General features: G+C 46.3%; 1 protein-coding gene and 3 pseudogenes across 1 annotated transcript; 2 read left to right on the top strand and 2 right to left on the bottom strand.

Moving 5' to 3' along the window:
* Positions 1–3,548: 3,548 nt before the first annotated feature.
* LOC140599552 (adenosine deaminase pseudogene) lies at positions 3,549–7,256 on the top strand (annotated as a pseudogene).
* A 776-nt stretch (positions 7,257–8,032) lies between these two features.
* LOC140599551 (CXXC-type zinc finger protein 1 pseudogene) lies at positions 8,033–8,649 on the top strand (annotated as a pseudogene).
* Positions 8,650–12,717: 4,068 nt separating this feature from the next.
* On the bottom strand, positions 12,718–41,453 carry LOC140599550 (RNA-binding protein 4B-like; annotated as a pseudogene).
* Positions 41,454–41,900: 447 nt separating this feature from the next.
* On the bottom strand, positions 41,901–60,225 carry LOC140599549 (ubiquitin carboxyl-terminal hydrolase 17-like protein 6). Its single transcript, XM_072762698.1, has 4 exons — positions 58,701–60,225; positions 43,484–43,676; positions 43,054–43,158; positions 41,901–41,940 (listed from the first exon to the last, which is right to left on the bottom strand). The coding sequence occupies exons 1-4, from the start codon at positions 60,223–60,225 to the stop codon at positions 41,901–41,903; spliced, it is 1,863 nt and encodes a 620-aa protein (XP_072618799.1).
* Positions 60,226–71,845: the final 11,620 nt, after the last annotated feature.

Below are 71,845 nucleotides of genomic sequence, written 5' to 3'. Positions count from 1 at the left end.
AAGGAGGAGACAGACTTGTCCCTGCCTTAAGGACATCTCTGTCTTCTGAAAGCAGGAGGCAGACACATCACCTACCACAATACAGCAATTGAAAGCAGATGCCACTGCTTTCTTACAATCAAAGAATATGCTGCAATTCTTATTGAATTACTTACACAGAAGTCCTCACATAGAAACTTTCCTGACTTACTAGGAGGCAAAAACGCAACTATTTGAAGAATACTTCTAGAAGGGACAGGCATTAAGTTACGTCTTGTGATATTTGCCCCGAAACATCATAATGCCTAGTGCAGTCAGTTCACTTTCCTTTAAGCGATGGAGGATTTTTTACTCTGAGAATGAGACCCCTTGAATCTGAGAATGAGTGACCAGTCCTAAATATAGATCAAGACTAGTCAGTACCATCAAAGGCTGAGACTCAGGAGTGCAGATTTCAATTAAAGTACTCAGTCTCCCCTTCCATCTGCTGATTTTCAATGTGCTCCTGTGCCAGCCGCTCCAGGTCTTTCCTTACATTCGGGTGGTCTTCCAAATCGTCCTAGAGGGATCTCACGAGGTCCAGGCTCCTGTGGTTCTCAGCCTTGACTGGGCTTCGGACAACCTGGAGGCACCGCTCCTTCAGAGTATCCCCTGGCAGGGTGGTGTCGCCAAGAATTGGCTGCCCTTCAACATTGAGAGGTGGCACACATAGCTCAGCTGGGTGAACCAGGAGCCCATCATATGTCCCGGCATCTCGGAAGAGCCAAAGGTGACCGCGGTAGCTGTGGATGCGGCCCGTGCCCGGCGGCAGCGTGGGGTAGGGCTGCGGGTCGCCGTGGAGCTGAGCCACACGCGCAGCACGAGGCGCGGGCAGCGGATGCAGAAGACGACCTGGGCCGGCTCCCCGGGCTCCCCGGGCTCCCCGAGCGCAGCACCGGCCGCGGCCGCCGGCTCCTCCACGGTCCCCGCCTTCGGGGCATTACCTCCCGGAGCCTGGACAGCCCGAGGCCGCCGCCGGGGACGTGCGGCCTCACGGGGCGGGGCGGGGCGTGCGGGCCCCGAGCTCTTTTCATTTGCTGAACTAGAACTGTCCCCATTGAACACACCCCATTGCCTCTCTGCACCCCATCCCCTGAGGACCACCATACACCACCCTGCCTCTGTGAACCTGACGTGTATAAGAAGAATCACACAGTATTTTTCTTTTGTGAATGGCTTATTACGCTTAGCATAATGCCCTGCAGGTTCACCGATGTTCTGGAATCTGTACATCATACTCTCCTTCCTTTGTAAGCCTGAGCAATACTCTATTATATGGATATATCTCATCTTGCTTATCAATTTATCGGTAGCCTATGGTTTAGCTTAAACACATAATATGAATGGATGTTTCTAAAAATGTGGAGGTTTCTTAAATGCGTTGGTTCTACCCCTGTGAATGATGACAAATTGTTAGCCTAGGTGAGATGGAGAGGGATCCGGAGAGGCGAGGAGGATATAAGTCTACCATCTCTATGGAAATATATCACTTTGTAAAAACAAAAACAAAACCAAAACAAAGCAAAAAAACATAATCAGGTATTTTTCTAGAGGATCACGCTGGCAAAGGAAATCTTCCTCAGGGCTCCCCTTCATCACAGACCCCGTCACTGTCTCTAGAGGGGGACATGCAATATTTCAAGGGGCTCATTGGAGGAACACACTCAAACTCATACACTGGGGACATGAAGCAGTGTGTAAATTATGAATTATAGGTCTGTTGGAGAACCCTCCATAATCATCTTCCAAAAAATCTGACCTCTTTCATGAAAAGAGAGACTATACAATGTCATATGGCATCAACAACAAAAATAATCCATGATAAAAATTTATTGATAAAAATAATCAATTATAAAAGTCATCATGAATAATCGTAATTCCACTGCTATTAATATGGGACATAATGATAAATAAGGAGGTTGGGTATAGAATCCTCTAAGTGAATGATAACGTGACTGTGCTGGGCCTTACAGGGTAGAGAGTTTAAAACCCTGCGTGTGCACATGACATCTGTAACATGAGGCAGAGATGAGCAACAGGAGGGAAAAAGCCAGCCAGAATGAGGGTCTAGGCCAACTTGGGAAATTGCATGCAGACCCCTTGAGGGAAAGCCCGTGGGGCAGAGGGGGTGCAGCAGGACAGCCACCAGATTTCAGGAGCTTGGTCTGTGGCAGGCCAGGCAGGACCCCACGTCCACACCTGCACAGAAGAGCCCAGCGTCAAGTGGACATTCAAGCTGCCTTTTCTATTCCCACCCTCTCTGCCCAACATCCCTTCTGTTTCTTTTCCCCTTAGACCCTGGAGCTCCAGGACTCTAAGTTCACATCTCCGAGGTCACTTAAAATATTTGCAGAGGATCAGATGGGCGTGGGCTGGAGGAGGGTGTCACCCACGATACTCCCATACTAGCAGGGAGGACATTGCCTTCCGAGTGGTTGCCAAGCTCCCTTGGAAGACGGAGAGTAGTCGTGGGATGGACAGGATGGGCGTTCACAATCTCTGTGCCTTCCGGTACTGCACCAGCAGCCTCTCCTGTGTACCTGAGAGGACTTAGATCTCCAGTTTCGGGCTGGCCTAGGGAGCCTTTTCTGTACCTACGATGTTAGCTACAGTGGCTCTAGGATTCCAGATCAGATAACCTCATGTGGATGTTCATATGGACAGAGACACCAGGTCCCACCTTTCCAAGAAGGCAAGAGTGATTATGGGGACCCCTGATGTGACTAATGTTGTGGCAGTTCTGTTCATCCAAGGACAACTTTCCAGGACTTCTAGGCTGGCACAAGCAGCCAGTGGGCCCTAGAGGGAATTTTGAATTTTAACAGAGGCATATGTGTAAAGGATGTCCTTCAGGAGGCTCCTGTGGTATCGAGGGCTGGTCCTGCTTCTGGAGGCTGACTTGGAATATTTCAAGATGCTGCTCCTGAGCAAAATAAATATCATGTAGTGCAGAAGGGGTTGCTTTCCTGTGGACAAACTCTACTGAAGTTTGTATATCAAACAACTGCAAAAACAATTCATGGCAAGAACATAATGAAAATAATGATGAATAACAAGATCACAGAAATGATCATAGTTAGGGAATTGTCATTGCTAATGATAATCATAACCTAACGAGATGGGGGATCAGAAGACAGGTTTCCCTAAGTGAGGGGCACAGGAATATCATTTTTCTTTTTTTTTTTTCTTTTTTAAAAGAATGTATTTATTCACAGAGACCCAGAGAGAGAGAGAGAGACAGAGAGACAGAGAGAGAGAGAGGCAGAGACACAGGCAGAGGGAGTCGCAGGCTCCATGCAGGGAGCCCAACGTGGGACTCAATCCCGGGTCTCCATGATCAGGCCCTGGGCCGCAGGCAGCGCTAAACAGCTGCACCACCGGGGCTGCCCAGGTATATCATTTTTCATGAGGTAGTTGGAGTCACTGTTCTAGATTCAACAGTGAAATATGTGCCATGTGGGCAAAGCCTGTTAGCAAATAAAAAAAAGAAGCCCAACCCAGTGGTGGGCATTAGATCTAGTGTGCCAACCATGGAAGAAGGGCCTGTGGGCAAAGGTAGAAGGACCTTGGTCCGGGGCCCTGAAGACCCCTCCCACCTTCCAGGAGCAAGGACAGCTGGTTGACAGGGTGTGGCTCCATGTAAGGACAGACGGGACCCAATCCACACCCGGTATGCAGAAGCCCCACTAGAACCAACATTGAGCTCCTAGTGTTCTGTTACCCTTTGTATGCTAGCTGCCTCTCTGCCACCTGTTTTTTCTTTGCCAGGCCCATCAGCTTCAGACATCTCGAGGTCCCTGTATGGGCCAGTTATTACAGAACTTATTCCCTTCTGACCTGCAGGGTGGGACGCGAAATGGTAGGATCCATGCATAAGCTTCCCGGAGGACTTTGTCAACAGAGGCAGAGTTTGACTCAGCTGCAAAGAGCCACCTGCCTCAAGGCAACTGCTCCCCAGAGTGAGTGACAGGCAATGATTATTCACAGAGGCCACTCGGCTTCCATTTAGGACACGTGTATGGGTCCTGCGAGTTCTCCAGCACCCTGTGGGGTGGGCTGATGCTGTGAGGTTGCCCAGTGGTCAGACTTCTCCCTCTGCCTGTGTTTCTTCCTCCCCACCCTTTCCAACCATGTTCGCCTTGATGTCACTGCCTAGGAAACACCCAGCTCCCTGAACTCCATCTCATCTGCAGTCGGGGACAACAGAGGAAAGACTCCAGGGAAGACAGGGCCTGCACACAAGAGGAATCAAATTCTACTGAGGCAGAAACTAACATAAAGACTGATGACACTGTGTGTGACAGTGTTTTGTTGATTGAAGCATTTGAATTGTGAACAAGGAAGAGGTCCACGAATTAATGGGGACCAAAAAATCAGATGGGTGTGGGCGGAGGAGACAAGTTGATTAGGGGACCTTACCTCTTCTTGGATTGCAAAGAAGATAAGAGAGAAGTAGGTGGAAATATATGGAGATTGAAGCATTTTTGTTTTTCAATGCAAATTTCAGTCTGGGTGATGCCATCACTTGTTGCAATATTAGGAGGGAGAATCGGATTGGGGAGGAGTACTTTCAAATAAAGTGTATATGTTTTAAATTATACAGATATATGTAAGTATACAGAAAATATATCTAAAATTCATGATACAGAAAGAATAGGAACCCAACACAAATGTAGAAATAAATTGCCTGAGATGAAAGGTAATTCCTTTCCTGTTCTGAGGGAGATGACTGAAAGTGTGAAAAATGTTAAATCTAGTGGTTGAAAGCATCTACATCCCAAATTATCTACTTCATTTATGAAATAATTTATACACCATCTGATGAAGGTGAAAGTAGCATCCACGGGGACTACATGACAATGGCAAAGGTCTGACGTACTCTTTGACGAGCAGAAAAGGAACTGGAATGCGTGGCTTACTAGGCCTGCCAAGCATTTTTGGAGAAAGAAATAAAATGACATCACATACAATGGGATATTTACTATGTCCTCTGGTGTAGTTATTTCCTCTTGGAAATTTTAAGGAATTTTAAGCCAGAAGAGCCTATCTCTACAGCTGTTAAGAATCCCACTCAAATGTGTAAATTGACTGTGAATGGCCTGGAAACAAAGTTATTGACCATATTTTATCATATGATACTGTTTTCATTTCTCCTCTAACCAAGAAATAAAATATAAGATTGTTTTCTCCATTTTCTTTGGATTATTAATAAATTCTTTTTTAAATTTATTTTTTAACGATGTTCAATTTGCCAACATATAAAATAACACCCTGTTCTCCTCTGGCTGGCGGTGGGGGTGGAGGCGGGGGGTGGCCCCGGAGGTGGAGGCGGAACAGGGGATGGGCGGGTGGGGTCCGCTACATGAAAGGGGGCGCTGGCTGCAGATGAGGGGTGACCCGGTGAGAGGATGTGTCCTGTGCCTGAAGTTCTTCTCTCTAGAGACTCCTGACGCTGTTGCTTTTTTGTTTGGAAGTTTGTTTGTTTGGTTTTTTGTTGTTGTTGTTTTCATACAGGTTTGCTTTTATGTCCACACTCAGCCCATTGAGAGAACCTGGCACAACCTGAATGGCCCCAGGACCCTGTGGAGCGCGGCCTCCCTGTTGCGTCCTGCACGCAGCCACACTGGCCCAGGCACATGGGACAGACAAGTCCTTGAGGGGAGACGGCTTGGCTGTGCACCTCAGGAGGCCGAGGGGCCACTGTGGCCGTGCACGAGAGTGGGATTAACAAATGCTGGTGGCGTGATTTTAAAAACCTCAAACAAGAAAAATCTTAAAGTAGTGCCTTTCATCCTCCACGTGCAAGTAGTGCCTTCCACGAACCTTATTTCCTTGCCCTTTTGCAATGTGCAGGAATGAGTGAGTGGCTGGCGTCCGATGCTCTCTAGGTCAGACTCCGCCCCGGCACAAGAAATTACAGTCACGTGAAGCAAACTGCCCTTTGTCTTGAAAGAAATTGTTTCAAAAGAAAAGTTTTTTTTAAAAGATTTGTTTGATGTTATCAGCCTCGTTCTTATCAACTTGAAATGTTGGCATTTTCTAACTGTGTTTTGTTGGCTACAGTAATTCAGTATTCCTGTCAAAATTGAAAAGTGCCCTAATTGAATGTGTTTGAATGTTATCCTTGCACAGTTCTTTATATTGAGAGACAAAATGTTTTACCTCACTGTTGGACATACATGCCAAGCTTTTCAACTTTAGGAGAAAAAAAAATATATTTTCCTGTATTGTAAATTTTAGACTATTTCATATACATTGTATTAAAACTGCCACATCAATTTTAATGTAGAGATTCTGCAAATCCTAGGGGAGGTGGTGGCCCTGGTGAGCCAGAACCTGTAGGAGGGAGAACGGGACTTCAAGGTGAAAGTGAGGCCCATCCTGTGCTGCCTGCACCACCAGCCCAACTGGTCCCTGGAGGTGGTGCAGCTGTGTCCGAAGTACCAGCAGACTGTGGTGGCCATCGACCTGGCAGGAGATGAGACCATTAAAGGGAGCAGTGTCTTCCCGGGACACGTGAAGGCCGACGAGGAGGCTGTGAGGAGAGGCATCCACCGCACTGTGCACGCAGGGGAGGTGGGCTTGGCGGAGGTGGTCCAAGAGGCTGTGGACGCGCTCAAGACGGAGAGGCTGGGCCACGGCTACCACACGCTGGAGGACGAGGCCCTTTATGCCAGGCTGCGGCAGGAAAACATGCACTTCGAGATCTGCCCCCGGTCCAGCTACCTCACAGGCGCCTGGAAGTCGGACACGGAGCACACGGTGGTTCGGCTCAAAAATGACCAGGCTAACTACTCCCTCAACACGGATGACCCACTCATCTTCAAGTCCACTCTGGACACGGATTATCAGATGACCAAACAGGGATGGACTTTACCAAGGAGGAGTTGAAGAGACTGAACATCAATGTGGCAAAGTTTAGTTTCCTCCCAGAAGATGAAAAGAAGCAGCTTCTTGATCTGCTCTCTAAAGCCTATGGGATGCTATCTTTGGATGCTGCAGCATCCCTGCAGACATATGGCCACCTCTCCAAGCCCTCCCCCTGGGGACGGAGCCTCAGTTCTCTGGGGTTGAACGGCACTCACCTTTACTCTTTCAAGGAGGACGATGATGACCATAGTCAACTTCTGCTGCTCTTGAAGCCATGTGCCTTTCTCTACACAGGAATACCTGGGCACACCACATCTCTCCTGACTACGGGCCAGAGTCTGGTTGAATCTGAAGCCTCCCTCCTATAGTGACGCATGCTGAAAATGTGGTGCTCAGTAAAGAAGCCAATGGGTGGTATTGTGGGAAAAAAAAAAAAAAAAGGGAGATGATCATCTTTCTTTATTTTTTATTTATTTTATTTTTTTTTTTTGGAGGACTGACTTTATTTATTAGGGAACCAAGAACAGATCACGTACCCTGGAACCTGGGTTATGCAGGAAGGTAGAAAATATCTACAGTGACTGGGTGACAGAACGGAGCACAACACAAGGTCCCAGGCCAGCCCACCATGGGAAACTGCCCCACTCACTGCACGGAAGACTAAAACCGAGTGGTTTTAGCAGCTGCCCCAAGACTCCAGTAATGATGAAATGGAACAAGGATTCTATACGGCTCCCCTCAGCTTCCCTGGAGAGAGTGGATGTAAATAGGTCAGAGGCCTGTCCGTGACAAAGTGGGGCAGCCAAGGCTGCCTCTGTCCTGGCCACTTGGGGCTGGAGCAAAGGCAAGCCTGGCCTCCCCCCGGGGCAGATGGCAAGGCCAGTCAAATCCACAAGCCGCCTCACGGGCTGGGGGAGGTTGGAAGATGTGGCATCAGGGAAGCGTTCCCACACCAGGTATCCATCCCTCAGAACAGCCGTGGATCCACGGTGACCCTGCTCACCCCACTGCCTCCACAGGGGTATGGAAACAACCCCTGCAGCCCACACTGAAAGTGTGACAAGGCTGGAGGAGAAGGTAGGAGGCCAGGGAAGCCGGGGTGTGGAGCCGCCAACAGAAGTGGAGCCCTGGAGGCTTCTGTGAAATGGGCCGACAAGTGTCCCCAACTTCATGTGCACCCACAATCCCAGAATGGCCCCTTGTTTGGAAAAGCAATGAGGGTGACAGTGGTGACACGGACCTGCAGATCTTCTGCGTCTCCACGGGCACCCTATCAACCCACGTGTTGCCTTGCGCCACATGGAGCGCTGCTACGCCAAGGATGAGAGCCAGACGTCCTTTGGGTCCATGTACCCCACAAGCATTGAGGGAGCTACACGACTCTTCTGTGATGTCTACAACCCTCAGAGCAAGACATCCTGGTAACGGCTCCAGGCGCTGTGCCCAAGCACTCCCGGGACCCCAAAGTGCCAGCTGATGAGATATGTGGGTGCCCTCTTGTACGTGATGTCTGAGCTCACGGGTGACTTCTGCCGCCTGCCCAAACGCCAGTGTACCCGCATTACTGCTGGGAAAAGTTGCGGCTGCTGGAGTGGACCTGGAGCGTGTGCGCGTGTGGCACAAGCTGGATGAGCTGTTTGAGCAGGAACGCACCGTTCGCACGGCCGTGACTGACCGGGCAGGATTACTGGCCTGATGCTGCACCACACGATCCAGCATGACCCGCTCACTACTGCCCCACGCTCCAGTGCTGACCACTGAGCTTCACTGGCCCCGAAGTCCCCAGGCCCTGCATTCCAGGCCCGGGAGCCCCCCCGAATCCCCCGTTTGTCTGCTCTGCCATTCATCTGTTACTCCAATGGTCCCTGAGTTTCTCCCTGTGCCCATCCACCATTTGACTACCCAGCTGCCCTTATCAGAGGTTCTCTGGATATTCTTCTGTCCTTCTCTGTCCCTCTGTCTCTCCATTCTCTGTGCCTGGGTGGGACTGTGCAGTTTGCTCACTGTTGCCTCCCCTCTCCCTGGTTTTGTTAATAAAATTTTGAAGAACCAAAAAAAAAAAAAAAAAAAAGATGATCTCTACAGGGATAAATGCTGGAAAGCCTGAAGCTCAATCAATTGATGTTGAAAACTCTTAAAGGGAGTAAAGGCTTGATCTGAATGGTCTAGAACATGTACTATAATTTATTTTTTTTAATTTTTATGATAGTCACACAGAGAGAGAGAGAGAGAGAGAGGCAGAGACATAGGCAGAGGGAGAAGCAGGCTCCATGCACCAGGAGCCCGACGTGGGATTCGATCCCGGGTCTCCAGGATCACGCCCTGGGCCAAAGGCAGGCGCTAAACTGCTGCGCCACCCAGGGATCCCATGTACTGTAATTTAATAGAAGAGATGGTCGTCTTAATATTTAATGATTTAAAAGAACTTCTCAGTCCATGCGAAGAGTACAGTCCAAGGATAAATCAAATTTCTGAACGCATTTTATGCTACATATGTGTATACTTTGCGATCCTCAGGTGTTCATGCCAAATATTCTCTTTCAATAAGTCCTTCAATACGTTTCTTAATAACAACTGGACTTGGTAAGAATCGAGCCTTCACCTGCTGAGTTACCTCTGCTACTAACACGCTGTGCTGCATCTTCTTTCTGTATTTCATTGTCCGCATGATAGCAGCTTTGATCTCATGTTTTCTGTCGTCATCTACTTTCTGCCTCGTTTCTTTCCTTTCTGGGTCAGATTCACCTTGTTTGGCAGCAACTGTTTGAATCTTGACTCTGTGTAGTTTGGATGTGAACTGATCATTAACTGTGAATATGTGGCCATTTTCTATTTCCTTGGACTTGGGTTCTTTTGTAAGAACCCGCTGTGTTGGTTTACCACAGGCGAGGGACTGCAGGGCTCTAGCAAGGTCTCTTTCAGGGATATCTGTTTCTTGTTGAATTTCCTCAAATGTGTATTTTTCTCTGGATGATTGAATTCATACATCTTTTATTCTTCTTTTGGCAAACATCAGATAATATGAGCAAAACCATATTTCTTGCTCACTAGAGTTACATACATTCTTTTTTCTTTATATAAGTTTGTAAACATATGTTGAGTGGATAAAATTCTTGGCTAAGGACATACTCTGACATATACTTTTCTGAGTTAGGAGAAAAGAAAGCTTATGAAACTTCCATTAGACCATAATCACACAGCAAACTAAATTAGTCTCTGCTGTTTTTAAATTAACATCTGCCATTTTTTAAAGACTTCAGTTTTTGGTTACAGCTAAAATGATTTTTATCTGAAGTTTATGAAAGAACAGAAGCTGACCACACAAATCTTACTCATAAGCATATTGGCCGTTTCAAAATAAAAAATAATAAAAATAAACCTATAATCAAGGAAATTCCACTCATCTTATTAGAAAAAAAATAGCTACGAATGTTATTGTAAATATAGATGGCAATTTGTAATAACTAGGCTTCATGATATTTGCTTTACTCCTTAATGCTTCTCTTTTGATTTTAAACTAACAGATTACTTCATAATAAAGGCAAGCCATTTAGCATTTTATAATTTAATTCTTTTATAAATTTCAGACCCCAAAAATTTCAGATCAAGTATTACAAAACAGTCAGCCTTCAGAATATATTTTGTTTGGCAGACAGAATGGTTTTTCTTCTTTTGAATTGGAATACCTTCATGCAGTACGTAACTTGCTCTAAGCTGACCCATCCCTACTAGCTTCCCACATTGTCACCAGCCGGGCATGTGAGGCTGACACCCGTTTTTAATATTATAAAACTCAGTATTAACCTACAAAAATTAAGTTGCATTCATGGAGCAAAAATTCAAATATATCATAAACTTCATGCTAAGTCTTAATACTCGTTCCTAATTTGGGAAAAATAGATCAAACCCAAAAGGACTCATCTTACTAATACTTAGTTACATAAAACATTATCAATAAGAAATGTTTCTATATATGGATACTGTCTTCTTAGAATAGTGTTAACAGTAACCTGAAATCTGAGGTAGATGAATCATTTATATCACAGAGTATTATATACTGTCTCTCCTATACAGTCTTGGCTCCCAAACAGTGGGCTTCAACTTCATCCCTACATATAATATAAACATTCTCAAATATTTGAAATAAAGGAAAGGTGTCATTAATAAGGCTAACTAAAATTACAACAAAGGCTTTCTTCTAATCCTAGAGGATGAAACAAAAAGAGAGGTCTTGTAAAACAAATTGGAAATGAGGAAGAATTTGAAGTCAAGTTGGCCCTGGACCCTTTTACATTGCTACTCCTTCTCTTTGTTCAAGTTAAAGAATAAGAGAGACCACCAACTGCTCCTTAGTGGAACAGGCTGCAAAGAAAACAAAGCAGCTAAGTGATGATGAGGAAAACAAAGAATATAAAAATTTGTAGTTATGAAGATGATCAAGAAATGATGGAGCTCCTGGCTGGCTCAGTTGGTAGGGCATGCAACTCTTTATCTATCTCAGGGTCATGAATTCAAGCCCTATGTTGGGCAGAGAGATTACTTAAAAAGACTTAAAAATAAACTAAAAAATAAAAGACATTAAAAAAACTGTAAAAAAAATGATAGTAGTAATTGTATTCTGAAGTTTAAGAAACAGCAAGGAGTAACAAATAAATTAGAGAGACAGTAATCTCCCTGTTTTTTTTTTTTTTTTTTGCTTCCACTCCATTTTAATTTGAATACAAATACAGAAAGAATCATGTCTTCTGCTCATAACTCACTCTTTGACTATAGAATAAGTCAAAACTTGTAAATGCATCATTGAAAACATATTAACACTCCACCTGCAGCCTTTGAGATTTCAGCCATAGTTCACTACCAGTGTTGTGTGAGAAAGCCATATAATTTCATGTCTCCTTGTTTCTCTTTATGCTGCTCTGCCTCAGAAACCCCTTTTTTCCTCTCCTGGGTAGCTCAGTGGTTGAACACCTGCCTTCGGCCCAGGGCATGATCCTGGAGACACGGGATCGAGTCCCACTTCGGGCTTCCTGCATGGAGCCTGCTTCTCCCTCTGCTTGTGTCTCTGTCTCTCTCTCTGTGTCTCTCATGGATAAATCAATAAAATCTGAGTTGCTCAGTCGGTTACGCATCCACCTTGACCTTGGCTCAGGTCATGATCTCTTGGTTGTCGGATAAAGCCAGATGCCAAGCTTTGCATGTTTGGCAAGAAGTCTGCTTGGAACGCTTTGTCTCTCCTTCTGTCTTTCCCCCTGCTCGTACTCTCCCTCTTTCTCTCACTTTTTTTTTAAGTGTTAGAAACGTTTATTTGTCAAAATATTAAAGAAAAGTGGGAGGGGTGAAGTAAAACAAGGCTAAATTTCAGCTAATGCTGCACCACGATCACAGGTCAGACATAAAAGAAAACAAACAAACAAAACAACAACCTCCACCCCAAACCCCAATGGTCCTAGCAGTTTCAGAAGATTAGCTTCAATGTTAGAGTCCAGAGCTAACAGAAGAGTAAAAGGTCTCTTGCCACTACATGGTCATTTTAAAGGGAAAGGAGATGTTGCAGGTAGACAGGGAGAAGGGTTCAATTCCTAAGGAAAGCAAGATAAGAGGGGGTTCCACTGTACAGGAAAAAGGGGATGCCAGCATAATCCTTACCTAGGGCTGCTCAGAGGCTGAGAATATAAGGAATGGAATGAAAGGCTACAGGGACTAGTATCAAGAGGAAAGAAAAGTCAACTTAGAAGAATTAAATTAAGAAAGAAAACACAGTTGGTCAGAAACTCCTTTGTTTACTGAAACATGAAGCAATGGAAACATCCCGGCAAGGGGGATGCGCGGAGCAAGTTCTCATATATGACCGCAGCCCGAGGGTTCAGTCCGCAATGATCCTACCTCCAGTTTTTTTTTTTTTAATTTATTTATGACAGTCAGAGAGAGAGAGAGAGAGAGAGAGGCACAGACACAGGCAGAGGGAGAAGCAGGCTCCATGCACTGGGAGCCTGATGTGGGATTCGATCCCGGGTCTCCAGGATCGAGCCCTGGGCCAAAGGCAGGCGCCAAACATCAGAACCACCCAGGGATCCCCCTACCTCCAGTTTTTAAAAGGCTGAGCACCGCGCTCGGTCCACATATGCTCCCGCTCACACCGGGCCATGTCATACAGAGAATTCTGTGCAGCTGCTGAAGCCTGCGACAGCTCACTCTCTGGCCCATAACCGTAGCCCTCTCCAACCGTGGGGAGCACAGCTGCAGCACGACACAGGGGGCTCCTGTCCCTTCCATAATAGGACGAGGTGTTGGCAGCGGCAGCAGCCATAGAGCCCAAGTGGCAGCAGCCCCTGAGCTCGGCAACAGGTGTCTGTCGTAGGGATAACAGAAGTGGGGTTGAGGTGACTGGTCACAGCTGTGCTCTGGACTTGAGGCAGATGGGACATGGACTGCTCCGCCTAGTTGTACGCAGAGGCTGCTGCTGCCGCTGCCACTGCCTCATAAGAGCGGACCCGGTAACGCTTCTAGGAGTCAAGTGCTCCATATGCATCGTTGTAACACATGGATTCCCCGCAGCCCATGGGGAAGGCGTGCGCACTGCTCCATACTGTCCGTTATACTGCTCGGTAAAGTCCGCCACATGACCTGTACAATCTACTGGACACTCTTTTGACCAGTGCCCCTCTTTCCCATCGGTGTGATAGCAGCCACTCTGGTCTCCCATCCCAGGGGCAGTCCGAACTCGGCTTGTGGATAACTGCACTGGAGGCTCATTTGACACCTTGTAGCTTAAATAGGAGTGGTTTGAGGAGACAGTGTGTGCCTCAGTTCCCCTGGCTGCTTGTGGTCTCCAGGGGAGGTGGGATTTTATTTATTGAGTCCTTCCTGTAAGGCCAGCACTATGTATCCTGAGAAGCAAAATGAGGGTCTGGCCATGATTTGTAATGTTGGAACACCAAGGAGGACAAGTGGTGTCCCAGGGAGGCCTTGCATTGTGGCCTTACTGCATGTGGGGACCATCTGTGATTTTGGTTTATATTTGGGGTGTCTCTGAGGCAAGAGTGCCCTGAGTTCCTTACCCTAAAAGGAACAACTCTTAGACAGTGGCCCAAGAGTTTGTAAGAGGTGCTGATGGAGCCATTTGCTGACCAGGGCATCCAGTACTAAATGGCAGCCTAAAGCTTGGCTTCTTTGGCTGACTGTTGGGTGGGTTGTGTCCTTTATTAGGGACGTAAATATTCCACATGAGCTCCCCCCTGTAGCATGGTGCTCATACCATCCATAAAGTAGACAAACTCCATTGCAGTTCACTCAGTTGATGTCATTGGGGCTCCCTACATAGCCAAGGGGACTGGGGAGGGGTGACCTCCTCTGGTATGGTGGCATCCAGCAAGGGACTGAGGAAGAACAGGGGAGACCTCCCCCTGCAAGTGGGATAAGCCAGTCGCCTCAAGCTTGAGTCTCTCCTGCATTGAGGAGACCTCAGTAGCTATGCCTCCCAAGGCTCAATGCACAGCTGGATGTGGAGGGTCACACGCCAGTGTCTATAGGAACCTCTCTTTCCAGGAGAGCCCAGGATGTGGGCAGCATTTGTTACTTGGTTGGTGTATAGTGTAGACAAGGAGGATATTTTCTTGCATCTGAGGGCCTTGGGCACTGTATGTCCATTATGGATATGTGGGCCAGAAAAAAAAAATGGCAAGTCCATTGCTTGTCGTGGGAAACAAGTCCGACCTAGAGGAGAGAGGCAGGTGCCCATCGAAGAGGCGAGGACTAAAGCAGAGGAGTGGGGCGTGCAGTACGTGGAGACATCGGCTAAAACACGAGCCAATGTGGACAAGGTGTTCTTTGACCTAAGGAAAGAAATCAGAGCCAAAAATAATGTCCGAGAACAAAGACAAGAATGGCAAGAAAAGCAGCAAGAACAAGAAAGTTTTAAAGAAAGAGGTTGCTTAATCTGAAAGCCAAGATGGCGGATGAAGTCAGTCACCACTAAGGACATAGGGCGGGCTCATTAAGAGAAGAGTAGAGTTGACTCCTTGATGTATTCCTTGCTCTCCCCAACCTCATTCACACATACTACTTTAAATGGGGAAAATATTTGTGAATCAGTGGCTGGCAGACGAAATAAGCCCTTGTCCATGCATTGGAATGGCTACTTTGTTGGGAGGTTTTGGAATTTCCTTCTTCCCTTCTCCTTCCCAAAAGTTTTATCACATTCGTAGTGCTATAGGTAAGAAATAAGTGTTAACTAAAAAGAAGTGTACTGTCATAGCATCTTATTTCCCTCCCTAGTTTTATAATATCACCATCTTTTGTTTTGAAATAAAAACGTCTAATTAGGTCTGGGGAAGGGAGTAGGATAAGACTCTCCCTAACTCTTATCAGCTTAACAGAAGTATTCAAATAAATCCATTAAGCTCTAATAAAAATTCAGAGATTTTTGGGATAAGTTTTTTTGGCAATACCCCAAAGATCTGAAGCACAGTGAAAAAATAAAAATAAATATGAATTGGGCCAAATATGTCAGTAACAAGCTCACAAACCCTTCCCACATATTGAAAATGAAAGTTGAATTCTTTGCATTTAAATATTAGCCAACGATAGCCTGTGTTAGCTATTTCTCTCCTGTAGCATCCTGATTTTGTGTAGAAGCTTCTTTTTAGCAGAGTAAGTGAAGACTCGAGAGTAATATACTTTACAAATGACACAGTTTTCTAACCAGATCAAGACTATATCTTTGGATACACCATCTCCTAATTGCCAGATGGTTAGGCCCATCCTTCTCTGCTGGTAACCAATGTATGTCCTTCTGGCCAACCTCTGCATGCAGAGGTTAAGAGAGCCTCTTTGTGTGTTTCTTTTAAGTATAATGAGTTCTTCTGAAGAATGTGATGAGTTGAAATTGTATTTTCAAATCATGAAGCCAGAGCCTGTGTCAGACCTTCTGCTACCTCTCATAGATTTGCTCTAATTCTGAATGTAAAATTAGGAGAAGTGGAAAAGGATAAGATAAGCCATTGCCTTTTTACCTCTGAGAATTGGCTGCTATTCTATGTAATTTTCTTCTCAGACAGCCATAGAGTTGGTTAGAAAATGGCTTTACTGATGAGATATTGTTAAGCATTGTTGTATGAATATTCTCAATTTAGCACCAGAAAATTTTTCCTAGGAAAGGAGTCCTGTGTGATGAAAACCCAGTATTCAGAATATTTTCCCCCATTTTTTGGAAGTGACATTTCACACACAATGCCAAAAGTGAATTGGGGTGGGGAGAGTGGAAAACTTTCAAATTTATAGTTATTACAGAAATTGTGGAAATTATGATCTGACTGGAAAGCAATCTTGTATCACCTCTCAAAGAATCATGGTCTTTTTTTAAATAAAAAAAGCAGACAAAAAAAAAAAAAAACATTTGTTGTTTCCTGCCTTGTTAACGTTCCCCATTCTCACTGGTGTGAGGTGGGATCTCATGGTGGTTTTGATTTGTATTTCCCCGATGGCCAGTGATGCGGAGCATTTTCTCATGTGCTTCTTGGCCATGTGTATGTCTTCCTCTGTGAGATTTCTGTTCATGTCTTTTGCCCATTTCATGGTTGGATTGTTTGCTTCTTTGGTGTTGAGTTTAATAAGTTCTTTATAGATCTTGGTTTCTAGCCCTTTATCTGGCGTGTCATTTGCAAATATCTTCTCCCGTTCTGTAGGTTGTCTTTCAGTTTTGCTGTGCAGAAGCTTCTTATCTTGATGAAGTCCCAATAGGACATTTTTGCTTTTGTTTCTCTTGCCTTCATGGATGTATCTCGCAAGTAGTTGCTGTGGCCAAGTTCAAAAAAGGTGTTGCCTGTGTTCTCCTCTAGGATTATGATGGAATCTTGTCTCACATTGAGATCTCTCACCCATTTTGAGTTTATCTTTGTGTATGGTGAAAGAGAGTGGTCCAGTTTCATTCGTCTGCATGTGGATGTCCAATTTTCCCAACACCATTTATTGAAGAGACTGTCTTTCTTCCAGTGGATAGTCTTTCCTGCTTTGTCGAATATTAGTTGAACATAGAGCTGAGGGTCCACTTCTGCATTTTCTATTCTGTTCCATTGATCTATGTGTCTGTCTTTGTTCCAGGACCACGCTGTCTTGATGACCACAGCTTTGTAGTACAACCTGAAATCTGGCCTTGTGATGCCCCCAGCTATGGTTTTCTTTTTTAATATCCCCCTGGCTATTCGGGGTCTTTTCTGATTCCACACAAATCTTAAGATGATTTGTTCCAACTCTCTGAAGAAAGTCCATGGAATTTTGATAGGGATTGTATTGAATGTGTAAATTACCCTAGGTAGCACTGGAATTTTCACATTATTAATTCTTCCAATCCATGAGCATGGAATATTTTTCCATCTCTTTGTGTCTTCCTCCATTTCTTTCAGAAGTGTTCTGTAGTTTTTAGGGTATAGATCCTTTACCCCTTTGGTGAGGTTAATTCCTAGGTATCTTATGCTTTTGGGTGCAATTGTAAATGGGATTGACTCCTTAACTTCTCTTTCTTCAGTCTTATTGTTAGTGTACAGAAATCCCACTGATTTCTGGGGATTGATTGTGTATCCTGCCACACTGCCAAATTGCTGTAGGAGTTCTAGGAATCTTGGGGTGGAGTTATTGGGTTTTCTATGTACTGTATCATGTCATCGGCGAAGAGGGAGAGTTTGACTTCTTCTTTGCCAATTTGAATGCCTTTTATTTCTTTTTGCTGCCTGATTGCTGAGGCTAGGACTTCTAGTACTATGTTGAATAGCAGTGGTAAGAGAGGACATCCCTGTCTCATTCCTGATCTTAGGGGAAAGGCTCCCAGTGCTTCCAAGTTGACAATGATATATGCTGTGGGCTTTTTGTAGATGGCTTTTAAGATGTTGAGGAATGTTCCCTCTATCCCTACACTCTCAAGAGTTTTGATCAGGAAGATGGCGGAAGAGTAGGGTCCCCAAATCACCTGTCCCCAACAAATTACCTAGATAACCTTCAAATCATCCTGAAAATCTACGAATTCGGCCTGAGATTTAAAGAGAGAACAGCTGGAATGCTATAGTGAGAAGAGTTCGCGCTTCTATCAAGGTAAGAAGACAGGGAAAAAGAAATAAAGAAACAAAAGGCCTCCAAGGGGGAAGGGCCCCGCGAGGAGCCGGGCTGAGGCCGCGGCGAGTATCCCCAGGACAGGAGAGCCCCGTCCCGGAGAAGCAGGAGCTGCACCAACCTTCCCGGGCGGAAAGGGGCTCACAGGGAGTTAGAGCAGGACCCAGGAGGGCGGGGATGCCCTCGGGCTCCCTGGGACACTAACAGACACCTGCACCCTGGGGGGTGCGCCGAGCTCCCTAAGGGCTGCAGCGCGCAGGGCGGGACCCGGAGCAGCTCGGAGGGGCTCGGGTGGCGGCTCTGGGGAGGGGGCTGCGGGGTGGGAGCGAGAATCCAACATCGCAGGCCCCAGAGCACAGGGCGCCGGGACACAGCCCAGGATCTGGCCTCCCCCGGGACAGGCAGAGGCCGGGAGGGCCCAGGACAGCAAGGATGCTCCTGCCCGGAGCTGAGCAGATCAGCGGCCCCGCCCCGGAGCCCCCAGGCCCTGCAGACGGAGAGCCCCGGAGCTACTGCGGGAGCTGACTCCAGGGCTGCAGAGCTGGCCCCGCCACTGCGGTTGTTCCTCCTGGGGCCTCACGGGGTGAACAGCCCCCACTGAGCCCTGCACCAGGCAGGGGGCAGAGCAGCTCCCCCAAGTGCTAACACCTGAGAATCAGCACAGCAGGCCCCTCCCCCATGAGACCAGCTAGACTGACCAGTTCCAGGGGAAGTCAAGGGACTTAAAGTATACAGAATCGGAAGATACTCCCTCGTGGTTTTTGTTTTTGTTTTTGTTTTTGTTTTGCTTTGTTTTGTGTTTTTTTTTTCTTTCTTTCTTTTTGATTTCTGATTCAAAGATATCAGAAGATACTCCCACGTGTTTTTTGGGTGTTTTGTTTTGTTTTGTTTTGTGTTTTTTTTCTTTCTTTCTTTTTGATTTCTGATTGCTTCTTTTGATTTCTTTTCAAAGTATTTCTGATTGCTTCTGTTGATTTCTTTTCAAAGTATACAGAATCAGAAGATACTCCCACGTGTTATTTGTTTTTTTTTTGTTGTTGTTGTTGTTTTGTTTTGTTTTGTGTTTTTTTCTCTTTCTTTCTTTTTCATTTCTGATTGGTTCCTTTGATTTCTGATTGAACTCTCCCCCCTTTTTTTCACCTTTCTTTCTTTTTCTTTCTCTTTTTCCCCCTTTTTTCTTCTTTCTCTTTTTTTTTCTCTTTTCTTTCCTTCCCTCTCTTTTCCTCCTTTTCCCAATACAACTTGTTTTAGGCCAATCTGCACTGAGCAAAATGACTACAAGGAAAACCTCACATCAAAAAAAAGTTTCAGAAACAGTCCTCTCTCCCACAGAGTTACAAAATCTGGAATACAATTCAGTGTCAGAAAGCCAATTTCGAAGCACTATTATACAGCTACTGGTGGCTCTAGAAAAAAACCATAAAGGACTCAAGAGACTTCATGACTGCAGAATTTAGGTCCAATCAGGCAGAAATTAAAAATCAATTAAATGAGATGCAATCCAAGCTAGAAGTCCTAACGACGAGGCTTAACGAGGTGGAAGAACAAGTGAGTGACATAGAAGACAAGTTGATGGCAAAGAGGGAAACTGAGGAAAAAAGAGACAGACAATTAAGAGGCCATGAAGACAGATTAAGGGAAATTAACGACAGCCTGAGGAAGAAAAACCTACATTTAATTGGGGTTCCCGAGGGCGCAGAAAGGGCCAGAGGGCCAGAATATGTATTTGAACAAATCCTAGCTGAAAACTTTCCTAATCTGGGAAGGGAAACAGGCATTCAGATCCAGAAAATAGAGAGATCCCCCCCCCTAAAATCAATAAAAACCGTTCAACACCTCCACATTTAATTGTGAAGCTTGCAAATTCCAAAGATAAAGAGAAGATCCTTAAAGCAGCAAGAGAAAAAAAGTCCCTGACTTTTATGGGGAGGAATATTAGGGTAACAGCAGACCTCTCCACAGAGACCTGGCAGGCCAGAAAGGGCTGGCAGGATATATTCATGGTCCTAAATGAGAAGAACATGCAACCAAGAATACTTTATCCAGCAAGGCTCTCATTCAAAATGGAAGGAGAGGTAAAGAGCTTCCAAGTCAGGCAGGAACTGAAAGAATATGTGACCTCCAAACCAGCTCTGCAAGAAATTTTAAGGGGGACTCTTAAAATTCCCCTTTAAGAAGAAGTTCAGTGGAATAATGCACAAAAAACAAGGACTGAATAGATACCATGATGACACTAAACTCATATCTGTCAATAGTAACTCTGAACATGAAAGGGCTTAATGACCCCACCAAAAGGCGCAGGGTTTCAGACTGGATAAAAAAGCAGGACCCATCTATTTGCTGTCTACAAGAGACTCATTATAGACAGAAGGACACCTACAACCTGAAAATAAAAGGTTGGAGAACCATTTACAATTCAAATGGTCCTCAAAAGAAAGCAGGGGTAGCCATCCTCATATCAGATAAATTAAAATTTACCCCCAAGACTATAGTGAGAGATGAAGAGGGACACTATCTCATACTCAAAGCCTCTATCCAACAAGAGGACATAACAATCCTCAATATATATGCCCCGAATGTGGGAGCTGCCAAATATTTAAACCAATTAATAACCAAACTGAAGAAATACTTTGATAATAATACACTTATACTTGGTGACTTCAATCTAGCTCTTTCTACCCTTGATAGGTCTTCTAAGCACATCTCCAAAGAAACGAGAGCTTTAAATGATACACTGGACCAGATGGATTTCACAGATATCTACAGAACTTTACATCCAAACTCAACTGAATACACATTCTTCTCAAGTGCACATGGAGCTTTCTCCAGAATAGACCACATACTGGGTCACAAATAGGGTCTGAACCGATACCAAAAGACGGGGATAGTCCCCTGTATATTCTCAGACCATAATGCCTTGAAATTAGAACTTAATCACAACAAGAAGTTTGGAAGGACACAAACACGTGGAGGATAAGGACCATCCTGCTGAAAGATGAAAGGGTCAACCAGGAAATTAAGGAAGAATTAAAAAGATTCATGGAAACTAATGAGAATGAAGATACAACCGTTCAAAATCTTTGGGATGCAGCAAAAGCAGTCCTGAGGGGGAAATACATCGCAATACAAGCATCCATTCAAAAACTGGAAAGAACTCAAATACAAAAGCTCACCTTACACATAAAGGAGCTAGAGAAAAAGCAGCAAATGGACCCCACCCCCATCAGAAGAAGAGAGTTAATTAAAATTCGAGCAGAACTAAATGAAATCGAGACCAAAAGAACTGTGGAACAGATCCACAGAACCAAGAGTTGGTTCTTTTAAAGAATTAATAAGATAGATAAACCATTAGCCAACCTAATCAAAAAGAAGAGAGAGAAGACTCAAATTAATAAAATCATGAATGAGAAAGGAGAGATCACTACCAGCACCAAGGAAATACAAACGATCTTAAAAACATATTATGAACAGCTGTACGCCAATAAACTAGGCAATCTAGAAGAAATGGACGCATTCCTGGAAAGCCATAAACTACCAAAACAGGAGCAGGAAGCAATAGAAAACCTGAACAGAAAAAAAAAAAAAAAACCTGAACAGGCCAATAACCAGGGAAGAAATTGAAGCAGTCATCAAAAACCTCCCAAGACACAAGAGTCCAGGGCCAGATGGCTTCCCAGGGGAATTCTATCAAACGTTTAAAGAAGAAATCATACTTATTCTACTAAAGCTGTTTGGAAAGATAGAAAGAGATGGAGTACTTCCAAATTCGTTCTATGAGGCCAGCATCACCTTAATTCTGAAACCAGACAAAGACCCCACCAAAAAGGAGAATTATAGACCAATATCCCTGATGAACATGGATGCAAAAATTCTCAACAAGATACTAGCCAATAGGATCCAACAACACATTAAGAAAATTATTCACCATGACCAAGTAGGATTTATCCCCGGGACACAAGGCTGGTTCAACACTCGTAAAACAATCAATGTGATTCATCATATCAGCAAGAGAAAAACCAAGAACCATATGATCCTCTCATTAGATGCAGAGAAAGCATTTGACAAAATACAGCATCCATTCCTGATCAAAACACTTCAGAGTGTTGGGATAGAGGGAACTTTCCTCAACATCTTAAAAGCCATCTACGAAAAGCCCACAGCAAATATCATTCTCAATGGGGAAGCACTGGGAGCCTTTCCCCTAAGATCAGGAACAAGACAGGGATGTCCACTCTCACCACTGCTATTCAACATAGTAATGGAAGTCCTCGCCTCAGCAATCAGACAACAAAAAGACATTAAAGGCATTCAAATTGGCAAAGAAGAAGTCAAACACTCCCTCTTCACCGATGACATGATACTCTACATAGAAAATCCAAAAGCCTCCACCCCAAGATTGCTAGAACTCATACAGCAATTTGGTAGCGTGGCAGGATACAAAATCAATGCACAGAAATCAATGGCATTTCTATACACTAACAATGAGACTGAAGAAAGATAAATTAGGGAGTCAATCCCATTTACAATTGCACCCAAAAACATAAGATACCTAGGAATAAACCTAACCAAAGAGGTAAAGGATCTACCCCCTAAAAAATATAGAACACTTATGAAAGAAATGGAGCAAGACACAAAGAGATGGAAAAATATTCCATGCTCATGGATTGGCAGAATTAATATTGTGAAAATGTCAATGTTACCCAGGGCAATTTACACGTTTAATGCAATCCCTATCAAAATACCATGGACTTTCTTCAGAGAGTTAGAAGAAATTATTTTAAGATTTGTGTGGAATCAGAAAAGACCCCGAATAGCCAGGGGAATTTTAAAAAAGAAAACCATAGTTGGGGGCATCACAATGCCAGGTTTCAGGTTGTACTTCAAAGCTGCGGTCATCAAGACTGTGTAGTACTGGCACAGAAACAGACACATAGGTCAATGGAACAGAATAGAGAACCCAGAAGTGGACCCTGAACTTTATAGTCAGCTAATATTTGATAAAGGAGGAAAGACTATCCATTGGAAGAAAGACAGTCTCTTCAATAAATGGTGTTGGGAAAATTGGACATCCACATGCAGAAGAATGCAACTGGATCACTCTCTTTCACCATACACAAAGATAAACTCAAAATGGATGAGAGACCTAAATGTGAGACAAGATTCCATCAAAATCCTAGAGGAGAACACAGGCAACACCCTTTTTGAACTTGGCCACAGTAATTTCTTGCAAGATACATCCACAAAGGCAAAAGAAACAAAAGCAAAAATGAACTATTGGGACTTCATCAAGATAAGAAGCTTTTGCACAGCAAACGACAACAACAGTCAACAAAACTAAGACAACCTACAGAATGGGAGAAGATATTTGTAAATGAACTATCAGATAAAGGGCTAGTTTCCAAAATCTATAAAGAACTTATTAAACTCAACACCAAAGACACAAACAATCCAATCATGAAATGGGCAAAAGACATGAAGAGAAATCTCACAGAGGAAGACATAGACATGGCCAACATGCACATGAGAAAATGCTCTGCATCACTTGCCATCAGGGAAATACAAATCAAAACCACAATGAGATACCACCTCACACCAGTGAGAATGGGGAAAATTAACAAGGCAGGAAACAACAAATGTTGGAGAGGATGGGGAGAAAAGGGATCCCTCTTACACTGTTGGTGGGAATGTGAACTGGTGCAGCCACTCTGGAAAACTGTGTGGAGGTTCCTCAAAGGGTTAAAAATAGACCTGCCCTACGAGCCAGCAATTACACTGTTGGGGATTTACCCCAAAGATTCAGATGCAACGAAACGCTGGGACACCTGCACCCTGATGTTTCTAGCAGCATGTCCACAATAGCCACACTGTGTAAGGAGCCTTGGTGTCCATCGAAAGATGAATGGATAAAGAAGATGTGGTCTATGTATACAATGGAATATTCCTCAGCCATTAGAAACGACAAATACCCACCATATGCTTCAATCTGGATGGAACTGGAGGGTATTATGCTGAGTGAAGTAAGTCAATCGGAGAAGGACAAACAGTGTATGTTCTCATTCATTTGGGGAATATAAATAATAGTGAAATGGAATATAAGGGAAGGGAGAAGAAATGTCTGGGAAATATCAGGAAGGGAGACAGAACATAAATACTCCTAACTCTGGGAAACGAACTAGGGGTGGTGGAAGGGGAAGAGGGCGGGGGGTGGGGGAGAATGGGTGACGGGCACTGAGGGGGACACTTGACGGATGAGCACTGGGTGTTTTTCTGTATGTTGGTAAATTGAACACCAATAAAAATTAATTTATTAAAGAAAAGAGTTTTGATCAGGCATAGATGCTGTATTTTGTCAAATGCCTTCTCTGCATCTATTGAAAGGATCATATGGTTCTTGTTTTTTCTCTTGCTGATCTGATCAATCACATTGATTGCTTTATGAGTGTTGAACGAGCCTTGCATCCTGGGGATAAATCCCACTTGATCATGGTGAATAATCTTCTTAACCTATTGTTGGATCCTACTGGCTAGTATCTTGTTGAGAATGTTTGCATCCATGTTCATCAGGGATATTGGCATCTAATTCTCCTTTTTGGTGGGGTCTTTGTCTGGTTTTGGAATTAAGGTGATGCTGGCCTCATAGAACGAGTTTGGAAGCACTCCATCTCTTTCTATCTTTCGGAACAGCTTTAGTAGAATAGGTATGGTTTCTTCTTTAAACATTTGATAAAATTTCCCTGGGAAATCATCTGGCCCTGGACTTTTGGTCTTGGGAAGTTTTTGATGACGGTTTCAAATTCCTCCCTGGTTATCGGCCTGTTCAGGTTTTCAATTTCTTCCTGTTCCAGTTTTGGTAGTTTGTAGTTTTCCAGAAATGTGTCCATTCCTTTTGGATGGCCTAATTTATTGGCGTATAGCTGCCATAATCAGTTTTTAAAATCGTTTCTATTTCCTGGTGTTGGTGGTGATCTCTCCTATCTCATTCATGATTTTATTAGTTTCAGTCTTCTCTCTCTTCTTTTTAATAAGGCTGGCTAATGGTCTATCTATCTTATTAATTCTTCCAAAGGACCAACTCCTGGTTTTGTGGATCTGTTCCACAGTTCTTCTGGTCTCCATTTCATTGAGTTCTGTTTGGATCTTTATTAATTTTCTTCTTCTGCTAAGAGTAGGATCTGTTTGCTGTTTTGTCGCCAGCTCCTTTAGGTGCAAGGTTAGCTTTTGTATTTGGGTTCTTTCCAGTTTTTGGATGGATGCTTGTATTGCTTTTGCTGTATCCCAAAGATTTGGAGTGGTTGTATCTTCATTCTCATTAGTTTCCATGAATCTTTTTAATTCTTCCCTGACTTCGTGGTTGACCCTTTCATCTTTTACAGGATGGTCCTTAACCTCCACGTGTTTGAAATCCTTTCAAATTTCTTGTGATTTAGTTCTAGTTTCAAAGCATTATGGTCTGAAAATATGCAGGGAATGATCCAAATCTTTTGGTATCGGTTAAGAACTGATGTGGGACCCAGTATGTGGTCTATTCTGGAGAAAGCTCCATGTGCACTTGAGAAGACTGTGTATTCAGTTGTGTTTGGACATAAAGTTCTGTAACTATCTGTGAAATCCATCTGGTCCAGTGTAGCATTTAAAGCTCTTGTTTCCTAGGAGATGTTGTGCTTAGAAGACCTGTCGATTGTAGAAAGCACTATATTCAAGTCACCAAGTATAAGTGTATTATTATCTAAGTGTGTCTTAACTTGGATTATTAATTGATTGATATACTTGGCAGCTCCCGCATTTCGGGAATAAATATTCATGATTGTTAGGTCCTCTAGTTGGATAGATCCTTTAAGGATGATATAGTGTCCCTCTTCTTCTCTTACTACAATCTTTGGGACAATCTTTAATTTCTCCAAGGATGGCTACCCCTGCTTTCTTTTGAGGACCATTAGAATGGTCCATGGTTCTCCAACTGTTATTTTCGGGCTGCAGGTGTCCTTATGTCGAAAATGAGTCTCCTGGAGACAGCAAATAGATGGGTCTTGCTTTTTTATCCAGTCTGAAACCCTGCGCCTTTTGATGGGGTCATTAAGCCCATTCACGTTCAGAGTTACTATTGAAAGATAGGAATTTAGTCTCGTCATTCAGTCCCTGTTTTTTGTGGATTGTTTCCTTGGACTTCCTCTTTCTATTCCAGGGTCCCCCTAATATTTCTGGCAGAGCCAGCTTGGTGGTCACAAATTCTTTCAGTTCCTGCCTATCTTGGAAGCTCTTTATCTCTCGTATTCTGAATGAGAGCCTTGCTGGATAAAGTATTCTGGGCTGCAGGTTCTTCTCATTTAGGACCCTGACTAAATCCTGCCGGCTCTTTCTGGCCTGCCAGGTCTCTGTGGAGAGGTCTGCTGTTGTCCTAATGCTTCTCCCCATAAAAACTACTGCTTACTTGTCTCTTGCTGCTTTAAGGATCTTCTCTTTATCTTTGAAATTTGCAAGCTTCACTATTAAATGTCGAGGTGTTGAGCGGTTTTTATGGATTTTAGGGGGGATCTCTCTATCTCCTGGATCTGAATGCCTGTTTCCCTTCCCCAGTTAGGAAAGTTGTCAGCTATGATTTGTACAAATACAGTTTCTGGACCTCTATCCCTTTGGGCGCCCTCGGGAATCCCAATTAAACGTAGATTTTTTCCTTCTGGGGCTGTCATTTATTTCCCTTGACCTATCCTCATGGCCTTTGTTTTTCTCCTTTTTCCTCAGTTTCTGCCTTTGCCATCAACCTGTCTTCTATGTCACTCACTCGTTCTTTTACCTCGTTAACCCTCGTCATTAGGACCTTCAGTTTGGATTGCATCTCATTTAATTGATTTTTAATTTTGGTCTGATTAGATATAAATTCCTTGTCAAATGACAAGGTATCAAGACCATCTTCCTGGGGTATCTCAGGCTTTGAGCCCTATGTTCTCACCAAGAAAATTATTTCATAAGGCAAAAACAGGCACCCTGAGGCATAGAAAGTCAAACCAACTAGGTCCAGGTAATGGGGGATGTTGGGAACTTGTGTTGTATCCCAGTGGGGGAGCTTTAAAGAATGGAGGTGGAAGGAGGGCTCTCTGGGGCTGGCCAGCCACATGATACCCATCAGATTTCAAGTATTTGGCCAGCCCTGGGTGCATGCAAAGAAGGCAGGGGCCAGACGCACAGCCAGTGTCCATGAACCATGCTATGACTCCCAGTAAACCCCAGCATTTTTTTAGCCTTAGTATCCCATTGCCCTTCTGCCACCTCTTCCATCGAACCACTGGAGTTTCAGGTAATCATATTTGCATATAGAAGCTCTGGGCTTTTGGAGTGTGAGCCTCTGTCAACCAGACCAGCAGGGGTGACAAAGGCCAGCAGAGGAGTTTCATACTGCTTTTGAGTGAACCTACAAAGTGCTGAAGTTGCTTTAGCAGGTGGGCAGTCACCACCCAGTGCCTTCATAGGCACGTTCCCCTTTTTTGGAACAAGGAGAGGACTTTAAACATTTCCAGGGACTCAGGCTGGCTGAGATTGCCCAATGGTGGTTCCCTGTCGCTGAGCTAAAGTACAAAATTCTAAGGATATTTGGGCAGGTGTCAGCTGAAACCTCTCCAGGAAGACAAGAGCTGCCCCTTGGTTCCCAAGTAGACTCAAAAATATTTGACGACTCTGGCCATCCAAGAACAAAATCCCTATGTCTTCCCGCTCATCACAGGAGTTATCTGGACCTACAGGAGCTCTCATAAAGTTTTATTAGAGATTCAGTTAGGTCATGGGAAGCCTGGTTGGAATCAAGTTTTCACATGATCGGTTCTCAGGGTCTGAGCTGAAGCAGATAATTCTGAGGATGCTTCAGTTCAGGATATCTTTCTCCATCATCTTCATGGAGGCGAGTGAACCCTGGGCCCCCAAGTGTTCTTTAAAAATTTTTCGGAGGTTCTGGGGGACCAAGGATGCCCGGAAATGGCCACAGCTTGCTATGTAGAGAGGGTTTCTGGGAGGGGTTCAGAGGGAAAATCAGGCATAGTCCAGTTAACTCCCTGAAATGAGGATGCAGTAGAGATGGAGGAGATAAAAAGAGAAGGTAGAGCTACTTGGGGAGGGAACCTGAGCTCCATGAATAGGGACCAGCAACCCCAACTGTCAGAGTAGACAAGCACATCTCCCCACCCCTCACCCCTGCCCCCAGTCCTTATCCCCTGGGTGTTCAGTCACAGCCGAGGTCAGTGCTTGCTTTGGAAGTGCTGCTGTTTAGAGAGCGCTACAGAGTTCCTGTCCTGCTCAACATGACATTCTCCCCAGGGCTCATTCTTTTCTCATTTTTAATATGTCTGATTTCATTTCCCCTTTTTTTGTGTGTTTCAATCCCAACCTCTCTGCCTATTGTTCGACCCTCTTAAAAAGTTCAATCTGATCAGGTATGTCTATCAATCTCTTCATCTTGTAGAACTCTGTCTCAGAGATTTCTGAGGTGTCACAACCAATATTGTTGCCAGCTGTGCATGTTGCTCACTGACGCGTGGAGATGTCTCTTGGCTCTCATCTTGGGATTCCCACGAGAGTAATCTCTTGAGTTTTCCACTAGTTTCCTATTGTCACTGTAATGAATTACCATACACTTAGTATCTAAAAACATCAGAAAATACTTCTTTTTTTATACAGGTTTGGAGGTCTAAAACGTACATTGAGTCATTTTAATAGTCGTATGTTTGTATCTCACTGTAGAAACCTCTGTGGATTCTCTTTGTTTCTTACATACTTCATTGTCTCATTTGATGGAAATACTTTGCTGCAGTTTTCACAATTGGCGTTGGTTCTTTAAAATCAAAAAACTTTGCCGAGTAAAATTATATATGGAGAAAATATAGAAGTGATGTATACAGAATTGTTTCATTGAAGATCTAGTAGGTTCCTTGAGAATAGAGAGTCTGCCCAATTTGTCCATATGTCTGCAATATGTGTAACAAAAAAAGAACCACCAGAACCACCTTCATCATTACTTTTTCCCCATTTTGAGTTACTGACATTGGTAACTAAGCACCATTGTTACCTCTGTGTTTACTTCTTACATTTCAGCAAACCCTAGGTTTTTGTTCATCAAAACAAATGAATAAATATCCTACCTCAAGTGTAATAATATCGCCTATTCCTCCGTGAATGTACTTGGCCAGGACATTTAGATACTGGATGTTCTCTTTTATACTTCCAGTTATTTCCTTGGTCAAAAGCAGGGAGACTGATGCAGGCTATGGTAAGGCATGGCTGGAGAGGATGGTTAAGACCTCTAGTTCCTGTTTCTACCCTTAATGTAGAGGGCACATTCGGTTTGGGAGTCAGCTGGAATCTCAGGAGGAATCCATTTGAGAAGACCAGAGTTGAAAGGTAACAGGGGGAGCCAACGGTGGAATAAAGCCATAAAAAAAGAGTTAAGCCCCAAAGATCAGTTGTATGGAGCTAATTTTCTTAGACTCAGTTTTCCATATAAGTAGATCCTTATCATTTCCCTCTGCCTGGGCCCAAGAGCGGTATCATGGCTCTGTCATGCTATTATCTGAAAGTCACTAACTGTTGGAGAATATAAGCAGAGGAAGTTTGGAGACAAATAACACTATTAGGAAAATGCCCCATTTTCTGTTACCCATATCCTGTTCTGTTTCAGTGATGAAGCACAGATGGTTCTAAACACCTGGAAAGCCCCTGACTGCAGTTCATCCAAGTCCATCTTACCAGACCTAGGGTGTGATGCACACAATCCGAAGGGAGCATTCAGGTACCAGGGAACTATGGTTCTCTCCAACACTGACTATCCCATAGGGCGTAGTGGGATGTAGTTAGCGTAGGTAGTGGAGACTTTGGCCTATGTGTAGGGTTGTCTCAAGTGCTCAGCTACTGAAACTGAATAAGTCTTTTAGAGATTTGTTTTGTTACCTGAGGAGACTTGGTTCAAAAATGAATAGATTGGGAAAGGTGATGATAATGGTTCTCATGGGTGAAGGTGTCCATACAGACAGGTGGAAAATGACTTCATTTCATTCTGCAGCTGACCAGAACTAGTAGAATGTCTCTGTTTGCATAATGAGGACATTTCAATACCTCCCTACAGGTACCTGGGTTCAGGGGTGTCTTACGATAGCAGAACGGCCTTCAAGGGAGGACAGAGAGTCCTTGTTCGTTTGGATGCTCATGGAAATGGGCAGTTTTGAATGGAAGTAACTGTCAAATGGGAACATAAGCTACGGACACTTTGGCAATAGAATGGAACAGCAATCTTTCAGGTCAGTTAAAGTGATTTTGACTAGGTTGACAAGAAGTTGGTCTGAACGAGGGCAGGGTATTTTGTCTGAGAACTTGTTTCAGACTCTGCTAACTACAGTCAAACTCAGTCATTCTGTTGTGAGCTCCCACAGGCTTCCCATCAGGCTGTGGAAACGCCATGTTCTATGTTAGTTTGCTGGACATGTATCTTCCAATGAAAGTCTGAGCTTCTAGGGCACCGGGGTGGCTCAACCGGTTAAGCATGTCCGTTTGGCTCAGGTCATGATCCTGGAGTCCAGGTATCCAGCCCCGCTTTGCTCAGCTGGAGTCTGCTTCTCCGTCTGCCCCTGCCTGCCCACTTGTGTATGCCAGCTCTCTCTCAATTTATAAATAAATAAATAAATAAATAAATAAATAAATAAATAAATAAGTAAATCTATCTGTAAAGTCTGAACTTCGGATCCCCGAGCAAGGAGGTGAGCCATTTGTTCAGTTCCTCTCAACATCTCCTTTTCAAAAAGTGCAGGACGGTGAAATACCACTGGGCTTAACAGTAGAACTTCTAGATTTGAGTTCTGATGCTCCACTCTGGCTTCTAACTGGAAGTGTGGGACACAGAACCTGGGCACTTTCAAATCTCAGATGCTCCTCTGGTCGGTGATCTATAGTTGCCAAACATCACTATGCAGGAGATTTGACTGGACATGTGGCTTTAAAAATACAGATTTTTATTTTATTTTATTTTTTTTTGAGAATAATTCAGATTTTTAATTTAAGAATTCCGAATATGAAAGTGTGAGACTCGGGGACAGACCTCTGATTTTCTAAAATATTCTAGGTGACTAGAATCATCTTTTTATTTTTGTAGTTTTTTTAAATTTTTATTTATTTATGATAGTCACACACAGAGAGGGAGAGAGACGCAGAGACACAGGCAGAGGGAGAAGCAGGCTCCATGCACCGGGAGCCCGACATCGGATTCGATACCGGGTCTCCAGTTTTGCGCCCTGGGCCAAAGGCAGGTGCTAAACCGCTGCACCACCCAGGGATCCCTAGAATCAACTTTCTAAAAAAGATTTTATTTATTTATTTATGAGAGTCACCGAGACAGAGGCAGAGACACAGGCGAGGGGGAAGCAGGCTTCCTATGGGGAGCCCGATGTGGGACTCAATCCCCAGACCCCAGGATCATGATCTGAGTCAAAGGCAGATGCTCAACCATTGAGCCACCCAGGCATCCCGAGGTGACTAGAATCAATTTGGCTCTGGAAACACTGATTTTTATTACCTCCAAGGCCACTTCGAGCTCTAACATTTTAACATTCTAAGAATTCTTGTAAATCTGAGTGTGACACTTATACTTAGTTTTTATGATTGAACAACAAACATGGTGTGTGTGTGTGTGTGTGTGTGTGTGCATGTGTGTGTGCATGTGTGTGTGCATATAGGCATAATATGTAGCATGAAATGTAGAACGATATCCAATCCCTAATCTAGGTAAATGAGAACAATGTTAGAGAGAACAGAGGAAAAGTTATGGCACAATTTGCACATACTGGGGAATAATCTATGTACATTTATGCTGTCAGGCAATTGTGTGATTTGTAAGGAGAGTAAGCCGAACAAGTCATTTTTAACTTGAGTGCCTGAGTAAGTGGTAAAAATATTTACTAAGATCTAGAATACTAACTGAAGCTCAGTTTCGGAAAGGAAGGGATAAACTGCAATAAAAAGTAGTTATTTAGGGGTGCCCATCAGAGATCCAGTTAGGGAAGACCAATGCCCTGTAAAACTTTAGCATGAAGTTAATGTCGGAAATACAGTGTAGGATTTTTATCAGACAAAGCTCATTTAGGTCAACAGAAATCATGCTGGGTATTCTGAACATGAAATGTAATGCAAAGGATTGCTACACAGGTAGCAGATGGTCAAAAGTCCACAGAGATTAATAACTACTGACCCGGAGGAGCAAATGGGAAAGGCGCTATCAGCAGCAGGGTCCGAAATCCTTGTGTTAGCTCCTTACAGGTGGAGGCTTGATGGATGAGTATGGGACACAGCACAGCTGGTGCTCAGACCTCTAAGTCAGGAGCAGCGCATGAATGATGCTTAAGACTTTAAGGAAGGAGTGTTCCATGACTGGGGCCCAGACAAGAGGGGTGAGGACACCTGCAGAAAATGTTCAGACTTTTGAGGAGAAGATACGGCCGAACAGGGGCCATGGAGAAATAGGGTACACAGCAAAACAGGTTGTGTCCCAGCTGGGCCTCTTAATGGGTGCACCCCCTGGGTGCTGCTAGTTCCTTCAAGGGATCTTGCAAGGGTGCTGAGAAAGCAAAAAGGAGTTGGAGTCTAGAGCCAACATTCTGTTGCTGATGGGGTGCTGCTGGCCAGAGCTGGAAATGGAAAGGAGTGTCTTTACCCTTCATCTTAAATTCCTGCCTACTGCCATGTCTTGCATTAAAGGGGCTAATGGGGAGAAACTGGCCTCCAGGTCTGGCAGATGCAGTGTGCAGGGCATCCATGCACTGCCATGGAGTGAAGTAGAGAATGGAGGCTTGGAGCCTGGAAGGGCTGGTGAGTAGGTAATGCCACATCAATAGGAGAGGCTGAAACCACAGGAGCTCGTGGAATTGCTTAGAGACATGTGTAATATGCGGATGGATAAAACCAGGGTGTGTGCAAACCCAGGAAAGGGAGAACATAGGAGAACAGGGAAGGAGAGGAAGAAAGGAGCTGGAAGAGTTCTATCTTTGAGGGCAGAGGAGACAGGAATGAAGGAGGAGACAGACCACATGGCGAAATGCTCACGAAAGTACCAAGGTAACAAAAAATACCAACCATCGATTGCTGAGGGTGCCCCTGGAGTCTTTACAAAGAGCATGGTGACCAAAACATGTCTAAGAGGTCATGGTCTCCTCATTAAGAGAAATCCCAGCAGCATAATGGTGGTAGAGGATATTTCTGTGAGACGAGAAGCAGAGGAAAACATTATATACACCACTGTTAATTTTGCAAGGAAAGGGGAGAGAAAAAAAAACCCAGAAAGAACAGGGGATGAGACCTAAATACATTTAGATTCTCAAAGGCAGTTAGTTTTATCTGAGGCCTGGGTAAACAACTTCTGGGAAGACCCCAGGACCTGCGCTACATGCAAAAAGAGAGCTTTTTCCACCCACACCCACTTGGCTCTTGCGTGGTTTTCAGAATAAAAAGATCACCCCATTAGCCATGAAGATATGTAGCTGTGCCAGAATATTTTTTAAAAACATGTTTTCATATCTTACTTTAGAGCCTGTTTGCCATTACTTATCAGCCCAGAAAAGCAAGGATCACAGGGTCACAGGAGGGATCTGGGAAAGTGTCCAATTCTTCTGCAGCTGTGTCCACTTCTTATTCCACCCAGCTGCTCACCGGAGCTGCTAAAAAGTATTCCGTGTTCAGGCTTCTGCTCACAGCCAGGGCCCTGTTTTGTGGACATGCTAAGAACATAAGACCAAAAGCCTGAAGTGTTGCTGTGCCTAAGCCAGCAACAGTGGCTTCTTCTTGGGTCTCTATCTCCTCCGCTGTAATGAAGGTGTTGAATTAGACTATCTCTAGGAACCCTGCTCTTGAAGAGGCCATGACTGCTACATTCTCACTACAAGTGGCCAGCATGAAGATGCTACCCAATCTTTGGCCAGCTTAACCTTTGACACAGGCCCTTTTCATTATGGCACTTGATGTCCCTAATTGAGGAGGGAGGGGAAGCCATGCTAACAGCGATCTGTGAAGGAGCTGGAGAAGCATGAGCCAGCAGTACCACTAAGGCGGCCACAATTTGTGTCCATCAGGTGGGCCATTTACTATGTGGTTGAGTCGTCTCATATTACAGACACCAGAGTCTGAACGACAAAGACCCAGGGTCACACCTCTGTCTGAAGCCAGGGTTTTAGAACATTTCAACCATGGTCCCACCTTTCCATTCCACCTGTTTCATCTGTTAATCTGCTCACTCACTTTATCAATCCATAAAATAATTAATGGGCCTCTGCCAGCCAGTGGGGATTCCAAAGGCCAACATAACACAGTGCCTTCCCCCAGGCCCCTCAGGCCTACAGAGGGTATTTCTCTGCAGTGTCAGAAGCTGGATTGACAGCTTCATTCATAGAATGCCCATGTTGGAGGTCAAGAGAAAAAATCCAGGGATGTTTGCCACATGGAGCTCACAGCCAGAGGATCTTTGCTTCTCACTTTCTGTAGCTCCTGCTTGGCTTTTAATTATTCTTCCTTTTTTTGCAGCAAAGTGGTGTCAGTTCAGCTCTACAGCCCCCAATCTTATCTTCAAAGGAAAGGCACTCAACTTCACAGCGACCATCCATCTTCTGGCACTGCATCCTTCTGCGTATAGCTCCATGAGCTGAGGGAAGAAAGCAAGGCCTCAGTTATCCAGTAATTGGTGACCAGAAAACAACATAACATCACTGGGGCCAAAATCACAATTCCCTCTTACTGAGTGTCCTGCAGACACAGAGTACACACCTAGCGATCAGAAAAAGCACATGTCACCTGAGCAGCTGTATGGGAGCTCAGATTCCCCGCACAACTTACACAGTGTCCCTACTAGGTATTCAATTCCCTCTGCCATAGTCATTTCTAGGATATCTAGAAGCAGAGCATGTCTTCCTGGGATGGAGGCAGTCTACTTTCTAATTTCAATAACATTCCTTCCCAATGTGTGATTGTTTTCATGTCTCCATATTAATAGTCTCAGACATATAACAAAAGGGAAAGATGGTGCTGTTTATACTGTAGGCCGGTCAACGAGAGACCACATGCAACGATAGACCACAGCCATGTGGCTGTGGAGTTTCAAGATTTTAGGTGCAACGATAAAAGAAACCCGAGGCTGATCTGTTCTGTAAGAAATATCAATGAATAATCGGTTTAATTCTGGAATTGCCAGTGATGTGGACAACGAGTTTTTCTTCTGAACAAAGATTAAGCTGAAGAGAGTAAAGGTATTTTGAGATAAGTGATTGAAAAAAGTTTTTGGTGATAGATGTTCTCAGGAGAAATAATACAAAGAACTGGCAGTCACTCCCAAAGGGAGCTGTTCTTGGAAAATACAGCTTTGAGGAGGAGAAAGAACACATATTGCTGTCGTATACCTGAGATAATGCCATGCTGAAGAAACATTGAACCTGTTCATGCCCCAGTTAGGACTCAGACCAACAGAAAGGAATAGCACAGCCTTAGATTTCTGCTCAAAGTAAGGGGAAATTTTTAAAATATTCCAATGTTGAACTTGGGATATTGTAATAGACTACAGAAATTCATCAGGCATCTAGCCAATCAACTGACATGGAATACTCATAAGGTGTTTAAATACTTAATTGAGGCAGATAATAAGAATGAGAATGATGATTAAAAAACAATGATAAGCAGACAATAATAATAGTGTACTTTCTCAGGGCACAGAGGATGTGCCTGGCTTTGTTTAAGCAGATTATAGAAACAGAGGGATTGTTAAACCTTCCCCAAACAGTTACTTCTCACTTCAAACAATGAGTAATGGAATCTCTGGATAACACGAGGAGACTCAGCAAAGGACATCAGTCCCAGGCCCCGTGGCTCTGTATGGTTGCATGGGTAAGTTTGGACAATGAAACAGGAATCAAATGATGTAGATGCTTCTGTGCAATCTTTTTGATCATACGCTTTACTTGCTTTTCAGCCCTTCCTGTCAGAGCATCTTCAGAACCAGATGAAAGACACATGTTTAGGACACAAAGTTGACCTTCCTCCCTAGGCTCAAAGTAACTTGGTGGAGAAGAGTCTTCTTTCTAACCATAATTGTCAACTTACCTGTTTTTTGGATTTTTCCCTAAAAGAAAAATAAACTATTTTTTCATTTACTCTCTTTTTAAATGTCTTTGTTAAAATAAGTTTGCCGCTAATTAACATAACAAGTATCTTAGTCTGTCAAACAATCGTATTATAATTATTATTACCCCTTCTAGAAAGGAAACTGAAACACAATGGTTCACACAATGTAGAAAGATTAGACCTGAGATCCAACTTCAGGTGTTTTGGTATAAAAAAAATGTGTGTTCATCACTTCTTCTACTGATCATTGAACTCAATTACAGCTCTGAGATGCTGTGTGGTTGTGGTGATTGTGGCGCTCTTACTTGGAGCCCACACTACGTTTGTTGCTATGATTCAAATTTACCTGAGCCGAGTTTGGGAACAAGGAGCCCTTAATGAGTCAGAGACTTGTTGAATGGGAATGTAGAAGATGGCTTAAAATGTGTTTCTCTACCTGGATCCATTGTCTGACCTTCAAGAGAAGACTGGAGCAGAAATCAAGTAACTGACCTGATAAATGAGACTTTGAAATGTAAGGGCATGTTTTTATACCTGTTTTCAAAACTGCAAGGTGAAGAACACTTCCCAAGAAGGCCCTTCTGATCCCACAGTTCGAACCACAGTTCTACTTCCATGGCTTTTATATTTTGTATCATTTATGGCACTTAATGAGAACTGTTTTGTGTTATAGTTTTTATGAATCTTCCCATCTCACCCATTCACTTATTTGTATATTTGAAATTTATCAAATACCTATTTACTATTCTGGGGAACCTATTTTTTACCAACACAGAAATAATAAAATAATAAACTTCAAGTAAATTAAGCATGAAGATCATACTCTGATTACAAATTTTTCCTCAATTTTACGTACTTTTTCTTTAGTGCCCAAACCATTGGTTATTAAGTGTTATATGTATTGGTTTGGTAGGCCTATTGAGGCCTGATTGTGTAATAAGTAAGTGCAGATATTCAGAAATCATGAAGTAGTAAAGTGCTTCATAATACATGAGGAACCCCCACTAGTAATGTCTTAATAACAGAAGTATAGTTGAGAAGGGAGGGATATAAAAGTTTCTTGGTGGGGGCGATGGCACCTGAGTGTCTCAGTTGGGCATCAGACTCTTAATTTTGGCCCAGGCCATGATCTCAGGTCATGGGATTAAGCACCACATCAGTCTCTGTGTTCCCTGGGGAGTCTGCTTCAGATTCTCTCGCTCCCTCTGCTTCTCTTCCAGCTCTTTCTCTCTCTCCAAAATAAATAAATAAATATTTTTAAAATGTCTTAGGGATAGAGTCTTGGCAGTACTGAGTAAAAAGAGACCATTTTAAACCTCTCAAAGATGTAAAAGCAAACCAATCAAGATGTTAGTTTTTTAAATGACATAATTTTCTATTAGTATGTGAGAACTAGAAAGAAATTCTAAGTAATCTAAGATTAGGAGATTTGGACCAACTAATAAAACATAAAAATAGGAAAAAAAACATAAAGACGATACTAAGATTCTCTTAACATAAGTTTTGTTTCAATTAGGCTATAAAAGCTATACTTGTCTAACTTAACAAGTGTGCTTGAAATTTGCCTCTGAAAGTTTCTCTCATTTTAGAGCTATCGCTTTGGCACACGCTGAAGCTGTGTGGACAATTACAGAAGATGGAAAGAGCTAAATGTAAAGAGAAGTCTGAATGCTTGGTGGAGCTTTGGGGGAAATTAACCAGACACCCTTCTGGGTGGAGATAGTCCAGCTCAGTAGTTTTGTGTTTAAGCTCAAGAAAAGATTTCTAGTAACTGCTTTGTGCAGGGACATTTTTAGAATGCAGGGATGAGTCATGCAGTTTTCTAAAGTCTGAACTTTCTTCTCAAAAGACAGATTGCCACCCTTACATCTATTAGGATTTCCCTCTTACCTGAGAAAATGTGAGCAAGGACAATGAGAGCAGAAGAAACTAAGAACAAAATTCTCATGGCTCCAGACATCAGTAGAGAGAGGATAAAGGAGGTATAGTTGCTAGAATCCAGCACTTTTATCAAGGGAAGTTGATTAAAACAAGTTCTACAGCTCTGAAAGGGCTGGAGGACAACTTCAGTTTGAAATGTCCATTAAAAGGAAACTATTTTTCATCCTCCACTGAGTAACCTGTGGGCTGCTGGATCAGGAGTTACCTCAATGATGTCTATCGGAGAGAAAGGCAGACAGCTAGTCCCCCTGCCTGGATTCCTACATTCTATGTCTCTGCCTAGACATCTATTCCCTGAAACCCCATCTCAGGTGCCTACACTTCCAGAAGATCTATAACCCCCACTCCTTTTCTTCTTTAAGATGTTACTTGCAACTTGGTCTCTTATAAGATTAACTTGGTGGTTACTAATGGGTACCTGTTATAATTGCTTTTCAATAATTATAGGATGTGAAGAATTTTTATCCATCCAGTTTGACTATCAACTCAACAGAAAAACCAATTCTCCTTCCATCCTTTTCTCTCCACTGATTCCTCGAAACTGTGCTTTGCAGCAGTAGCCATTCAAAATATATTGGTTCTTAGACTTAATTGATTGCTGTCTAATTAGGGAAACTCATGAATAGTCAAATAATTTATTCAGAAATCTTACTAAATGTTTAAAGTTTTTACATTTGTAACTATTATTATTAAGGATAATGGTATTATGACAAAATATGACCATACCTCATATGTTATGGGAATAGCTTTCATTCAACAATATATTCATGATTGTTAGGTCCTCTTGTTGGATAGGTCCTTTAATTATAATATAGTGTCCCTCTACATCTCTCACTACAGTCTTCGGGATAAACTTTAGTTTCTCTGATCTAAGGATGGCTACCCCTGTTTTCTTTTGAGGACCATTCGAATGGTCCATGATTCTCCAAACTTTTATTTTCAGGCTGTAGGTGTTCTTTTGTCCAAAATGAGTCTCTTGGTGACAGCAAATAGATGGGTCTTGCTTTTTTATCCAGTCTGAAACCTTGCGCCTTTTGATGGGTTCATTAAGCCCATTCACATTCACAGTAACTATTGAAAGATATGGATTTAGTGTCATCATGATACCTGTTCAGTCCCTGTGTTTGTGGATTGTTCCCTTGGACATCCTCTTTCTTTTACAGGGTCCCCCTTAATATTTCTGGCAGAGCCGGCTTGGTGGTCACATATTCTTTCAGTTTCTGCCTGTCTTGGAAGCTCTTTATCTCTCTTTCTATTGTGAATGAGAGCCTTGCTGGATAAAGTATTCTGGGCTGCAGGTTCTTCTCATTTAGGACCCTGAGTATATCCTGCTGGCGCTTTCTCGCCTGCCAGGTCTCTGTGGAGAGGTCTGCTCATTTCCTAATGCTACTCCCCATAAAAGTTAGTAATTTATTGTCTCTTGCTGCTTTAAGGATCTTCTCTTTATCTTTGAAATTTGCAAGCTTCACTATTAAATGTTGAGGTGTTGATGATTTTTATTGATTTTAGGGGGGATCTCTCTATCTCCTGGATCTGAATGCCTGTTTCCCTTCCCAAGTTAGGGAAGTTCTCAGCTATGATTTGTTCAAATACAGTTTCTGGACCTCTGTCCCTTTCGGCACCCTCGGGAACCCCAATTAAGCGTAGACTTTTCCTTTTGAGGCTGTCATTTATTTCCCTTAACCTATCCTCATGGTCTTTTATTTTTAATTTTTTTTTACTTTTTTTAATTTTATTTATTTATTTATTTATTTATTTATTTATTTATTTATTATAGGCACAGAGAGAGAGAGAGAGGCAGATACATAGGCTGAGGGAGAAGCAGGCTCCATGCACCGGGAGCCCGATATTGGATTCGATCCCAGGTCTCTAGGATCGCGTGGTGGGCCAAAGGCAGGCGCCAAACCACTGCGCCACCCAGGGTTCCTCCTCATGGTCTTTTAATTGTCTTTCTCTTTTTTCCTCAGTTTCCATCCTTCCCATCAACCTGTCTTCTATGTCACTCACTCATTGTTCTACCTCATTAACTCTCGTCCTTAGGACCTCCAGTTTGGAGTGCATCTCATTTAATTGATTTTTAGTTTTGGACTGATTAGATCTAAATTCTGCAGTCTTAGGTCTCTTGAGTCCTTTATGCTTTTTTCTAGAGCCACCAGAAGCTTTATAATTGTGCTTCTGAATTGGCTTTCTGACATTGAATTGTAATCCAAATTTTGTAACTCTGTGGGAGAGAGAAGTGTTTCTGATTCTTTGTTTTGAGGTGAGTTTTTCCTTCTAGTCAGTTTGCTCAGTGCAGAGTGACCAACAGCATGTTGTACTGAAAAAAGGAGAAAAAGAAAAATAGAAGAATAAAGAATAAAAAGGGGGGGGTAGGGAAACAACAGAAACAAACAGAAAAATAAAAAGAAGGGGGAGTATCCTTGATTCTATATACTGTAAATCCCTCGACTTCCCTTGGAACTTTCCAGTGCTGCTTGGTCAATAACTTGCTTTTCCTCGGACCTTCTAGCTGGTCTTCTGGAATGGGCCTGCTGTGCTGATTCTCAGGTGTGTGCACCTGGGGGATCCGCCGAGCCCTCAGCCACGTGTACAGTTCAGTGGTATTCTTTATGTTGTGAGGCCCCTGCTCAGGCCCAGGTACAGGGTGACACCAGGAGGGACAACCACAGTGGTGGCGGCCAGTTGTCCAGCCCGCCCTGGAGTCACCTACCACAGTCACTACCGCAGCTCCCAGTGCGCAGGGTTCTGGGTGCTCTGGGTTTGGGGCGTGATCTGCACAGTTCAGGGCTCAGTTGTAGGAGTGACCTGGCTCTCCTGTGTCCTCCCAGCCCCTGCCTGTGCCGGGGGGCGCCGGATCATCAGCTGTGTCCCCCAGTGTCCTGGACTCCTGGCCTGCCACACTATGATTGGACCTAAAGTCCCACAATGTAGCATTTAAAAAAATTAGAGTAAATTTTGTGTGAAGTTAACTTATCCTTTGTTACAATAAAACACATAAGGCCTTATACAGGTTAAAGAAAAACTCAAAATATAGAAACAGTGAAATGTCAGGGGAGGGCAAACCTCTGGTGGGCTGCAGCGATCACGAGCCCTGTGGTGGGAGCTGGGGCGGGCTCCTGAGGTGGTCAGGGTGCTGCTCAGGGGTCAAAGCCAGTTGTTCTGGAGGCAGGTGGCGGCTCTGGCACTCTGGGGACCCCGATTGCAGGTTCCGGGGCCTACTCCTCCGGGGTGGCCACGGGTGCAGGTGGTTCCTCCAGGACAGAGCAGTGAACTAGATCAGTGACCACTATCTGCAGGGGCTTCGACTCCCCAGCGGGCGCCTCAGCGCGGGCCAAGCCCTCAGCCTCAGCAGCCAGGATGGCCTCGATCCCCTCAGGCCCTGACAGGGCAGCAGGCCCCATGGTCGGAGCTGGGGCGCGCTCCTGAGCTGCTTCAGGATATTTTGCTCGGGCTGAAGCTGTCGCTCCAATGAGGCAAAGAATCACCATCAGGACAGACTGTCCACGACCCTCCCAAATCAAGGCCACTCTTCCCACCTCTCCACGTGTGTGAGGCCAAGAGGCCTGGGAGTTGTCCCCAGCTGGCAGCCCGTGGGGTGGGGTGTTAGCCCACCCCCTGCTCCTGGCCCAGCTGCATGGAGGCTGGATCCATGCCCCCCGCCATAGTCCCCAGCTCGGCCACCCCCAGGGCTCCTCACCCCCAGCCTCTGGCTCTGCTGCATGGAGGCGTCTGAATTGCTGGATTTAACGCCGGGCACGGAGTTCCACTTCTGAGCCTGGCATGCACTGCCTCAGGAATTCCAGATTCATCCTCAGGGAGGAAAGTTCTGGGAGCTGACAAACGTCATCCTAATAATCCAGCCATATTTCCAGCATGCAGGAGATGGCCCTGGGGAAGGACAGGAGGGCACAGGCGTCAGAAGACAGGGCGCCCTCACTCACAGGTGTCCTGGGGAAGTCCTGCAGGACCTGGGGCCCCAGTCTCCCTCTCGGGATGTTGGAGGCAAGTCCTGCTCCTCGTCCCCCTGCCACCTGGCAGTCCTGCCTGCCACAGGCCTGCTCCCCGAGGAGGGGCTGGCACACAGCCTCTGTGCGGGGATCCCACGCCCAGCGGGGTGAACCTCATTGTCTTTCCTGGGGAAGCGGGGCTCCCTCCTCACCCTGGTCCCTGCCCACCTGCCCCTTGAGTCCACCGGCAGGCGTACGGGTACGGGGGGCGTCTGGACTGTCATTGCCCTCACTGCACACACTGTCCTCTGGGAAGGTCCAAGCTAGGAGGGCTGGGGCTATGTGTCCTGCCAGGCCTTGCCAGGAGCCACCCGGGACCGCAACCTTCCTTCCTGTGTTTCTGTGCTGCCTCCCTCATGAGGGGCTCCCAGGGGGGTCCTTCCACTGACCCTAATATCCCATCTCCCACGGGGCGGGACCGCCAGGTCCGGGAACCCTCACCGGGCCTCCTGAGCACCTGCTGTGCCCCCGGGTCCAGGTGCCACCAGATTGGGGAGTGTGATGCTCCACACCCCTTCTGCTCTGCGTCCCAGGTGGGGTGCAGACAGAGGGGTGCAAGAGGCGGGCATGGAGAAGTTCTCCTTAGGGGTCCCAGTAACTCCCACCAAGCCCACACCCCATCCTGGCTCTCCTTTGCTCTTTTACTGAAGGGCCCTTAGACCTTTACCCTGTCATGGGAATTGCAGATGTGTGGGGTGAGGTTGCAGCCCCCCCCACCCCACAGCCCCCTCACTGCCTTCCTGGAGAGGGAAGGCCCTCGTGCAGGAGCCAGAGTCACTCATAGTTTCCAACATTGCTGGACCGTCTCGTCACCACACACAGCCTCAATGCACCCATATCTAGAGGAGGGTGGGGGTCTTTCCATGAATTATCCTGTGGATGCGACCTCTCATCATGGGGGCTGTCACCCTCTGACCCCCTATTAGGATGGAGCCCCGGGGGCCGTCAGCTCTGTGCATGGGGCCACGGGCAGCTCCCGGAGAAGCGCCCGCACCTCCTGGGGCTTCCTGAAGGCTTGAGCATGAAAGGGCTCCGGCCTGGCCCATGGCCGATATCCGAGTGGGTCTGAGGCGTCCCGGGGTCATTGGGGACCCCCTGTCTGGTTGACCCAGGACACAGACCCCTGATGGACTCTCAAACCTCCCTTTTAATGGGGAAACAGGCCAGCTCAGGACCCTGGTGACAGTGTGGAAGGAGGCACAGGCCTCGTCACGGAGGAGGAGGACGGCTGCTGATCACAGGCACAGGCCCTCTGGCCGACCTGCCACAGGCCAGGCCCCAGGGCTGCCCTCCAGGACCCCGCTAGTGCCTGGGTGGCCCTGCTCCAGGCAGGGGAGAAGCCCCAGGCCGGGAATTTCACACCATCCCCAGCTTCCCCACAAGCAGGTGGCCCACCCCTGGGCTGCGGAGGGGCAGGTGCTCACTCGGTGAACAGCAGGCCCAGCACCTCGTCCGTGGTGGCGAATCCATGATCGTTGTCTAAGAAGCTGCAAATGGAGATGACGTCCCTGCGCTGCAAGGCGGGCAGCAGTTGTCGTATTCGTGCCCCAGCAGCTCCGTCTGGCTGGACTTCATCGGGGCGATCCGATGCCCCTTCCCGGCCGAGGCCCCTGCACCCTGAGGTGGGACAGAGGGGACGTGCAGCCTGCAGGGAGCCACCGGGAGGCCTGAGATTCTATTTGTAGAAGAGAAAATTGACATTCCACATGGAAGAGTAGCGTTTGCCATAGTGCATGGATTTCCCTAAGGAAAGTGCAAGGTATGTTTTGGGGGTGGGTGCACAGCCCCAGGAGCATGAGAGGCAGCACGCCGTGGACCCAAGAATTTCCACACAATGCAGCTGAGCAAGGGCTGATTCCCCACATGAGTGCAGGAGGGGGCCACGTCCTCAGGTCTGCAGTCACCCTGTCAGGGTGCAGTGGGGAGGAGGACAATGTCCGAGGCCAAGAGCTGGCTCATTCACTCTCAGTGTCTTCTGTGGATGAGGACACCTGTAGGTCACCGTGGAGGACACTCCAGGGGCCACAGACACAGGCTCTGTCCAACATGAGCGGTTGGAGGGCCGTGAGCAGGGCCTGGCTTCTCGGGAGGAACGAATGAGGGAGCTGCTAGGAACCGGGAGCTCCAGCAGCTTCTGTCCAATCTGGTGAAGACCATTCTCAGGGGCTGACTGGGGGCCCGCGCAGAGGGTGGACGTGGGGGCTTGGTGCACAGCTGCAGCATTCCCAGGTGAGGTTTGGCAGGTGTGGGCTGGGGCCCTTCCTTGGCGAGAGGACGGGTGTCTTCCTGGGCTGCGGGGTCATGGCTGGGCATCCAAATGCACGTCTGCTTCCTGGAGGACACAGATTCCCTGAAATCCCCACAGGGGCTTCCTTGATGATCCTGGAAGTTGCTGGCTGGGGCTCCAGTGCGCTTTCTTTTGGGGGTTTGGAGACCTGTCTAGGGGCATCTGGGCACATTTCTTGCCTGGAGTCTGGAGGGGCATCGGGGAGTTGTCTGCCAATGCGTTGCTGACAGCGGGACAGGTGTTCTCCTCAGGACACTTGAGTGGTGCCTGGGTTTTTCCCAGCCCATGTCACTGGGAGCCAGCCTGGTGACCCTTGAGGGAGGCTCTGCAGGGCCTCTTGGGTCTCTGCTGCACAACCAGGCTATCAGCCCTGACACAGGTTTGGTGAGTCGGCTGACGGGTGTCAGCAATTGGCACTTCCTGGGCACTAGGAGGTCCACCAGGTGGGCTGAGGCTAACTTTATGGGTACTCAGAGGAGATGTGGAATGGGTCTGGACAGTCTCATCAGGGGTCTCAGTAGATGCCTTCATTGGCAGGGTAAGTTTAGGGATTAAAACTTTCAGGTCAAACGGAGATATCATGTAGAGCATCCTACACACGTTTTTTTATTGGACTCCATGGGTACAGAATCAATATCCTAAAACATGGTGGCTTCAGAGATGACAATTTTATTCTCTTCGTGTCCAGGGATGACAAGTGAACATCAAGAATTCAGCAGGGCCCCAGGGCTTGTGATGCCCAATCACTGACGAAGGCCTGGCAAAATGTTCCTGTTTCTCTTGGCCTCTGGTCAGTAAAGAAGACAAATAGACTTAGGTTTCCACCTTTCCTAAGACTTATACAATTTCCTAAACTTCATTATTCTTCACTATTCTATCCTACACAACGCTGCCTCCTTTTCCAATGCAAAGGATCATGGTCACAAGTAGGAATGAATTGTCATGTCGATTCAAAAATGTTCAGCAGACACGACCAATTCTGTAGGCGGAAGAAGCCATAACGACACTTTCAAACCACAAGCTAGCCCAGTGCCCTCCTACCTGCATCCACACCTGCCAAGCCCACAATGTGGAAAAAGGCACAAGCCTACAACATATTCCAACTGAATCAAGAGAATATACAGGATATTGGGGTGGAATTCCCTGAGGAACAGTTAAAATGAGGCATATAAACACTGGATTTAGGATATAGACTCTTGTAGGAAAGGGAGTTTCAAAGGAATGTTTCACAAAAGCATAAAACCAGCCAGAGAATTTCGCTTGTGATGGACCCGGGCCACAGCTAGGCAGAAACTGGTATTCATCAAAACCTTCACAATCTTTGTAGATTGGGATCATAGTCGAGAGAGATGGAAGTGTAGAAGCAAAGCAAAGGATGCCATATTCCCAAATAATTGGTTACAGCTACAAACATTCTGGCTGGTGAGGAGAACGTGTTCCTATGTGATACCTGAGCTCCTTTGGAGAGTGATCTTCCCTGTCCTAGAGCACTGACGTCAAACACTCCTTGGCTCGCTTGAGGTTACTGAGGAAGAAAAAGGACATTCATAGAGATATCCACTGAACATAGAAACTGATCAAATTCTGTTCAGACAGGAGCAGGGGCAGTTAGGGAGGTTGAGAAAGACCTGAAGGTGCTGTCTGATGAGGGAGTCACGATTAGGACCTGGAATGGCCTGAAAGGTCTCTATGAGAAAGGGACCACACCCAAATCCCTTAATCCAATCAAGCGATTATAGCCGATTGGAAGATCTTGCTCTTTCTGGTATTTCAGTTTTTAACTGAAAGTTAGTTGAGAAAATGGATATAATATCTTGAATAACCTCAAACCCTGACCCCAGTTTTAATACCATTATGTCTAAATTGAGCAGAAGTGTTGGTAAAATACCAATAGATCAGGAAACATGAGTCCTGAGGTTAATTTCCACAGTAAAATGTACCAATATAATTTCACTTGCAGAAATTCCAATCCCCACCAAATCCGCATGGACTCACACCTCCATTCACAGAGACACACACACACAGGCGCACACACACAGTCATAGAAATCGTTCTCATGAGGGCATCACTAGCCTCATTGCAGCTACTGATTGGCTCAATCCCTGCAGCATCTAAGAGGATTAGGGGGACGTCTTTCAAGTGGCTGAAATGTCACATGCCCTTGGGGCAGTATAAAAGTCCGGGAGCACGGAAGTGGCCATTCCTGACCATCCCTCTCTCCCACGGGACACACAGTCTCCTGCAGTGGAGTCTGTCCAGGACCTTTCTCAGCCTCTCCTGATGGGTGTGAGGACCACAATTGCACTTCAGGTGAGTTTTTGGGCCACTGGTCCTACCATCCCTGACTGAGCAATGGGACAGTGAGGAAATGATGGAGGGATTGGCCCTTCCTCCACGGGTTAAGGACTCTTTCTGGTCTAACATGTTCTGAGGACAGAGACTGAGCCAAGGCATGGCTGTGAATGCCCAGGACACCTGGAGGTTCCAATGCCAATGAATGGGGCCTCAGGTGTCACATTGGTGTGGGGTGGTGGACAAGCAGGGACAGAAGGCCCGTAAATGTCTCAGTGGGCCCTGCAGGCCTAGAGAACACACAGGATCAGGGCACCTGGGCAGCTCCATTGTTTCGGGGACTGACTTGGGTCGTGTCATGATCTCAGGAGATGGATCCAGGCCCTCACTGACTTTCCTGATAACTGGAGTGTGTGCTTCTCCCTCTGTCCTTCCTATAGCTCAGGTAATCACTCTCCCTCATACATACACACACACACACACACACTCTCCCATAAATAATTGACCTTTTTTTCAATAGAAGAATCACCTGGTTCCCAAGGTGAGAAGAAATTCACCTCCCAAAGCTTCGATGGCAGTTAATTGGGGGCACTGCCACGAAGACATGGAATGGAAGTGTTCAGATGGGCAGCTTCCCATCGAGTAGAGGAGAATGTGTTTTCCCAAGAAATTTGGACTTAACTGTGGCTTCCTCTGGTGTCACAAGGGGCATTCACATGAGAGGGAAGCCCATTTACTTGATGCTTTTGCCCTTTGCGTGCTCCATGGTGCATCCCACTGGACCTCAACCGTGAGAGGTCTTGTCCCTGGTTTTGCTTCCAAAGGTGATTTTAGAGAGACTTAATGATACTGTCAACAAGAGTCGTTGCTTAAGGGCAGCCTTCCTCAGAGCGGAAATGTGGCTTGGCCGGGAGAGCGTAGGCAGGAAGGAGGAAAGAGAAGTGACAGGGGGAAATGTGTGTTTGGCACGACTGTCCTGACCTCACTGAGGCCTCCTTGGGAAGACGGTACAGGGACCAGGCCCATGTCATGGTGAATAGGACTCACGTGTTTCTTTTCCCTCAGGCTACCCAAAATCCATCCCCGAAGCAGACTGACTTGTCCCTCCAGGCCGTGGGACAGATGGTGGCCCGTCACTCCCAGCTTGGGCCCGACAGACCCTTGAAAACCCAGAAAGGCAAGAAGCCACAGACAGCAGGACTGGCCCTCAGAGTTCCCAGCACAGAGGAGGATCCCAGGGTGAGTGGGGAGGCTGCCATGGGTTTTGAAGCAGGAGATCTGCCAGGGGTCTTGAGACAGGCTAGGCTCCCGGAAGATCATGGCCCAGACTCAGTTGTCCATCATGACATGGGCAGGAAATCCCCCAGGCTATACACTGGGACACTCAGAGGCTCTGAGCATCAGCCCCAGGGCACCATTAGATCAGATTGAGCCTTGTGTTTGTCCCAAATCTTAATGATGTTTCCACCTGTCCTCAACCTGACACCTCCAATCCCTCTTCCCCTTTCCTCCGTTCCACGGGACGGGGAGTAAGCATCCAGAGGTCTTCACTATACTGACACCTCACTAGCCAGATAGGATGTCCCCTGTCCTCATCCCATGTGCCACTCCATGAGGATGTCCTCCCATTCGTGTGCTTGGCAGGTTCACTGGCATTTCAGTGGTTGCATTGACCCCAGCTCCTTCCTCACCCAGGTAAAGTGCAGGGACTGTGGGGCCTTTGGACACAAGGCATCAAGCACCAGATGCCCCATAAAACACTGGGGCACTACCCTCGTTCCTGTGGCCTTGGGCTCCAGGAGGCTGGAGGAGTGTGGAGCCGGGAAGTCAGTGGGACCAGTGGCACCAGGCTGGGCTGTTGAACCAGGCTGAGAGGGAGAAGGCAGAGAGACGAAGGTGAGGAATGGGGCTGGAAACCCGAATGCCAGGGATGATACGACAGACCCCGAAGCCGTGTGCATGCACAGGGTGCAGGGCAGCTGCGGGAAGAGCCAGGCTGGGCGAGGCAGGCAGAGGAGCTCCCAGGCTAACAGGGTCCACATTTGGGTGATGGAGCTGTCCCTGCTGATTTGGTGTGGGGTTTTGTAGCTGGACAATGTCCCTGCACCAGGGAATGTATGGAGCTTGGCACATGCCAAGGCAGACTCTCTCATAGGCTCTGCATGAAACAAACTGCCTGGATGACCTGGTGGGACACTGTAGTCAGGGGGGAGCAGAGGTGGGCATAGAGTGGCTGAGGAATGAAAGGACCAGGTTGGGCCAAGCCCTGAGCAGGTGTCTGGCTGGAAGCCAGGGAAGGGAGTTCCTTCTCCTTTCCATGCTTTGATTTCTCGTGCAGGCAAGAAGCCGAGCAGAGGAAGGCCCTGCTCCACAGGTTCCCCAGGAGACCCCGGGAGGGGCAGAAGCGCACCTGGAAGGAAGACACGGAATCTTGTGACTATGTGAGGGTGAGTGTGCGTTGCTTCCCGGGCTGTGCCCTTGGGGACTCACTGGGCTCCATGGGCCTCCTGGGGGAGGCGGGACTGCACTTCCTCTCTGACTAGTGGCAGTTGAGTAGCATGGTCTTTGCACCCTTTTTTCCCTTGGTGCCCATGATGTTGCCTTATGCCTTCTATGTGTGTGATCCGTGGCTTGTTGGCATGTGATGGTCATTGGCGGCACTCCTGGAGCACATACCAACCTCAGAGAACAGGCCTCTGTCCTTCATGACACATCACCCCCCTGCCCATCCCCACTAAGGAGCTGCCACCATGACTCTCCAGCAGCAGGACTCCTATCACCTCATGAGCAGAGCGGATGGAAGAGCTGGTCCAATGGAGGAAACATCACTGTGAGGCAGGACTTTGCGTGTTCCCCCCGCCCCCCCCCATGTCTAAAGTGCATCAGCAGCATCCTGTCATGCCTTTGTTCCGGACCAGCTGTGCAGCCCCATTCCCTACTCCTAGGTCAACAGATCCCATCTGTTTGTTTCCCTGTTCCAGGGGAGGGGGTGGTTACTAAGCACTTGGCCATTTGTTGGTTTCTTTCTTTTTTTCCTGAATGTTCATTTTGCCTTGGTGCCGAGGCCAAACTGATGGAGTCCCATGTGTTCTCTTTTCCCACAGCGTCCACACATGCCGATGCCCGTCTACACCACCAGGAGGCCTTCTATCCCTGAGCCTGCCCTGCTGATGGAACCACGTACTGACAATCCAGTCGTGAGTGTCCGGTCCCATTCCACATCTCGTCTCAGAAGCCCTAAAGTTACCCTCAGGACACCTGGTGGACCTCCTGGTGCCCAGTAAGGTCCGATCGCTGACACCCCTCAGCCGGCTCGCCAACCCTATGTCAGAGCTGATAGCCTGGTTGTGCAGCAGAGACCCAAGAGGCCCTGCAGAGTCTCCCGCGAGGGTCCCCAGGCTGACACCAAGGACCATGGGCTGGAACACACCCAGGCACCACCCAAGTATCCTGAGGAGAACACCTGTCCCACTCTCAGCAATGCGTTGGCAGACAATTCCCAAATGCACCTCCAGACGCCAGGCAAGAAATGTGCCAAGATGCCCCTAGACTGGTCCCAGAACTCCCAAAAGAAAGCGCAGTGGAGCCCCAGGCAGCACACAGACAGGAACATCCAGGGAGCCCCTGTGGGGATTTCGGGGAGTCTGTGTCCTCCAGGAAGCAGACGTGCCCGTGGATGCACAGCCGGGTCCCCGCAGACTAGGAAGACACCTGCCCTCCGGCCAAGCAAGGGCCAGCAGCCCACACCTGCCACACCTCACCTGGAAACGCTGCAGCCCTGCACCAAGCCCCCCAGCCGCCCTCTGAGCGGGCCCCCACTCAGCTCCTGAGAATGGTCTTCACCAGATTGGACTGAAGCTGCTGGAGCTCCGGGTTCCTAGCAGTTCCCTCATTCCTTCCTCCTGAGAAGCCAGGCCCTGCTCAGGGCCCTCCTGCCCCCCACATGTCGGACAAAGCCTGTGTCTGTGGCCCCTGGAGTGTCCTCCAAGGTGACCTACAGGTGTCCTCATCCTCAGAAGACACTGAGAGCGAATGAGCCAGCTCCTGGCCTCGGACATTGTCCTCCAGCCCACTGAACCCTGACGGAGTGTCTGTGGACCTGAGGACGTGGCCCCCTCTGGGACTCTTGTGGGGAATCAGCGCTTGCTCTGCTGCATTGCATGGAAATTCCCGGGTCCACAGTGTGCTTCTTGTCATGCTCCTGGGGCCGTGCACAGACACTGAACCCCAAAACCCACCTTGCACTTTTCTTTAGGGAAATCTGTGTACTGTGGCAAGGGGTAGTCCTCCCTCTGGAATGTCAATTTTCTCTTCTGCAAATGGGTTTTCCAATAAATGGAGGGAAATTTGAATCAGCACTTGTTACTCCATTGGAAATAGAATGTAAGTTGTTAAGGTCTCTGGTGTACACATGTCCGCCTTTGGGGTTTTGGCATTGAGCACCCACTGTGGGCCGTACAAATGGACATATTGTTTTCTACTGAGATGAGTTTTTCTAGACTTTGGTGTTAGCTTTGTGGGAATTGTGATGGGCAATATTTCATCTGTGCATTTCAGTTATTCTCAGAGTTAATTTAGATTTGTGTGTAGTGTTTTATTTTCCTTAATAAAATGTTAGCACCGATGAAATGCATGCATGTGTTTCTTTTGATTTTGTGTTCCTTTTTTTTAAATCTCAGCAATTCTGAAACTCTCTATAGTTAATTTAATTCCTCCAGCCTTAATTAACTGAGACAAGACAACAGCTTGATAGTTTTGGGGGATATGTAGACTTTGAGGGTCTCCTGCACACCCAGTCTCCTTCATGAAGTACTGCATAGGGAACATTGATCCCTGTTCACCCTGTGAGGGAGCCCTGTTTACTGTATGGGCCCTGGGTCGCAGGTTGGTCTGTAATGGGATGAGTGGGTGGTTTCCCTCTATACATATTCTGGATCCATCTTTAATGTTGGATCATGATGCCTCCTTTCTGAGACCTGGGCAAGGAGATTTTTTACCCTCCTGATGATTTCCTAAGGAGGCAATGGTTGACAAGTTGTCCAAAGAGCACGAGACCAAGGCCACGGTGTCTCTCTCTCTCTCTTTCTCTCTCTCTCTCTCTCTCTCTCTCTCTCATTCTCTCTCAGTCTCTCTCTCTCAGGGATATCTCTGATATGGGCCCATGGAAACAAAACAATACAACACCATGCCAAATGAGAACAAACCAATCCAAGCACTCCCATACTTGTATTCAGAGAATTTCTTTCTTTCTTTCTTTCTTTCTTTCTTTCTTTCTTTCTTTCTTTCTTTCTTTTTTTTGGGGGGGGGAAAAACAACTGACTGCTCTTTTCTCACTCCAGAGCATCTGCTTAAGGGTGTTCCCTTTCTCTGTGCAGATGCCTGTAGGTGGAGGGTAGAGGAGCACCTCGATGAGCACACTAGGGTTTAAAATGTCAAAAGGCAGTAGAAAAGCCACAGTGTGGGATCCTTCTCCCGCCCCCAAGCCCTAAGTAACTCCCATTCATGCAATCATTATGTGACCCAGGTCAGAGTCTGGCCCCTTAAGCCTCAGGCCCCTGTCTCATCCCATGAATGCTGCCCTATTGCTATCTCATGGCTTCTGAGGAAAATGCAGCTTCCTGGGCACTCAAGAGATGCGTACATAAATAGAAATATTCCCTACTTTCTGGAAGCCTATGAAAATCCCAGAGGTCCAAAGGTAGGAAGGCCTATCCTCACGGGGGCATGTTGGGATTGGAACTAGCAAAGTAGCCTAAGGATTCTTGGACATGCAGGAATATAGGGCACAGGGGTGAGGAGGCAGGCAGGCTTGAGCAAAGGGCCTTAATGCTGGGCTCTCCAGCACAATTGGGACTTCATGGGCAGTGGAGGGGATTCTGTCCATGTGCACAGGGAGACCAGGGAGAAAGGCTAGCAGAAGAAGTCCTGAGCAGGCCTGTTCTCCCCCTCTCGTCACCTCACGTGTCTTGCTTCCCAGCCATCAAAAAAACAAACCAAACCAAACCAAACACAACCAAACACAGCCAAACCAAACCCAAACCTTTCTTCCCAAAGGAAAATCCACTCTCATCCAGATATGGAAGATGACAGAGTTATCTGAACAAACTGGTATAGGTTATGGATATTAGTAATAGATGTATTTAGCACAGTTGAATGCACATTGGGTGAATCCTCCCCTCCTTCATCCGTGGGGAAAATGAGCCCTTGCAGGTGAAAGGATTAGAAGCAGTGAGCAGCCAGCTCTGAGTGTGGAAATGATGCTGAGGACCAGGGGTCAGTGTGAGCATGTCTGACCGTGTCCTCATGCATCCCTCATCCCATTGCTTATCTTCTCTCTATATTGAAAGACCATTTGTCCAAACCAGCATGGGTGGAGTGTCGGCAGCAATGTGTATGGTCATATACGACCAGCACCGATTTGAAAACACAGGGCACCTACACAAAGAAATGACAAACTGCCATGTAAGTCGATGGCCTTGTATGGTGACAGAATTCTTTTCCCGAAATTATGGGCACAAAATATATATTGAGAAGTCAACCCATAAACCTGGGGCTTGGTAATATTTGGAAATGCAAATAGGCAATGAAATGCTTATATTTCAGGAGTTAAATGCATCCTGCCTGATTGTATCATGTTGATTGAATCACAGCCCCTTCCAAATCCACCCCAACCTTTGACTGAAGAGAAGGCGACTGGCAAGGACCCATCTCCCACAGGGAATTGCTCCGTATCCCAGCAACTCTAACCTGTCCAGACACTTTACTGTCATCCATCTGTGTGACAATCTCCTGACAAAGAAGAGGTGGGCACAGAATTTCAGATCACTTCCAATCCAATTTTGGCCCTTGGGTGACACCTCAGAAAGACATTCTCAACTGAATGAATGTGGGTTTTGAGGTTAACTAAAGGGTGCTATGCAACAATTATATTTCTTTGGGGCAAGATTGACTAATGCATTATTGAAAGGTAATTAATGCGTGATTATGCTGATTCTTATGATTTGGGCGGCCATTCTCATGTTCTTTCAAACTTTGGTCTCATATTTCCATTATTTCCTTTCAGAATGAATTATAACATTCACGAATCACAGTTATTAGAAAATAATGTGACAATTTGAATTTTGTGGAGAAAATATCAGGGTTTCTTTAAATTTTATTTATTCATCAGACAGACTGAGATAGAGAGCTAAGGGGATAGATCTGTGCCAGTTGGAGAGTGAGATGGAGCCTCTCACTGAGCAGGGATCCAGACTGTGCACGGCAGACCCCAAAACCAAACCACATTGTTGGGAAAGTCTTGAAAATGTCTCTGAGTTGGGAGGTGGATCGGACACGAGAGAGGAGGTCAGTGTAGCAAAGTGCAAAGGACTTCAGTGCTTCCCACACCCTGAAATACTGAGTAACACCGGGCTCCACGGATCTAATCGACTTGGATGTGGGGACATAGATGCCAAGACGTGAACACTTTTCATTGTTTGTTTCTGTTTAAGATTTGTTTGTTTATTTATTTGAGAAAGGGAGAGACCAGAGAGAGACCACAGAGAAGCTGGAGAGAGGGGGGCCGAAAAAGAGAGGGAGAGAGATTCTCAGGGAGACTCCCCAGTGGCCGTGCTGCTGGATTCAGGGCTCCCTCCCACATTCCTGAGACCCACATGTTTGGCCTTATTTCTCATTTCCAGGTAAGAAGCATGAGACAGAAAGGCCCTCAAGCAGACATTATCTAGGACACTCCAAGGGCAAAAGCAGCCACATTGGAAGTAATTGGCAGCATCGGATTCCCTCCTGACGGTGGGGCTCCTCCTTATCCCCCACTGTCTCCCGTCTCTGCACCCAGTGTCTTCACTCCATGCTCTTCCTCTGTGAGATATTTCTTAAAATTCCATTCTCTCCCCGAGTTCCCTTGCTTGCTTGTGGAGTCTTCAGGTTCCATGTTTCCTTCAATTGTTTGTTTCTGTGTGATCGCTGGGATGTGAGCCCCGACATGCTAGAGCCACCACGTGGAAATGATTTACTGAGATGTCTCCAAATGGAAAAATCCCTAATGCAACAAAATGTGTTGATTCCATATATATTCCAAATCGTGTATCACACACAGTATCACTAAAACTTTTAAAGACAGCTATGGTTTTCCTTTTAATATTCCCCTGGCTATTTGGGGTCTTTTCTGTTTCCACACAAATCTTAAGATGATTTGTTCCCACTCTTTTTGAAAGTCCTCTCAAAGTGTTTTGATAGGGATTGCATTAAAGGTGTAAATTGCCCTGGGTAGCACTGACATTTTCATAATATTAGTTCTTTCTGTCCGTGTGCATGGAATATTTTTCCATCTCTTTGTGTCTCCCTCCATTTCTTTCAGAAGTGTCCTGTAGTTTTTATGGTATAGATCCTTTACCTCTTTGGATAGGCTGATTCCTAGGAATCTTATGTTGAATAGCAGGGGTGAGAGTGGCCATCCCTGCCTTGCTCCTCATCTTAGGGGAAAGGCTCCCAGTGCTTCCCCATTGAGAATGATGTTTGCTGTGGGCTTTCCGTAGATGGCTTTTAAGATGCTGAGGAATGTCCCCTCTATCCTACTTTCTGAAGACAGGATTAGCTCGGTCCACTGCCAGAAGAGTGAATGCAATGGCTTCTTCTTATGAAACTAAAACACTGTATTGAAACCTTCTCATCTCGCCCTCTGTAACAGGAGCCTAATGTATTTAATGTCCCCTTATCACCACAGGGGTGGGGTTCGTTTCCCATTAAAATGAGCACTTTTAATAATATCACCTTGGAATGGATTGTTCTCATCTCCATGCCTTTTACTCTGCTTGATTTCTATAAAGTGGAGAGGCAGAGCTAAGATGTAGTCATCTGTGGTGTCTTCAATTGGAGCAGCTGGTAATGGGATGATGCACGCCTCACGGGAGGAGGCAATCTCCCTAGAAGCTGTTTCCCCAAGTTTCCTGCCTGAGCTTGAACCTGCCAGGAGACACATGCCCTAGGATATCTCCTGTGAAAAGTCCTGACTTTGTTTTCTCCTGCTGGACAACACAAAACCTCAGGAAGGGGAGTCAGGTAATCCTTCAGCTTACATTCACCCACCATGGACAGGAACCTACCCTCCTTGTCAAGCTCATAGACCATTGATTGGATGTGGCCTCCCAGCTTAAACCTCCATATAGTGCCATGGAATCTAGCCTTGGGGCTATCCCCAAAACCCAGTTTCAGCCCAGATCCCCGCTGTGAAAACAATTCCAGCCTGACATCTTGCCACAGGGTGATGGAGCCAGGACTCAACACATTGTAACCTGGAAACAGGTAGCAGATCTACCTAGAACTTCATCCAGGATTGGCAATTCTGGTGTCCCAGGAAAGAACTAATGAATCTGTTCTGTTGGAGGCTCTGCAGATTCTTTGGTCTGTCCTCATGAGTAATAGATCTCGATATAGAGCGACACCCCTCGAGTGACTAATGGATGCCTGGACAGGATGAGCATTGACGTCAAGACACCTAACCAGAGAATCCATCTGCTGACTGTCCAGCTTCCACAGCCCCCACAGTGTGCTATCCAACCATCTCCCGTCATCCCTCCTAGGGGTCTCTGCTAGCCTTGGACAGAGATGGTGTGCTTCTGGTTCAATCTACTCCCTCCACCCTAACTTCTCATACAAGCATCTTCCTGGTCAGAGCTCTCATAACTGAAGAGACCCTGAAGAATAATGTCCCTATGTGCCATTGCATTTCCTCTGAAATGGCTGCTGGCGCTTCCCCTATATTGAGCCAGTGAGTCAGAGTGAGAAATTCCCATGGGGGGAGGATATGAATTTGAGCTGCAGGTGACCTAGAGGTGGCTGTGGGAATTCCACTCACGGGAAGCAGGCAAAGAAGCTTCTGTGAGGAGCCAAACTGGAAATAAAATAACTATTTCAAGGTTCTGAAATACTGGGGAGAAAAAGCCTGCACACCAAATCATATGTGGGAATTAATTATCAAGAATAAAAAAAACACACAACTTTGTAATAACTTTTTAGTGCAAAAACAAACAAAGCAGATGCAATATTCTGCATAACAATTTCATTTTTTTTTTATGATAGTCACACACACAGAGAGAGAGAGAGAGAGGCAGAGACATAGGCAGAGGGAGAAGCAGGCTCCATGCACTGGGAGTCCAACGTGGGATTCGACCCCGGGTCTCCAGGATCGCGCCCTGGGCCAAAGGCAGGCGCCCAACCGCTGCGCCACCCAGGGATCCCTGCATAACAATTTCAGAAAAATAATATCAACAAGTACAGAAAACGTCTTCTAGGAGAAAACATGGTGTAACTTGCAGAACTCTGGATGGGATCTTTTTCTAAATCAGAAATTCAGATATTTATAAAACAATTTCAGATTAACTTGTTAATTTCTGTTTATAACCAATTTACAAATTGCCAGGATGATTTCCCTACATGTGTTAGAAAATGGATTTCACTAAGACAAACTTGACATTCCGGATTGGTAAGCACGCTTTGACATTCCTATAGATTTACCTAACGCAAAACTGCAGCATCTGTGTAGAGGGGGCAGTGTATGTGTAGGCGCACAAAAGCAGGACCCCCAGCACGTTGTGGACTTCACCGTTTCCATCCAGTGCAGCGGAGGAATTGCTGGTTCACCACATCAGTCCTGGTGGGGACGTATCCTCATTCCAACAGACACCCTCTCAGGGTCCTCTGCTGTGGAGGACAAGTCCCCGAGTCCATGAGCTGTCTCATCCCCTATGACAGTCAGCAGAGGACGGGGATACCTGCAGGACTTCTTAGGGAACTCTTGGCAGGACATGCACAAAGGTTCCCTCACTCTTTACGACACAATAAACTGTATTGGTCAAAAGAAACACTATTCCCAGACAAGAAAAAAATCTTGACACTTTATATCTCGAATCTGCCTTTGATACATGAAAATCTACAAACCAGTGTGATTTCTTCTGCACAGATCCTATTGCCCCTTACTCTCCAGTAAGGGTGGCATGTCCAAGTTTGAATACAGAGTGAAAATAACATTATGATGTGATGTTACAACTGCACATCTATGGTCACACTCAGAGGCATTTGGTGGTCATGCAATAATTTCCATTCTACAATAATTTGACAATCTCTTCTGTAAAAATAAAAAGATAACGCAGAGCACCTATAACCTGACCTCAAAAACCTTTTGCTAGATTCATGAACTTGGCACTGTTTTCCAGAGGTATCAACCCAGGTCCAAATTTGAATTTGAACTGGTCTGAAATCCAGAGTCCACTTCTGTGTCAGGAGGTGCCTCAGAGCAGATGGTAGCAAAATAGTCGTAAAAACTTATGTTCAAAGGACGCTGGGCATTTCCCTTTGGAATACGAGTCCTTGTTAGTTTCCTTCTCTTCAGTGTTAATGTGGGAGAGAGTGAAGTGAACATAATATAATCAACGTGATTCCACCAGGCTGGATGCAGTTATCTCCCCCAAAATAAGCATTTAATTCCTTTCTTACAATTTCCAAGCAATGACCAAAAGCAATGTGTATTGCTAGCAAGACCCCACAAATACTTTTGTTTAGGAAAATATTCTTTCAGTATAAATAGAAGAGAAGCAATGGGAAGTGGGAGCATCACGGGAGGGTCAAATAAAATCACTCCAACCCCAGGTCCACTCTCAACCATGACTGCTCACTGCCTCTCACCTGCAAGTGGCCCCCCTCTCCCCAAGGCTGAAGGAGAGGCAGGTTCCTCCATACATCCCGTATGAAATCCACACTATCCCAATATAAGATCCTGACAAAGAACCAGTTTTAAATATCAGTGTCCTCTAGTTTCAGTTGAAGGCCATATCCCATGAACACACCAGATAGATGGTTCTTCCACACACACTGAACACACACTTCACACAACACAAAATGTTTCCAGGATGGGACTGTGTTCGGGTTTGGAGTGAGTGACGCTATGTTTGTGGGTGTGTGCGCCCTTGTGCACCAAAGTTAGGAGGCGCATCCCTGGACTGCTTCCCCAGACCTCTGTCCCTTCTTGCTCGTCCTCTTGGTAGGTCTGGTGGCTCTCCCTGGCACACGCGGGGCTTTGGCCACGTCCCCGGCCACCTGAGGTGGGATCATCCCAGCTGCAGTGGTGAGCAGGTCGAAGGTCTGTTGAGGATGATTCTTCGGCATCTCAGGTGTGTATTTGGAGTGGTGAAGGATGACTGCGTCCTCAGGAAGGGCAATTTCTCTTCTCCTGACATTGAGTTCAGGCTTAGGTCGGTTGCGTTCTTGGAGGCATCTCCACTGGTCTAATGTCATTTGTTGCCTTGAGGTCTCTTCCCCACGCTCCTCCAACTCAGGAAGGTTCACGGAGGGATCCGTTGCTGGCTCTCCTGAGGCCTCACCCACCACCGTGGGATCTGCCTCGGGAGATGCGAGTCCTCCCTCGACTGACTCCCTCCCAAGGTCTCTTTCCAGATCAGTCTTCTGCATATAAAAGAGGACATAGGCAGGTTGGCTCAGCGCGCAAGTCACATCACAGGCGCTGACCTTAGCATCATCCATTTTATACCACTGGCCATTTCCTGCCTTTACAAAACAGAAGTAATGTCCACTGTGGCAACTCCTCCCAGCATGCACCAGCACGGCATAGAGCACATAAACCAAGGGTCCTGCCCTCTGCTCAGACAGGTAGTGTTGCATGTCAAGGCGCTCAGGATATTGCACCTCCTTAGTCATTTTGTGGCCTGTCAAGTCTGAGAATCGTTTCAAGGCCAGGATGAGGACCTTCGGGGAAGTGTGCAAAGTCAACACCTTGGACGCAAGCACCTTCTCTAGACACTTACTACAATGGTAGGCATTTTCACCTTCCAGCAGTTGGGGCTTCACCAACTGCTCCAAAGCTTGGCTGACACTCTGAGCAGCCCCGATGTCCAGGCTGATGTCCAGGTAAGGTTCCAGAGTGCTCGAAATGCCTTGGCAGTGGAGACACTGGATTTGCGACTTCCAGTACCCCCCAAAGAGTTGCTGGATGAGGGTGCTGTCCTGAGGACGCTCAGGGTCTGAGGGCTTGTCCTCAGGCAAGCATGCTTGCTGCATTGCATCCAGAATGAACATGAGATACTCATGGGCATCTTCCTGCTTGCCTCTGTGGAAGGCGGCGAGCAGGAGTGGCAGGGGCCGGAGCACACGTCCAGGATGAGACGTCCTGAGAACCCGCGTCAGGTGAGCCTGCAGAGTACACAGCATGCAGGATGTCTGCTTCCTACAGGTGGTCCCGTGCTGCTGGGACAGCATGTAGCTGGCGAGGGGCTCTGTGTAGATCAGACACTGCAGGGTCGCATTCACATAGCAAGTGTTGCCCATGTTCTGAAGCCCAGCGCCCACCTGGGAAAGGCTCTTCCAACTCAGAGGCGTCTTGGTGGGAGGCAGCCCTGGTGCTGCGGGAGCCAACGGGTCAGTTGGGGAGGAGAGTGTCTTTGATGCAGGGGATGTCCTCTCGGGCACAGAGGGTCCTCCATGGACTTCAGCACCGCCTCTCCTTGACCAGCATGACTGGGGTTTGGGAGAGGCACTGAACTGAGGCTCCTCTGAGCGGGGGAGGTGGGCAGCCTCCATGCCTGCAGAAACAGTGTCCACAAGATACATTCAACCAGGAGCTTCAGGTGGCAAAGGGATGCTCCTCTCACTGAGCCAGTTTCCAAATGGCAGATTGTGACCCTCACCTCCACCTTTTATGGCTTTTGGCCCTGGGATAAGGCACAAAGTCCTCTAATCCACACTAATTGCTTGATTGGATTATGGGATTTGGGTGTGGTCCCTCTCTGAGGGAGACCATTCAGGTCAGCCCAGCTCCTAACCTTGCCTCCCACAAAAGGCAACACTTTCAGATTATTCTCAACCTCCTTAACTGTCCCTGCACCTTTCTGAACAGAATTTGTTCAGAGTTTCTATGTTCAGAGGAAACCTTTTTGAATGTCCTTTCCTTTGAGTAACGCCAAGGAAGCCAAGGAGTGTTAGACATTAGTGCTCTAGGAGACGGAAGATCACTCTCCCAAAGGAGCTATCACATAGGAACACGTTCCCCTCACCAGCAGAATGTTTGTAGCTGTAACCAATTATTTGGGAATATGGCATCCATAGCTTGCTTCTACACCTTCATCTCCGTCTACTACGATTCCAATATACAAAGATGATGAAGGTCTTGATGAATACCATTGTCTGCCTAGGTGTGTCTGAGGTCTAGAAGTGAAATCCTCTGGCTGGTTTTATGCTTTTGGGAAACATTTCTTTAAAGCTCCTTTTCTGACAGGTCTATATCTTAAATCCAGTGTTTATATGCCTAATTTTAACTTTTCCTCAGGTAATTCTACACCAATATTCTTTATGTACTTTTGATTGAATTGGAGTATGTCGTAGGCTTGCACCTTTCTTACACATTATGGTTTTGGCAGTTGTAGATGCAGGGAGGAAGGCACGGGGTTAGCTCGTGGTTTGGAAGTGTCATTATGGCTTATTCTGCTTACAGAATTGGGAGTGTCTGCTGAAACACATTTGAGTCGAAACGACAATTCATTCCTACTTGTGGCCATGACCATTTCCAGTTTATGCATTTTGAACAGTCTTAGGAAAGGCGGAAACCTAAGTCCATTTGTCTTCTTTACTAAACAGAGACCAAGACAAACAGGAGCATTTTGCCAGGCCTTGGTCAGGGACTGGGCTTCACAATCCCTGGGGCCCTGCTGAGTTCTTGATGTTCACTTCTCGTCCCTGGACACTAAGAGAATAAAAGTGTCATCTCTTAAGCCACCATGTTTTAGGATATTTATTCTGTAACCACGGTCCAAAAAAAAATTTGTGTAGGATGCTCTTTATGATATCTCCATGTTTAAATGAAAGTCTTAATTGACAAAATGAATATTACATCATGAATATCCTCAAAGTCTGACCCCATTTCTATTGCCATTAGCTCTAGATTGAGCAGAAGTGTTGGTAAAATACCATCAGTCAGGAAACATGAGTCCTGAGGTTAATTTCCACGCTGAAATGTACCAATATTTTTTCACTTGCAGAAATTTCAATCTCCACCAAATCCGCTTTATTGCAACCTTCTCTTTGCCCCACACTTGGGACCCAAAACAGAGGGGGTGGGGAGCATCGCACTCCCCAATCTGGTGGCACCTGGACCCCGGGGCACAGCAGGTGCTCAGGAGGCCCAGTGAGGGTTGCGGGACCTGGCGGTCCCGCCCCGTGGGAGATGGGAGATTAGGGTCAGTGGAAGAACCCCCCAAGGGCGCCCCTCATGAGGGAGGCAGCCCAGAGCCACAGTAGGGAAGGAGGCAGTCCTGGGTGGCTCCTGGCAAGGCCTGGCAGGACACATAGCCCGAGCCCTCCTAGCTTGGACCTTCCCAGAGGACAGTGTGTGCAGTGAGGTCAATGAAATGCCAGACGCCCCCCGTGCCCGGACGCCTGCCGGTGGACTCAAGGGGCAGGTGGGCAGGGACCAGGCTGAGGAGGATAATGAAGGATAAGTTAACCTTGTGCAAAATTTACTCTGATGCGGGGATCCCTGGGTGGCGCAGCGGTTTGGCGCCTCTGGCCTCTGGCCCAGGGCGCGATCCTGGAGACCCGGGATCGAATCCCACATCAGGCTCCCGGTGCATGGAGCCTGCTTCTCCCTCTGCCTGTGTCTCTGCCTCTCTCTCTTTCTCTCTGTATGACTATCATAAATAAATAAAATTTAAAAAAAAATTTACTCTGATGCTTCTAAATTTCACATCATGTCCATTCACAGTGTTGTAAGCCCCGGGGCCCAGAGCACTGGGGGACACAACCCAGGATCCAGTGCTCCCCTGGGTCAGGCAGAGTTCAGGAGGACCCAGGACAGCCAGGTCGTTCCTGCTCCCGGGCCACGGAACTGTACAAGTCAGCGCCCACGCCCCGGAGTACCCAGGCCCCTGCGCACTGGGAGCTGTGGTGGTTAATGCGGGAGCTGACGCCAGGGCTGGACAGCTGGCCGCCGGCACTGTTGTTGTCCCACCTGGTGTCACCCTGTATCTGGGTCTGAGCAGGGGCCTCACAGGATAAACAACTCCCACTGAGCCGTACACCTGACAGGAGGCAGGGCAGCAGATGACATGATACTGTGCATAGAAAACCCAAACGACTCCACCCTAAGATTGCTAGACCTACAGCAATGTGACAGGATATAAAATCAATCCCTGAAGTCGGTGGCATTTCTGTACACTAACAATGAGGCTGAAGAAAGAGAAGTTAAGGAGTCAATCCCATTTACAATTGCACCCAAATGCATAAGATACCTAGGAATTAACCTCACCAAAGAGGTAAAGGATCTATAGCCTAAAAACTACAGAACGCTTCTGAAAGAAATGGAGGAAGAGACAAAGAGATGGAAAAATATTCCATGCTCATGGATTGGAAGAATTTATATTGTGAAAATGCCAATGCTACCTAGGGCAATTTACACATTCATTGCAATCCCTATCAAAATACCATGGACTTTCTTCAGAGAGTTGGAAGGAATCATCTTAAGATTTGTGTGGAATCAAAAAAGACCCCGTATAGCCAGGGGAATTTTATAAAAGAAAAACATAGCTGGGGGCATCACAATGCCAGATTTCAGGTTGTACTACAAAGTAGTGGTCATCAAGACAGTGTGGTCCTGGCACAAAAACAGACACATAGGTCAATGGAACAGAAGAGAGAATGCAGAAGTGGACCCTCAACGCTATGGTCAACTAATATTCGACAAAGCAAGAAAGACCATCCACTGGAAGAAAGACAGTCTCTTCAATAAATGGTGCTGGGAAAATTGGACATCCACATGCAGAAGAATGAAACTAGACCACTCTTTTCACGTTTTCACTCTTTAAACTCTTTTGAGTTTATGCAGAGATAAACTCAAAATGGATGAAAGATCTAAATGTGAGACAAGATTCCATCATAATCCTAGAGGAGAACACAGGCAACACCCTTTTCGAACTTGGCCACAGCAACTTCTTGCAAGAGACATCCATGAAGGCAAGGGAAACAAAAGCAAAAATGAACTATTGGGACTTCATCAAGATAAGAAGCTTTTGCACAGCAAAGGATACAGTCAACAAAACTACAAGACAACCTACAGAATGGGAGAAGATATTTGCAAGTGACACATCACATTAAGGGCTAGTTTCCAATATCTTTAAAGAACTTATTAAACTCAAAAGCAAAGAAACAAACAATCCAATCATGAAATGGGCAAAAGACATGAAGAGAAATCTCACAGAGGAAGACATAGACATGGCCAACGTTCACATGAGAAAATGTTCCGCATCACTGGCCATCAGGGAAATACAAATCAACACCACCATGAGATACCACCTCACACCAATGAGAAAGGGGAGAATTCACAAGGCAGGAAACCACAAATGTTGGAGAGGATGTGGAGAAAGGGGAACCCTCCTGCACTGTTGGTGGGAATGTGAACTGGTGCAGCCACTCTGGAAAACTGTGGAGGTTCCTCAAAGAGTTAAAATTAGACCTGCCCTACGACCCAGAAATTGCACTGCTGGGGATTTACCCCAAAGATACAGATGCAGTGAAATGCCAGGACACCTGCCCCCCGACGTTTCTAGCAGCCATGTCCACAATAGCCACACTGTGGAAGGAGCTTCGGTGTCCATAGACAGATGATGTATAAAGAAGCTCTGGGCTCTGTATACAATGGAATATTCCTCAGCCATTAGAAACAAGAAACATCCATCATTTGCTTCGACGTGGATGGAACTGGAGGGTATTATGCAGAGTGAAGTAAGTCAATCAGAGAAGGACAAATATTATATGTTCTCATTCATTTGGGGAATATAAATCATAGTGAAAGGGAATATAAGGGAAGGGAGAAGAAATGTGTGGGAAATATGAGAAAGGGAGACAGAGCACAAAGACTCCTGACTCTGGGAAAGGAACTAGGGGTGGTGGAAGGGGAGGAGGGTGGGGGTTATGCGTGACTGTGTGACGGGCACTGAAGGGGGCATTTGATGGGATGAGCACTGGGTGTTATTCTGTATGTTGGCAAATTGAACACCAATTAAAAAAAATAAGAAGAAAAACAAAAATGCTTCAATCTCCATATATTTCCACCTACTTCTCTCTTATCTTCTTTGCAATCCAAGAAGAGGTAAGGTCCCCTAATGAACTTTTCTCCTCCGCCCACACCCATCTGATTTTTTGGTCCCCATTAATTCGTGGACCTCTTCCTTGCTCACAATTCAAATGTTCCAATCAACAAAACACTGTCACACACAGTGTCATCAGTCTTTATGTTAGTTTCTGCCTCAGTAGAATTTGATTCCTCTTGTGTGCAGGCCCTGTCTTCCTTGGATTCTTTCCTCTGTTGTCCCCGACTGCAGATGAGATGGAGTTCAGGGTGCTGGGTGTTTCCTAGGCAGTGACATCAAGGCGAACATGGTTGGAAAGGGTGGGGAGGAAGAAACACAGGCAGAGGGAGAAGTCTGACCACTGGGCAACCTCACAGCATCAGCCCACCCCACAGGGTGCTGGAGAACTCGCAGGACCCATACACGTGTCCTAAATGGAAGCCGAGTGGCCTCTGTGAATAATCATTGCCTGTCACTCACTCTGGGGAGCAGTTGTCTTGAGGCAGGTGGCTCTTTGCAGCTGAGTCAAACTCTGCCTCTGTTGACAAAGTCCTCCGGGAAGCTTATGCATGGATCCTACCATTTCGTGTCCCACCCTGCAGGTCAGAAGGGAATAAGTTCTGTAATAACTGGCCCATACAGGGACCTCGAGATGTCTGAAGGTGATGGGCCTGGCAAAGAAAAAACAGGTGGCAGAGAGGCAGCTAGCATACAAAGGGTAACAGAACACTAGGAGCTCAATGTTGGTTCTAGTGGGGCTTCTGCATACCGGGTGTGGATTGGGTCCCGCGTCTGTCCTTACATGGAGCCACACCCTGTCAACCAGCTGTCCTTGCTCCTGGAAGGTGGGAGGGGTCTTCAGGGCCCCGGACCAAGGTCCTTCTACCTTTGCCCACAGGCCCTACTTCCATGGTTGGCACACTAGACATAATGCCCACCACTGGGTTGGGCTTCTTTTTTTTCTTGCTAATAGGCTTTGCCCTCATGGAACATATTTCACTGTTGAATCTAGAACAGTGACTCCAACTACCTCAGGAAAAATGATATTCCTGGGAAGCCCCGAGGTGCAGCTGTTTAGCGCCGCCTACGGCCCAGGGCTTGATCCTGGAGACCCGGGATTGAGTCCCACTTCGGGCTCCCTGCATGGAGCCTGCTTCTCCCTCTGTCTGTGTCTCTGCCTCTCTCTCTCTCTCTCTCTCTCTCTCTCTCTGGGTCTCTGTGAATAAATAAATAAATTATTTTAAAAATTTTAAAAAAATAAAAAAAGAAAAATGATATTCCTGTGCCCCTCACTTAGGGAAACTATCTTCTGATCCCCCATCTCCTTAGGTTATGACTATCATTAGCAATTACAGTTCCCTAACTATGATCATTTTTGTGATTGTTCTCGTTATTCATCATTATTTTCATTATGTTCTTGCCATGAATTGTTTTTGCAGTTGTTTGATATACAACCTTCAGTAGAGTTTGTCCACAGGAAAGCAACCCCTTCTGCACTACATGATATTTATTTTGCTCAGGAGCATCGTGAAATATTCCAAGTCAGCCTCCAGAAGCAGGACCAGCCCTCGATACCACAGGAGCCTCCTGAAGGACATCCTTTACACATATGCCTCTGTTAAAATTCAAAATTCCGTCTAGGGCCCACTGGCTGCTTGTGCCAGCCTAGAAGTCCTGGAAAGTTGTCCTTGGATGAACAGAACTGCCACAACCTTAGTCACATCAGGGGTCCCCATAATCACTCTTGCCTTCTTGGAAAGGTGGGACCTGGTGTCTCTGTCCATATGAACATCCACATGAGGTTATCTGATCTGGAATCCTAGAGCCACTGTAGCTAACATCGTAGATACAGAAAAGGCTCCCTAGGCCAGCCTGAAACTCTGGAGATCTAAGTCCTCTCAGGTACACAGGAGAGGCTGCTGGTGCAGTACCAGAAGGCACAGAGATTGTGAACGCCCATCCTGTCCATCCCACGACTACTCTCCGTCTTCCAAGGGAGCTTGGCAACCACTCGGAAGGCAATGTCCTCCCTGCTAGTATGGGAGTATCGTGGGTGACACCCTCCTCCAGCCCACGCCCATCTGATCCTCTGCAAATATTTTAAGTGACCTTGGAGATGTGAACTTAGAGTCCTGGAGCTCCAGGGTCTAAGGGGAAAAGAAACAGAAGGGATGTTGGGCAGAGAGGGTGGGAAATAGAAAAGGCAGCTTGAATGTCCACTTGACGCTGGGCTCTTCTGTGCAGGTGTCGACGTGGGGTCCTACCTGGCCTGCCACGGACCAAGCTCCTGAAATCTGGTGGCTGTCCTGGTGGACCCCCTCTGCCCCATGGGCTTTCCCTCAAGGGGTCTGCATGCAATTTCCCAAGTTGGCCTAGACCCTCCTTCTGGCTGGCTTTTTCCCTCCTGTTGCTCATCTCTGCCTCCTGTTACAGATGTCATGTGCACACGCAGGGCTTTAAACTCTCTACCCTGTAAGGCCCAGCACAGTCACATTATCATTCACTTAGAGGATTCTATACCCAACCTCCTTATTTATCATTATGTCCCATATTAATAGCAGTGGAAATACTATTATTCTTTTTTTTTTCTATTATTCATGATGACTATTATAATTGATTATTTTTATCAATAAATTTTTATCATGGAGTATTTTTGTTGTTGATGCCATATGACATTGTATAGTCTCTCTTTTCATGAAACATGTCAGATTTTTTGGAAGATGGTTATGGAGGGTTCTCCAACAGACCTATAATTCATAATTTACGCACTGCTTCATGTCCCCAGTATATGAGTTTGAGTGTGTTCCTCTGATGAGCCCCTTGAAATATTGCATGTCCCCCTCAAGAGACAGTGATGGCGTCTGGGATGAAGGGGAGCCCTGAGGAAGATTTCCTTTGCCAGCCTGATCCTCTAGAAAAATATCTGATTATGTTTTTTTTTTTTTTTGCTTTGTTTTGGTTTTGTTTTTGTTTTTACAAAATGATATATTTCCATAGAGATGGTAGACATATCCTCCTCGCCTCTCCGGATCCCTCTCCATCTCACCTAGGCTAACAATTTGTCATCATTCACAGGGTTAGAACCAACTCATTTAAGAAACCTCCACATTTTTAGAAACATCCATTCATATTATGTTTTTAAGCTAAACCATAGGCTACAGATAAATTGGTAAGCAAAATGAGATATATCCATATAATAGAGTATTACTCAGGCTTACAAAGGAAGGAGATTATGATATACAGATTCTAGAACATCGATGAACCTGAAGGACATTATGCTAAGTGTAATAAGCCATTCACAAAAGAAAAATACTGTGTGATTCTTCTTATACAAGTCAGGTTCACAGAGGCAGGGTGCTGTATGGTGGTCCTCAGGGGATGGGGGGAAGGGAGGCAATGGGGTGTGTTCAATGGGGAGAGTTCTAGTTTAGCAAATGAAAAGAGGTCAAGAGTTGGATGGTGGTGATGCTTGCACAACAGTACGAATGTACTTAGTACCACTGAACTCTACACCCCCAAATCGTTGAGATTCTTAATTTCATGATACATAATCTTATGACAATAATGAAAAGAATCACAGGCTGAAATGCTCTTTGGATCCTCTGCCTGTGACATAATATTTTTTTTTCAGCATCTGTGATAGGGTTTTCTTTTATGTTGTTGTTGTTTTTAAAATTTTTTGTATATTTTTTTATTGGAGTTCGATTTACCAATGTTCTAAGACCCCCCTAAAGACTTAGGAGTAGATGGAGCAAGCACAGGAGGCCAGAGGGGAGGTTCTCACCCTCTGGAGCCTTGGGGGTATTTCTGGATATGCTCCGGAATCAGATAACTGCTGCTCCGGCATTCTTGTGTATCCCCACCCTGGACTGGAAGCATCCTCCAAGGCAAGGAAGAACCAATTCAGTTGCCAAATAACAGCCCCAGGTTCCAAAGTGCAATCTCTTATATCCTGACCTGAGGCATCCTCACATACCTGCACATGCCTCACCTGATCAATACCTGAGTCTCAGGATCACAACCAAAAACACCCCTGCCTCAATCCCAGTGGCCCTGTGATGGGGCTTCAGGAAGGAGGCGGGTCCTCAGCCATAGACCAGGTAGTAGCCACCCCTGTTGTCTGAGAAAGCACTAAGGCCTGGTGTATCCTGCCACCCCCATTCTCACCCTGGGTAATCCAGAAGACTTTTCAACTTGAACTTGGAGATCCCAGGGCCCCTTGGCCCATCCATCCCAACACCCCGATGACCAGTCCCTCTTTCATTATGATTCCTTTAATAAGGGGCACACATGTGAAGGAAAGCATTCTTAAAAAAGAAAAAAAAAAAAAAAGGAAGACGCTCCATACATAGTCAAGGGAGAGCCACCCCCCCAAAATGAGGCAATCGCTTCCATTAAATTTGCACGAAGGCTGGAGGAGAAGGGAGGTTTGGGATGCCGGATGTAGGACGTCGCTTTGGGTTTCTTTGGGAGAAGGGATCCCCGTGGCTCCTAGTCCTCTAAGAGGATGGCGAAGTTGACAGCGATCCCTTGGAGTCAGGTTCCTGATCCTGTTCAGCCCTAGTGCTGATTGGACCGTCCAGGGTGGGAGTGGATCAGCGATGAACCAGGGGGTTCCGTGTGTCTGGGGGCGAGGGGAGGGGTGGACGGTTACTTTTTTTATTGGGGAACATGATAAACCAAACTCCTGAGCGCACTCACTGCCACAGGGGAGGCTGCTCAGCCTCCGGGCTGACAGGTGCAGGAGCGCGCAGGCCCTCACCTGAGCCTGCACACGGAGGAGTGTCCCGCCACCCGCTCATCACTATGGGGCACAGGCCTGCGTGTCGGTAGGGAACCGTCCTCATCCCTGTTAGTGTCAGAGTTCCTACGAGGCCTCCATCTGTGACGCGCTACACGCGGCCCCTTTGTTGCCGCCTCCTCCCTGGGCTCTCGCCTCCCGGTCCCCCTGCGAGGACACCTGCCAGCATCCCACCGGGGACTCCGCTACTCGGAGCCTATTCCTGCCAAGTTGCCCACCTACACCATGGCACGCTTATCCCAGGGAGGGGTTAATGGTATGCTAGGCCCTGAGACACCCCAACCCCAGATCTAGGTACATCTGCACTGAGTCCAAGCGAACAGTCTGATAGCCACTTTATAATCATTTCAGTGAGACCTTTCAAATATCCTATAAAGTACAAACCTTTATTACATCTCCATGTAAAGATTTAGAAACAAGTTCAACAAACTACACAACCGAGGTCACACACTTGCTAAACCAATCTGACTTTAGTCTACGTGGTTCAGTGCCCCCATCTTGCCTTCCCAAAATGAAGAGCAGAGCCTTGAATAAGCAGAGGCAATAGGATGGGACTCATTTGAGGGTATCGGGATATAAATGTTAATTTTGATTCCCAGGTTCTTGCTGAGTAAAAAGGATGTGGTAATTATGCCTTCGTGCTGCCAGGTGACATTGGTACAGGCTCAGGGATTCAGAGCTCCTTTGGTGAAATGACTGCCACCCCTTTCCCTTTGCTCCTGGGGACATTCACAGGTAGCACAAAGGAAAGCCAGAGATGGAACAGAGCCTGCTTCTGGGCTCTTCTTACAGGGCAATCCCCGTGTCCCAAGCATGTCCCAATCATCATCACTCGAACTGGACACAAACCCTGAGGCTGGCAGAAGGAACTGTGTTGTCTCTCAGTAACCATAGTTGCTCCTTATTCTTTGGAGGAGAAAACTGAATTGTGAGAGAGAAGGGGAGTAGCGGGCTCCTACTTGCTGGGCCAGGAGGATCAGTGAGAGGCTCCTGCTTTTCCAGCTCCTGCCTCGTGTTCCTTGCACTCCCCCAGCCAGAACTCTCCGAAGATAAGGCTTTATGGAGACCATCACATCGGGCCTTGATCCTGGGAAATGGAGCATATAAATGTGCTTTCTTCATTGATTCACTTCACTGACCAAGAACGTTCCCCATTTCTTGCAAATATAAGTGAGCCTTCTGTCCTCCCAGAGGCCCCAAACCTCTGCTCTGAAGAGGCTTCCCTCAGAGGTGACCCTGAGCAGAACGATGTCTTGTGTGGTCTTTGCCTTTCTCTTCATTTTGGCTCAATTTCTACCAGGTAAATGGATGGAAACGCAAATGGATGGAATGGTGAAGAGGCAGGTGATAAAGCCGCCGGCTCTTCTGTGGACCATCCTAAGACTGACAGGAATGGTCGGCTCCCCATTGAGCTTCTCATGGGATTTTCTTGAATCTGTGGTGGCATTTTCTAAGCAAACTGCTATTCCCACCCCTCCCCTGTTTTTTAAACCTCCCCCCTGGTTCCTGGGAGTGCTGGCCTTCAGAAATAGAATAGAGAAGCAGCCTGTGCTCTGCTCTCCTTCGACAGCAGATGGGTGGAGCTGGGAATACTGTTTTACACAGCGTTATTTCCTGCACTAATTTTAAAATCCAAAATGTGATGATTTGAATTTAGGGTGCCAAGCAGGACTTGAATATTCCCAGCCACTTCCAGGAGGTGACTTGAATCCCTCACATGTAATTTCTACTTTTAGGACCCCTAGCCGGTCAGCTTCCTCTGACTTCTGGAGACAAGGAGCCGTGCTGGCTTGGCCGCGGCAAATGCAGGAGGATACGGACCGAGGATGAGAAGGTTGTTGCAAATTGCAAGATGAACTTTTTCTGTTGCCGGCGGAGGATCAGGTGAAACAGACCAGCCCTCCCCTGGCCTTCAAAGTGGGACTTGATATTTAAGGGAGGACAAGAGAAGTCTTGTGCTTTACCCAGGTCACACTGTGAGTGAGCCTCAGAATCATTCTCGTGTCCTTTTCCCTTGGTTTTGGTTCTTTGCTTATGTTTTAGGATAATCCTTAAAAAAAATCTAGGTCCAAGTGGACATCTAGTAGCCTAATCAGATACTACGACTTTGTATTTGTAGAGTCTCTTTTAATTTATAAATCTTTCTTCCATACTTTCCACATATGCCTCAAGATCAACTTATGATTTCATTATCTCCATTTATATTTGAAGAAATTGAGACCCAGAGAAGCTTTCATTTCTTCAAGGTCATAGCCTGGAAACTGGAAAAGGATGTGCACAC

Source organism: Vulpes vulpes, chromosome 7 (genome assembly GCF_048418805.1).
Source record: "Vulpes vulpes isolate BD-2025 chromosome 7, VulVul3, whole genome shotgun sequence".
Lineage (NCBI taxonomy): Eukaryota > Metazoa > Chordata > Mammalia > Carnivora > Canidae > Vulpes > Vulpes vulpes.
Note: the sequence above shows the minus strand (reverse complement) of the source record. Positions and strands in the feature narration are given on the sequence as shown.

Coding starts and splice junctions, on each gene's coding strand:
- LOC140599549 (XM_072762698.1), bottom strand. CDS start 60,225: ATGGAGGCTGCCCACCTCCCCCGCTCAGAGGAGCCTCAGTTCAGTGCC. Junction 43,677..58,700: donor GGACGTGGCCAAAGCCCCGC/GTGTGCCAGGGA, acceptor GTCCCACCTCAG/GGTGCAGGGGCCTCGGCCGG. Junction 41,941..43,053: donor CCTTCAGGAAGCCCCAGGAG/GTGCGGGCGCTT, acceptor GTCCTTCCCCAG/GGCCATCTCCTGCATGCTGG.